This window comes from Pongo abelii, chromosome 1 (genome assembly GCF_028885655.2).
Source record: "Pongo abelii isolate AG06213 chromosome 1, NHGRI_mPonAbe1-v2.0_pri, whole genome shotgun sequence".
In the NCBI taxonomy this organism is placed as follows: Eukaryota; Metazoa; Chordata; class Mammalia; order Primates; family Hominidae; genus Pongo; species Pongo abelii.
This window is the reverse complement of record NC_071985.2, coordinates 196,106,257-196,178,131: the sequence shown is the minus strand read 5'-3', so window position 1 is coordinate 196,178,131 and position 71,875 is coordinate 196,106,257. Positions and strand designations below refer to the sequence as shown.

Here is a 71,875-nt window from a genome sequence, read left to right as displayed (position 1 = left end):
CTCAGATTTTATCTCCTCCTTGGTCTTCCTTTTGATCTTATTTTCAAGCCAGAGATGAGCATTTCCACGTTGACTCCAGCTGATTATAACTGACTCCGAACCTTTCTAGTGATTAAAGTAGCTGTGAGGCTATGTTCTCCAGAGATCTGTACTGCAGGTTGAATAATTCAAGGCAGCCTTTCCAAAAGGCTGAGAGATCTGGGAGAAAAAAAATCAGAGAGAAGAAAAGTTTTTTGTTTTGTTTTTTTTTAAGAAAAGAGTAATTTCCCCCATGCTGGCTACACAATAAGCACTTGGTAAACACTGGTTAATTCTGATTGATGTAAACACTGGGACAGAAATCGAATAGAGAGACTGGCAGTGACCGGGCAGGGCTGGGCTGGGGCAGGATACTGGATGCTTCCAGCGAGTGGAGCAGCTCAGGTGATCACTTCCTCTTTACCCACCGCTGGCTAATCTGCTTGGGAGCTTCTAGTGTTTTTCTGCATCGAAGTTTGAGAAAACAGCAGAGGCATGGGGTAAGATGGCATCTGTTGCCCTAGCTCAACCTGCTGGGCTGAGGTCAGTGGAGGGGGTAAAGTTTTTCTGCATCGAAGTTTGAGATAACAGCAGAGGCATGGGGTAAGATGGCATCTGTTGCCCTAGCTCAACCTGCTGGGCTGAGGTCAGTGGAGGGGGTAAAGCCCAGAAGATGAAGGAGCTGTTTTCACAAAGGACTGTGTGAGACTTTGGGCCCAGGCTAAGCTGCTTTGGTGCCCACACAGCCAGGTTTGACACAGGAGGAAGAAGGAGAGGTGGGCCTTCTCTCCACCCCAGCTCTGGTGCCCTGCGGCAGGGTTTAAGGGACATGGAGCAGGGATGAAGCAGAAGCAGGGCCAGCTGTGCCAGGCAGAGTGCCCAGGAAGTGGTCTTCACACTGAGAAGTGAGCCGCGCAGCAGTGACCAATTACCACCTGCAAATGACAGTGCACAGAGGGCTTCCCCAGGAAGAACAGAGTTAAAGAAAAGGCATAGATCAGAGAGCCTGCTGCCCCCAGCAACCCAACAGAGCAACCTTATCCAACCAGGGGAGACTTCAGGTGGAAGGGGAGCCCTCACAAAAAGCAGATAGAGCTTGCTGCTCTTACAATCAAAGACTAATAATATGGTGGCTGTGTTCCCCAGCTGGTACAGTCTGGATGGTTCGGGTTCTAGAACCTCCTCCACACGATTGATCCGATGTTTGGCATCTCTATCTCATGGAAACCCTATGCTAAGAAGGCTCTGGAATCCTCCCATCCAACTCCTCATCTTGTAGAAACTGAAGCCCTGAGAGTTTAGGCTGCCCAAGGTCACACAGCTAGTTAGCTAGAGAGGAGTGAGAGCCAGGATCCCTCATGCCCGGTTCCCAGGATTGTGTGTGTGTAGTGTGTGCTGGGGGCTGGGGGTGGCAGGGGAGGAGAAACAGAGAGAGGTTGGGATCTGGGCCCATTGCATGAGACCACGAAACCATGCCAACACCTGTGCCAGCGACTCTGTCCACTGTGTTGTCAGCACCTCACGGAACTGGAATCCCAGCTGCTGCTGCCACCTCCCTAAGGTTGCACAGTCAGCATCCACAGAGCCAATTCATTGACCTGTGGTTTAATGAGCATCCGCTGCTATGACCAGGGACCTGGAGCCCAGAAAAATTCCAATTTCATGCCCACTCTTTATAGTTAATTAGCATCACAACCCCATACCCTGGAGAGTCCAGGGGCACAGGAGCCACAGAGGCTGTGGCTTAGGGTGGCTCCCCAAACATAAGCCCTGACTCTAGGGGCACAGAATCTCAGTGTTCAAACATCGGAAATGTCTCCAGTTGTGGAAAATGAGCAAATAATGAGCAAATGTGATCTAATGTTGATCTGGAATGAGAGAAGTCCCAGCTTCTCTAGGCAGGACAGATCTTCAGGGAATGACGTACCCTCTGCTTCCAGACCTCCTCCTCCAAAACCACTTCAGGTTGGTGAATAAGACTTTATGAACTCAGGAAGAGCCCAGATAGAGGGGTTCAGATAGGTGAGCTATGCCACACCTACTGGGTTCTGTCCAGCCTCGTTTCCAGCTGCACCGATGAGTCCCTTCCCTGAGGACTGTGGGAAACTGGAGGTGGAGCGGGGTGGAGATCAAGTCCCACTGGGCAACTGGAGCTCAGAAACTGTGGGATGGGGCCTCTTCCACCCACCCTGTGGACCACAGAAGCAAAGGACTTCTAGCTTCAGAGAAAGCAGCATGAAGCAGAAGGAACAGAGGTGAGTTCAGGGAAATCCCAAATCAGACTCACTGTCATGCCCCTTGCTTGTCCTCTGGGGCTCACAGGCCCCCCTGCTCTGTTTCTGCTAAGTTGTTTCTCTTCTGGTTTGAACACTTAGGTTCTTCAACTGCCCTTTCCTGGGTATGATTCAGAAGGCCACCCTCATGTGAAATAGCCCCCATTGTGTCTCTGGGCCCTTTGGAGTACAGCCAGATGCACTGAGCTCAAGAGCTAGGAGTGGCCTGTGACAAGAACGGGGGACTGGCACCTTTCTGCTTCTCTGTTTATGAGAGGTCCCTCTGCCTGGTGGCAGCCACATCACTCAGCTGGATCACACAAAGGTCACGGTCTACTAGGACCCCTGTGTTTTTTCACGGTTGTTTTTGTAAAGCCACATTTTTCTCACATTCCTTCATTTCACTTTGGTGGGTCTCTTGGGATGCTGCCTTCTCATCGCCTGTTCCTCTCCATCAGCTCCCTCCCCTTCTTCTCCTAGGGTCCCTGCCTTCACTCTGCCCCCTGGCACACCACACTGAAGCCAGGGTGTGCTGCCTAAAACACAGATCTGGCCACCCTGTGCCCCCGGGTAAACCCTTCTGTGGCTCCCTGGACCTATCAGAGAGTCAAACTCCTGGGAATAGTGAGGGTCCCCCAGGCACTGCCCAGCCCCATCTCACCAGCCTGTCTCCCTCCTCCTCCTCCATACCTGGAAGACGACATCACACAACACCCCCAGCACTTGTTCTCCTAGTGGTGCCACACTTTGGGGCACACTGCTCCTTCCTCATGGCAGGTGGCTTGGGAGTCAGACAGATGGGGCTGGAATCTGAATTATGCCAACTAGTGGTCTATAACCTGGAGAAACCCAATTCCCTCCCTGGGCTTCTGCTCCCCATCATAAATGGGTAATAAAAGTACCCACTTTGCAGCATAGTGAAGAGGATTTGAAATAACTTGGGTCAATCATCAAGCATATGCCTTAAGTTACCCATAATGTACTTACTAGGACTCTACGCCCACATCCGTATCGCTAGAAAATTCCTATTCATATATCAAAACCTGGTTCAAGTGCTACCACATCCATGAAGCCTTCTCGGATTCCTCACCCAGTCTCAGACTCCAAAAGAGCTCCTGCCTCTGACCTCATGGCCACTTCAACCTGCCTCTGATTGACTCCACGTACCCCAGAGTGTCATCATCTGCATCCGGGTCTGACTCCCCAAACTCACGTCTGAGCCCCGCCAAGGCAAGGACCAGGTCTGACTTCTCTCTCCTCAGTGCAAAGCCTGGCACACAGACAAAGTCCGTAGATATTTATTTAATTGAATCATGTTAAATTATTCATACTTTATTGAATTATGTCACCCAGCATATTCCCCATCCCTCCTACCTTGTAGAAGTCGGAACTCCTCCTTCATCAATAACAATAATAATAGTGAAACCTTATTGATTACTTCTTGTGCCAGGCACTTTCTAGGTGCGTACCTCATAATTAGCTCAGTTAATCCTTTCAACAAGCCTACTGAGATAAGCACTGTTTTCCAAATGAGGAAAAATAGGCCTTTGTTTTCCTGATGAGGAAACTGAGGCTCAGGGAGTTGAGTTTCATGTCTAAAGTCCAGCAGCCAGGAAGTGGAGGGGCTGGATTTGAGACCATGTGTTCTAGTTCAGAACACTTGTCCTTTTTTAGCTTTTTATTTTAAAATAATTTTAAGTTTAAGGAAAAGTTACAAAGATGGAGCAGAGAGTTCTCATATACTCTTCACCCTTTTCCTCTAATATTTAGGTCTCACCTAGCCATGGTATGTTTATCAAAATTTAAAAATTAACATGGCACACTATTATTAACCAAACTACAGACATTATTAGGATTTTCCCAGTTTTTCCACTCACGTCCTTTTTCTGTTTCAGGACCTAATCCAGCATCCCGCATTGCATTTAGTCATCCTGTCTCTTCGTCTCCTCTGATCTGTGACCATTTGTCAGTCTTTCATTGTCTTTCATGACCCTGACGCTTTTATTTTTTTAACAGAGTTTCGCTCTTGTTGCCCAGGCTGGAGTGCAGTGGTGCGATCTCGGCTCACTGCAACCTCTGTCTCCCAGGTTCAAGCGATTCTCCTGCCTCAGCCTCCAGAGTAGCTGGGATTACAGGCATGTACCACTACGCTCAATTAATTTTGTATTTTTTTTACTTTTTATTTTTTTAGTAGAGATGGGATTTCACCATGTTGATCAGGCTGGTCTCAAACTCCTGACCTCAGGTGATCCACCCACCTCAGCCTCCCAAAGTGCTGGGATTACAGGCACGAGCCACCACGCCCAACCACCCTGACACTTTTAAAGAGCAGCATCAGGTATCTTACAGGATATTCGTTAGTCTAGATTTGATGGATATGTTCTCATGAATAGTCTGAGGTTAAAGATTTGGGGAAGTGTACCACAGAGGTGTGGCACCCTTCTCCTCACATCGTATCAGGGGCCACATGACACCAGCATGATTTGTCACCTTGACCACGTGGTTAAGCTGGTGTTTCTAGGTCTCTCCACTGTGGAGTGACTATCTGACTGCATTTGCTTTTAACCACCACACTCCAATGACTCTCAGTCAATGTCACTGATGCTGGAAAAGAATGATGCCTGGCAGAACAGGGGATTCCAGTACAGAGCCCAGAGAAAAAGGATTCTGGAGCTGTCCAAGGTGGGGCTAAAGGGCCAGTGGCCCCCCAGGGCACCCAGAGCATCAGGAAAGGCATTCTCCCTATAGTTGGAGCTGCCAAGAAAGGCTTCCCAGAGACAGCGGGACTAAGGAGGGATCTGTACAGGTGACAGGGAGGGACATCTACTCCAAGCAGGGGAACCAGCACCAGCGTGTACACACTCACAAGGAGACGAGAGCATGGACAAGGTCTAGATAAGAAGGCAGTGGCTGGACTAAAATCACACAAAGGTCATGATAGCCATCTCCCTGTCTCCAAGCAGAATGATTCTAAAACTTTCCCAATCCCTTGAAAACATCTCCATATCTGTAACCTAGAAACTCAGAGCAATGGTTTCCAGACAGGGGCAAGATCAAGCCAGCAGAGCATCCCACACTTCCCCCACCCACCGTCTGCCAGTCTCTGTGCTCCCGCTGCACTTGGACACTCTGCCTGGTATTTATCACAGCTGCCTCTGCTCCTGGATGCAAGCGTGCTTGTCTGAGTTCCCCACTAGACTGCAGCAAGGGCGGGGCCCTGCCCCATCCTCCTTTGCCTCCCATCCCCCTCCTCCTCCAGGCACTGAGCTCAGAGCCTGACACACAGTAGGGGCTTAGCAAATGCTTGTGGAAAGGCAGGAAGAAAACAGACTCACTTCTGCAAGAAGCTTTGAGAATATTCTGAAGACATTTTGTGACTCGCACTGACTTCCAAACCGCAGAAAATCATTTTAAAAACTGATGACTGTGAAATTTCAATTATATTCACAAGGAGAGCCAGAGTAAGCTGCAAGAAGCACAAAACAGCAGCTTTGCATTTGAGAAGCCAAAGAGCCTGGAATAAGAGCAAGCAGGATGGGGACCAGCCTTGAAGCCAGATCCAGCTGTTTTCAGAGATGAGCTGCACATGAGCAAACTTGAATTCATAGCCCTTGAAAGAGAGGACAGTTCCAGGGACATCAAACATCTATAAGGATAGCTGAGTCAATCCCATGAACCTACTGCCAAAAATAATTTAGTGCTCAGAGGCTGCATTAATAGAGGTAGAGCACCTACACAAAAGGAGGTAATAGATCTGTTCAACGTACAGAGAATGGCACAGTCAAAGAATTGGGTTCAGAAAGACAAACTGGATTTTGTGCAGAGGTCTTAAGAATGGAGAAAGGCCTGGAGTTAGCCAGTGAAAGGGGAGGAAGAGTGTTCCAGACAGCAGGAAAATATATGTAAAGCATCTGCAGGACAAATCCTAACTCTTTCTAAAGGCCTGTGAGAAAGGCCAGTGTGGCTTAAGGAGAGAAAGTAAATTGTAGCCAGACTTAAGGCTGGAGAAGTGAGTAATAACCAAAGCCACAGGGTTTTTTGGGTCATACAGAGTTTGGGTTTTACCCCTAAGAGCAATGGGAAGCCCTAATCTGTCCTGTCGTTGCATATTGGGCAGAGACCCATACTGGGCTAAAGTCCTAGACGAGAGAGAGAGAGAGAGAGAGAGAGAGAGAGAGAGAGAGAGAGAGAGAGAACAATTCTTCCATGGCCAGTAGGAACACTGCATTGGAAGAGCTTTAAAGGAGCAGGAAGTGGGGATCCCCTGAGCCTTGACCCTGGCAACAGAGCCCACGAGAACTTAGCCAAAGCTGTCATTGAACAACCTGCATTCTCTTTTAGACCTGGCCCTCAGGGATCTCAGAGAACCAGCAGCTGGCAGGAAAAGCTTTCTGCAGCAGAATTACACGATTTCTACTTTTTTTGCCTCACCCTGCAGAAAACTGGGGCCAGAGCTCATCCCTTTCTTGCTGTACTTCTCTTAAAGTCAAAGAAGTAACCACTTGCTTCACTCTTCCTACGGAGTACATTGCCAAGTCTCTGGCCACCCCATGGTGGGTACACATCCGGGTTCCTAGGGATCACTTCTTAGGTGCCTCACTGCAGTGAAGCACAGATGTGATCCTTTCATCGCTGGATGTGGAGGAGAGTCCCACTGCCCTCTGCCCCACACTACCACCAGCAGCCCCGATTTTCATATTTCCATATTTCAGGTTTCCTAGAACCTCCTCCATGGATGCCTCCAGAAATAAGTTGCAGCTGCTGCTTTTGCTGCCATCTCACGGGAATGGCTTCTGTAGGTACCTGTTTCTTGACTCCCTAGTCAAAGTCTAGGATGGGTATGTCTGCTCGGCAGAACCAAGGTTTCAAGCCTAGGCCCCGACTTCAAGGAAGGTTAGGCAAGTGAGTTTTCATATTCTCTACTGAGGCTGTCTGGTTCCCACCAAGAATTAAAAGTTGGAAGAATTCCCAAACATGGTATGATGGCTAATACTGACTGTCAACTTGATTGGATTCAGGGATACAAAGTATTAATCCTGGTGTGACTGTGTGGGTATTGCCAAAAGAGATTAACATTTGAGGCAATGGGCTGGGGAAGGCAGATCCACTTTTAATCTGGTGGGCATAATCTAATCAGCTTCCAGTGAATATAAAGCAGTCAGAAAAATGTGAAAAGGAGAGACAGGCTTAGCCTCCCAGCCTACATCTTTCTTCTGTGCTGGACGCTTCCTGCCTTCGAACATCAGACTCCAAGTTCTTCAGTTTTGGGACTCAGACTGGCTCTCCTTGCTCCTCAGCTTGCAGACAGCCTATTGTGGGACCTTGTGATTGTGTAAGTTAATACTTAATAAACTCATATATATATATATATATATATATATTTGGTTAGCTGAAATATGGATATATATATCCATATATATCTATATCTATATAGATATCCTATTATTTCTGTCCCTCTAAGAGGACCTAATACAGATTTTGGTACCAGGAGTGGTTCTAAAGGAACAGAATATTAAGGATGGAGTTCCTTTGTTGGTTTTGGGGTTTCTGGAGGTGACTGCTTAATATGATTAGATCCAAAAATGCTAAGGACTCTACTTCTAATAGTATGGAGAACACTGATAGTCCTTGGCATGAACTGTTTAGAGAGTTATGCAAAATAAATGCATTTGACACTCCTGATTCACCACTCGTGAAAGGCAAGGAGTTTAGTGACTCTATACATAATACCTTTGACTATATGTGGAGAACCAAGGAATATAATGAAGCTAGTTGGCTGCTCCTAAGTTCAGTTGACAAAGTGATGAAAGAAAATGATGAAATCAGGGATTCTGTCTCCTGGCTTCAAAAGCAGATACTAAGCCTCAAATCTGCTAAGGTTGCCCTCAGTGAGAGTCTTATCTCCTGTAGAGAAAGAGCTGAAATTGTGGAAAAACAGACACAAGCTCTTATCATGTAAGTGGCTGACCTGCAATGAAAGGTGCATGCATAGCCTCACCAGGTGTTTACTGTTAAAGTGAGGGCATTGATTAGAAAAGAATGGGACTCTGAAACTTGGAATGGGAACATGTGGGAGGACCCTGATGAAGCTGGGGACACTGAGTTTGTGAACTCTGATGAACGTTTTTTGCCAAAAGGAACAGCTTTCTCATCCCCAGTAGTGGCAACATCCCCTCCCAGACCCATGCTGCCATCAGCCTTTCCACCTTTGCCTGAGGAAATAAACTCTGTGCTGCCTAAGGCAACAGTGATGGCCTCCCCTGAGGCAGTTGCCAGGCAAAATAATGTCGATTCTCTTCAGGAGCCACCCCCAACACCCCTGTTTTCTTCTAGACCTAAAACCACACTAAAGTCCCGGTGAGCCCCTGGAAATGAGGTTGAGAGTGTGATCCATGAGGAGGTGTGCTACACTCGAAAAGAACTGTTTGAGTTTTCTAATTTATATAAACGGTAATCCAGAGAACAGGCACGGGAATGGATATTAAGAGTATGAGATAATGGTGGAAGGAACATAGAGTTGGATCAAGCTGAATTTATTGATTGGGTCCACTAAGTAGGGACTCTGCATTTAATGTTGCAGCTTGGGGAGTTAAAAAAAAAAGTTCTAATAGTTTATTTGCATGGTTAGCTGAACTATGGATTAAAAGATGGCCACTGTGAGTGAGCTGGAAATGCCTGATCTCCCTTTGTTTAATGTAGAGGAAGGCATCCAAAGGCTTAGGGAGATTGGGATGGTGGAGTGGATTAGTCAATTTAGACCTACTCATCCCAGCTGGGAAAGTCCAGAAGATAAACCCTTGACCAATGCCTTGCAAAATAGATTTGTGAGGGCAGCACCTGCATCTTTGAAGAGCCCTGTAATTGCTCTTCTTTGTATGTCAGAACTAATGGTGGGAACCACAGTCACTCAACTACAAAATTTAAATACAATGGTAGTAATTGGATCTCGAGGTGACAGGGACCAAGTGGCAGCACTCAACCATCAAAGGCAAGGTGGGCATAGCTACCGTAATGGACAGCAGAGGCAAAGCTGCAATCAGAATAGTCTGATTCATGTAGAGCTCTGGCATTGGCTAATTAATCATGGTGTTCCTAGAAGTGAAATTGATAGGAAGCCTCCTGCTTTCCTACTTAATTTATATAAGCAGAAAACTTCTAGGTCAAATGGACAAAAGACTAATTTGAATTATAGAAACAGAGAATCACAGCCCCTCAATCAATTTCCAGACTTGAGCCAGTTTAGAGACCCAGAACCCCCCTGAATGAAGGGGAGGCCAGGTCCCCTTGAGGAAGGACCCCACTACATTACTGACAATTTATGTAGTGAATCTTTCTCCCATCTTTCCCCAAGGAGACCTCCAGCCTTTTACCAGGGTAACTGTGCACTGGGTAGAGAGAAATAATCAGACACTTCAGGAACTACTGAACACTGGCTCTGAGCTGACGTTGATTCCAAGGGACCCAAAACGTCATTGTGGTCCTCCAGTTAAAGTAGGGGCTTGTGGAGGTAATTAATGGAATTTGAGCTCAGATCTGACTTACAGTGGGTCCAGTGAGTCCCTGGACTCATCCTGTGGTCATTTTCCCAGTGCCAGAATAATTGGCATAGGCATACTTAGCAGCTGGCAGAACCCCCACATTCGCTCCCTGACTGGTAGGGTGAGGGCTATTATGGTGGGAAAGGCCAAATGGAAGCCATTAGGGCTGGCTTTACCTAGAAAAATAGTAAATCAAAAACAGCATCACATCCCTGGAGGGATTGTGGAGATCAGTGCCACCATCAAGGACTTGAAGGACACAGGGGTGGGGATTCCACCACATCCCCGTTCAACTCCCCCATTTGGCCTGTGCAGAAGACAGATAGCTCTTGGAGAATGACAGCGGATTATCGTAAGCTTAACCAAGTGGTGACTTCAATTGCAGCTGCTGTACCAGATGTGGTTTCTTTGCTTGAGCAAATTAACACATCTCCTGGTACCTGGTACGCAGCCATCGACTTGGAAAATGCCTTTTTCTCCACTGCTGTCCATAAGGCCCACCAGAAGCAACTTGCCTTCAGCTGGTAAGGCCAGCAATATACCTTTACTATCCTACCTCAGGGGTATATCAACTTTCTGGCTTTGTGTCACAGACTTATTCAGAGAGACCTTGATCATTTTCACTTCTGCAAGATATCACACTAGTCTATTACATGGATGACATTATGCTGATTGCATCTGGTGAGCAGGAAGTAGCAAACACGCTGGACTTACTGGTGAGGTTTGTGTGTCAGAGGATGGGAAATAAATCTGACTAAAATTGAGGGAACTTCTACCTCAGTAAAATTTCTAGGGATCCAGTGGTGTGGGGCTTGTCGAGATATTCCTTCTAAGGTGAAGGGTAAGTTGCTGCACTTTGTGCCTCCTACAGCCAAGAAAGAGGCACAATGCCTAGTGTGCCTATTTGGATTTTGGAAGAAACACATTCCTCATTTTTGTGTGTTACTCCAGCCCACTTATTGAGTGACCCAAGAGGCTGCCAGTTTTGAGTGGGATCCAGAACAGGAGACAGCTCTGCAACAGGTCCAGGCTACTGTGCAAGCTGCTCTGCCACTTGGGCCATATGACCCAGCAGATCCAATGGTGCTTGAGATGTCAGTGGGAGATAGGGATGCTGTTTAGAGTCTTTGGCAGGCTCCCATAGGTGAACCACAGAGGAAGCCTCTAGGATTTTGGAGCAAAGCCCTGCCATCTTCTGCAGATAACTACTCTCCTTTTGACAGCTCTTGGCCTGTTACTGGGCTTTGGTGGAAACTGAATGTTTGACTATGAGTCAAGTTACCACGTGACCTGAACTGCCTATCCTGAACTGGGTGCTTTCTGACCCATGTAGCCATAAAGTGGGTCGTGCACAGCAGCATTCCATCATCAAATGGAAGTGGTATATATGTGATCGGCCTCAAGCAGATCCTGAAAGCACAAGTAAGTTACATGAGGAAGTGGCTCAAATGCCCATGGTCTCCACTCCTGCCACCCTGCCTTCTCTCCCCCAGGCTGCACCGATAGCCTCGTGGGGAGTTCCCTATGATCACTTGAAAGAGGAAGAGAAGACTAGGGCCTGGTTCACAGATGGTTCTGCACAATATGCAGGCACCACCCAAAAGTGGGCAGCTGCAACACTACAGCCCCTTGCTAGGACATCCCTGAAGGACAACGGGGAAGGGAAATCTTCCCAGTGAGCAGAACTTCAAGCAGTGCACCTGGTTGTCCACCTTGCATGGAAGGAGAAATGGCCAGATCTGTGATTATGTACTGATTCATGGACTATAGCCAATGGTTTGGCTGAATGGTCAGGGAATTGGAAGAAGCATGTTTGGAAAGTTGGTGACAAAGAAATTTGAGGAAGAGGTATATGGATGGACCTCTCTGAGTAGTGAAAAACTATGAAGATATTTGTATCCCATGTGAGTGCTCACCAAAGAGTGACCTCAATGGAGAAGAATTTTAATAATCAAGTGGATAGGATGGCCTGTTCTGTGGACACCACTCGGCCTCTTTCCCCAGCCACCCTGCCATCGCCCACTGGGACCATGAACAAAGTAGCCATGGTGGCAGGGGACCATGAACAAAGTAGCCATGGTGGCAGGGATGGAGGTTACACATGGCCTCAGCAACATGGACTTCCACTCACCAAGGCTGACCTGGCTACAGCCATTGCTGAGTGCCTAATATGCGAGCAACAGAGACCAACACTGAGCCCTCGGTATGGCACCATTCTTCGGGGTGATCAGCCAGCCACCTGGTGACAGGTTGATTATATTGGACCTCTTCCATCATGGAAAGGGCAGAGGTTTGTCCTCACTGGAATAGACACTTACTCCAGATATGGGCTTGCCTATCCTGCACACAATGCTTCTGCCAAGACTACCATCCATGGACTCACAAAATGCCTTATCCACCATCATGATATTCCACACAGCATTGCCTCTGACCAAGGCACTCACTTTATGGCTAAAGAAGTGCAGCAGCGGGCTCATGCCCATGGAATTCACTGGTCTTACCATGTTCCCCATTATCCTGAAGCAGCTGGATTGATAGAATGGTGGAGTGGCCTTTTGAAGTATCAATTACAACACCAACTAGGTGACAATATTTCTCAGGGCTGGGCCAAAGTTCTCCAGAAGGTTGTGTATGCTCTGAATCAGTGTCCAATATATGGCACTATTTTTCCCATAGTCAGGATTCACAGGTCCAGGAATCAAGGGGTGGAAGTGGAAGTGGCACCACTCACCATCACCCCTAGTGATCCACTAGCAAAATTTTTGCTTCCTGTTCCTGCAACATTTCATTCTGCTGGGATGCTGCTACCAGGGAGGAATGCTGCTACCAGGAGACACAACAATGATCTCATTAAACTGGAAGTTAAGATTGCTACCTGGACACTTCGGGCTCCTCCTACCTTTAAGTCAACAGGCTAAGAAGGGAGTTACAGTGTTGGCTGGGGTGATTGACCCCGACTATCAAGATGAGATCAGTCTACTACTCCACAACAGAGGTAAGGAAGAGTATGCATGGAATACAGGAGACCATTAGGGTGTCTCTTAGTATTACCATGCCCTGTGATTAAGGTCAATGGGAAACTACAACAGCCAAATCCAGGCAGGACTACAGATGGCCCAGACCCTTCAGGAATGAAGGTCTGGGTCACTCCCCACCAGGGAAAAAAAACAAAACACACACACACACACACACACACACACACACACACACACACGACCTGCTGAGGTGCTTGCTGAAGGCAAAGGGAATACAGAATGAGTAGCAGTAGAAGGCAGTAGTCAATACCAGCTACAACTGCATGACCAGCTGCAGAAACAAAGACTGTAACTGTCATGAGTATTTCCTCTTTTGTTAAAAACATGTTTATGCATGTATACACTTCTACCAAAAAAAATTCATTTTATTTCCTTTTTCCTTTATAATGTGACGTAAGATTTATTGACTTCATATCAGCATGTAAGTATTGTTAACTTTATGTAATAGCATTTGGGTTGGGGATTGGTACATTTCCAGTTGTACGAAGGATAGTTGTATTATGTTAGCCATAATTACGACCTTGTTATTGTCTTTATTTGAAGATTATGTATGATCTCAGGAGGTGCGTATGGGTTCAAGTTGACAAGGGGTGGACTTGTGACAGTTAATATTTAGTGTCAACATGATTGGATTGAGGATACAAAGTATTGATCCTGGATGTGTCTGTGTGGGTGTTGCCAAAAGAAATTAACATTTGTGTCAGAAGGCAGATTCACCCTTAATCTGGTGGGCACAATCTATTCAGCTTCCAGTGAATATAAAGCAGGCAGAAAAACGTGAAAATCCCAGCCTACATCTTTCTCCTGTGCTGGATGCTTCCTGCCCTCAAACATCAGACTCCAAATTCTTCAGTTTTGGGACTCAGACTGGTTCTCCTTGCTTCTCAGCTTGCAGACAGCCTATTGTGGGACCTTGTGATCATGTAAGTTAATACTTAATAAACTCCCCTACATATATATATGCACACACACACACACACATATATGGATATATACATATCCTATTAGTTCTGTCCCTCTAAGAGAACCCTGACTAATACACATGGAAAGGTGGTTCTGATGCTTAAAAAGACCAGTAAGTATGGTGTATGCCCACTGCAGGTGGTTTCATACAACCCAGCTCCTGGTACCAATTTCTATCCTTGTCAAGGCCCTCTTAGTTTTAGGAAGCAGTAAATACAAGACCAGGAGTGATGGGGGTTGGACCCAGGATCCTCATAAACTGCCAGCAGCAAAGAGTGGGACTTGAGTGTCCCATCTGGCCAGACCCTCCACACTCATTCCTGATGGGGACGGAAAGTCAAAGCCATCAGCAGAATCCAAGTGATGAGCTGAGCTGTCTCCCTTCCCCCAGGATGGCCAGTCTTGCAGGGCCTGAAGACAAAAGTTGCAGAGACTTTGTCCTAAAGAATAAGCAGGCAAAGAGAGACTGGCCCCCACCCCACAGCCTGACCCCAACATACCCTGGAAGTTCCTGCTTCTTTACTTGAAGTCCCACATCAAGACTTCTGGGAGGCAACCACAAGTTCCCCAGCATGAAGCCAGACTTCATCCTCTTCCTCAGGTCCTAAGTTCCTAACTCCTTAGAGGCTGTCTATCTGCACTCCTGGGCCCTTCCAAGATGGAAAACCACACAAAGAGGCCAGGACATCTGTCTCCTGGGAAACTCCTACACCTTATAAAATCCTCTCCTGACACTCCAAGCCCAGAGGAGCCCACTTGGCAGAAGGAGAGTACAGAGGCCAAGTTGTGTCTCTGAGCCAGCCAGGGAGCGGGTGGCATCTGCCAGCCAACACTCCCTCTTTCTTTCCAGGCTTGTAATTACCTAAGACTAGGTAGAGGCTGGGAAGGAGGGCTACCCCAGGGAAACATGCTAAAATTAAACCACAATGAGAGCAGGATGACTAAAACATCCCCCCGTGATTAATTTGGACACACCACACTGGCCATCTCTTACCAGAAATTAGATGAAACCTTTAGGGAAAAGGAGTGCTCTGTATTACATAATCACACACTTGAGATACGAACCCCCCACCCTCCACTCCTCCCCCTTTGCCTAGAAAAAAGAATAACAGTAATAATTAAGCTGGTCTATTTACGGTTCTGGAAATCAGCCATTCTGGGCCACACCTGCCAGGGTCGAGCTGAGCTGTGGAAGGACTCTGCGAGACGTCCCTAAGTCTGCCCAACTGTAGCAGGCAAGACGAGGGAGCTGCCAACATCCCTCCTTCGGGGAGAACACAAGGGCCATTTAGAACAGCTCATTGGTGGGGTCAAGCAGAGGAAGCCCAAGACTCTGAAGGGCATTTCGTGCCGTGAAATCCAGCCAGCGGCCCGGGCTCTCATTCAGTGCAAGCCATACAGATTTATTTATATTTTGCATGAAAGAGGGAAATTACTTAGCCGTAGGGATCAATTCTTCAATCCAATGTTTCTAACATGGCAATAAATTTATTTCACCGTCTCCTTTTTTTCTTTTTCCTCTTCTTGAGCTTAAAGAAATAAGCCGCCCTCTGGGGAGGCAAAGGGAGAAAGGACATTCAAAGCAAGTCAGTACCCTGAGAAACCAGGCATCCAGCCAGGAAGCCACTCACTGAGGCAGCTGGCTTTGTGGCACGAGCACTGGAGTTGGAGTCAAGAGACCCAAGTTCCTACCCTGGATCTGCCCCTTTTCTGCAGCATAAGTAACCCTGAGCAAGTCAGTGCTCCATTTTGTAATCCCTGAAATGGGGATAGCTGGGTTGGTGTGAGAAGTAAATAAGACCAGGTATATTCAGGCTTCCAGGTCAGCTCCAGATACAACATCAACATGATTGGTTGAAGATGAATTTCAATCAGATTTGATGGTGTGACCCATAGCCTCTCTCTATCCAAGTTGCATAGATTGTGATGCTACAGAGATGTCATAGCTGAAGCAATGGAATATCAGGGGCCATTTCTCAAGCCCAGAGAGTACTTGGAGCTCCCTCCCCTCACAGGGACAAGGTGAATGTGGGATGTTTGTGACAGCTCTGGCCTAAGACACCAAAGCCCAGGAGAGCCTCCAGAAGCTGGGCAGGTGTGATGAATGGTCCCTCCAGCACGACCCAACTCTTCACTGGAGACAGGCTCAGGCTGATGTATGGTCCAGGTAAATGCAGCTGCTGGTTAATACGATGCTGTAATGGAAAAACATTAGCATGAGATTGACTTGGAGGAAACCACGTCACAGGGATGAGGGCCAGGGAAGTGACAGGAAGCTTTCCTCCTGGAAGATGCTTGAAGGATGGTCTGGATAGAGGCAGCAACCTGGACCAAAGCAAAAAGGTGAGCAGCAAAAGGGATGCTGGGAAAATCACAGAAAAGCTCATCCAGGCCGGAGACAGTGGCTCACACCTGTAATCCCAGTACTTTGGGAGGCCGAGGCCAGAAGATTGTTTGAGTCCAGGAGTTCAAGACCAGCTTGAGCAACATAGTGAAACCCTGTCTCATCTGTCAAGACCTGTGCCAAGCGTCTCCTCTTCCAGGAAGATCTTTCTTACCTAGGGCTGCGTCCCTGTTCCAGAGCAGCAATTGAACGTACTACTGGAAGGATCAGACTCCTTTATGGCATCATTCAAGACCTCCAGATCTGGCCCCAGCCTACCTTCATTCTTCTAGACTTTCATTTTCCAAATCCAGTCCTGACCACCCAGGTCCAGGCCTTTGCTCCAGACACTTCCTCCATGTAGAATGCCTCCCCTCCACCTATCGAGACTCTAAGTATCTCCTTAAGTCCAATCCAAATGCTCCCCTTTTCTAGAACACTACCATAGACCATCCAACCCCCTGAATTCTTGTCATCCTGCCACCCTGAATCCACAGAACACTTTGTCCTTTGCACAGGGCTCCTTATGTAGCTTACCATGTTGCACTGACATTCATTCAAAAACAAGTATTTATTAAAAGTGGATATACAAACATGGCATAGTCATACAGTGGAACACCACTCTGCAATGAAAAGGGAACAAATTACTGATAAACACAACATGGATCTCGAAAATATTATGTAGAGTAAAAGAAACCAAACACATGAGTTTGAGCTCTTTACAAGTTCAAGAACAGGCAAAACTAATCTATGGTGATAGAAATTAGAAAAGCAGTTGCATCTGGTAACAAGGGGATTGACTCACAGGGGCATGCAGAAATCAGAATTTCCTAGGGTGATGAAAAGGTTCTGATTCTGTGTTGTCCAACACAGTAGGCACTAACCACATGTGGCTATTCAGCACTTAAAATATGGCTAGTCTGAATTGAAATGTGCTTTAAGTATAAAACCTGGTTTCCAAAGACTTAGGATAGGCAAAATATATAAAACATCGCATTCATAAATTTTACATTGCTTACATATTGAAATGACCATATTTTGGACATATTAGGTTAGGTAATTTTTTTCTTTATTATACTTTAAGTTCTAGAGTACATGTGCATAACGTGCGGGTTTGTTACATAGGTATACATGTGCCATGTTGGTTTGCTGCACCCATCAACTCATCATTTACATTAGGTATTTCTCCTAATGCTATCCTTCCCCAATCCCCCCACCCCGTGACAGGCCCTGGTGTATGATGTTCCCCGTCCTGTGTCCAAGTGTTCTCATTGTTCAATTCCCACCTATGAGTGAGAACATGCGGTGTTTGGTTTTCTGTCCTTGCGATGGTTTGCTGAGAATGATGATTTCCAGCTTCATCCATGTCCCTGCAAAGGACATGAACTCATCCTTTTTCATGGCTGCATAGTATTCCATGGTGTATATGTGCCACATTTTCTTAATCCAGTCTATCATTGATGGATATTTGGGTTGGTTCCAAGTCTTTGTAATTGTGAATAGTGTCACAATAAACATACGTGTGCATGTGTCTTTATAGCAGCATGATTTATAATCCTTTGGGTATATACCCAGTAATGGGATCACTGGGTCAAATGGTATTTCTAGGTCTGGATCCTTGAGGAACTGCCACACTATCTTCCACAATGGTTGAACTAATTTACACTCCCAACAATAGTGTAAAAGCATTCCTATTTCTCCACATCCTCTCCAGCATGTGTTGTTTCCTGACTTTTTAATGATTGCCATTCTAACCGGTGTGAGATGGTATCTCATTGTGGTTTTGATTTGCATTTCTCTGATGACCAGTGATGATGAGCATTTTTTCATGTGTCTGTTGGCTGCATAAATGTCTTCTTTTGAGAAGTGTCTGTTCATATCCTTTGCCCACTTTTTGATGGGTTTTTTTGTTTTTTTCTTGTAAATTTGTTTAAGTTCTTTGTAGATTCTGGATATTAGCCCTTTGTCAGATGGGTAGATTGCAAAAATTTTCTACCATTCTGTAGGTTGCCTGTTCACTCTGATGGTAGTTTCTCTTGCCATGCAGAAGCTCTTTAGTTTAATTAGATCCCATTTGTCTATTTTGGCTTTTGTTGCCATTGCTTTTGGTGTTTTAGTCATGAAGTCCTTGCTCATGCCTATGTCCTGAATGATATTGCCTAGGTTTTCTTCTAGGGTTTTTATGGTTTTAGGTCTAACATTTAAATCTTTACTTCATCTTGAATTAATTTTTGTATAAGGTGTAAGGAAGGGATGCAGTTTCAGCTTTCTACAGATGGCTAACCAGTTCTCCCAGCACCACTTATTAAATAGGGGATCATTTCCCCATTTCTTGTTTTTGTCAGGTTTGTCAAAGATCAGATGGTTGTAGATGTGTGGTGTTATTTCTGAGGCCTCTGTTCTGTTCCATTGGTCTATGTATCTGTTTTGGTGCCAGTACCATGCTGTTTTGGTTACTGTAGCCTTGTAGTATAGTTTGAAGTCAGGTAGCATGATGCCCCTAGCTTTGTTCTTTTTGCTTAGGATTGTCTTGGCTATGTGGGCTCTTTTTTGGTTCCATATGAACTTTAAAATAGTTTTTTCCAATTCTGTGAAGAAAGTCATTGGTAGCTTGATGGGGATGCCACCGAATCTATAAATTACCTTGGGCAGTATGGCCATTTTCACAATATTGATTCTTCCTATCCATGAGCATGGAATGTTCTTCCATTTGTTAGTGTCCTCTTTTATTTCGTTGAGCAGTGGTTTGTAGTTCTCCTTGAAGAGGTCCTTCACATCCCTCATAAGTTGGATTCCTAGGTATTTTATTCTCTTTGCAGCAATTATGAATGGGAGTTCACTCATGATTTGGCTGTTTGTCTGTTATTGGTGTATAGGAATGCTTGTGATTTTTGCACATTGATTTTGTATCCTGAGACTTTGCTGAAGTTGCTTATCAGCCTAAGGAGATTTTGGGCTGAGACGATGGGGTTTTCTAAATATACCACCATGTCATCTGCAAACAGGGACAATTTGACTTCCTTTTTTCCTAACTGAATACCCTTTATTTCTTTCTCTTGACTGATTGCCCTGGCCAGAACTTCCAACGCCATGTTGAATCGGAGTGGTGAGAGAGGGCATCCTTGTCTTATGCGTTTTCAAAGGGAATACTTCCAGTTCTTCCCATTCAGTATGATATTGGCTGTGGGTTTATCATAAATAGTTCTTATTATTTTGAGATACATTCCATCAATACCTAGTTTATTGAGAGTTTTTAACATGAAGGGCTGTTGAATTTTGTCAAAGGCCTTTTCTGCATCTACTGAGATAATCATGTGGTTTTTGTCATTGGTTCTGTTCATGTGATGGATTATGTTTATTGATTTGTGTATGTTGAACCAGCCTTGCATCCCAGGGATGAAGCCAACTTGATCATGGTGGATAAGTTTTTTGATGTGCTGCTGGATTCGGTTTGCAAGTATTTTACTGAGGATTTTCGCATCGATGTTCATCAGGGATATTGGTCTAAAATTCTCTTTTTTTGTTGTGTCTCTGCCAGGCTTTGATATCAGGATGATCCTGGCCTCATAAAATGAGTTAGGGAGTATTCCCTCTTTTTCTATTGATTGGAATAGTTTCAGAAGGAATGGTACCAGCTCCTCTTTGTATCTCTGGCTGAATTCGGCTGTGAATCCATCTGGTCCTGGACTTTTTTTGGTTGGTAGGCTATTAATTATGCCTCAATTTCAGAGCCTGCTATTGGTCTATTCAGAGATTCAACTTCTTCTTGGTTTAGTCTTGGGAGGGTGTATGTGTCCAGGAATTTATCCATTTCTTCTAGATTTTCTAGTTTATTTGCATAGTGGTGTTATAGTATTCTCTGATGGTAGTTTGTATTTCTGTGGGATCAGTGGTGATATCCCCTTTATCATTTTTTATCACATCTATTTGATTCTTCTCTCTTTTCTTCTTTATTAGTCTTGCTAGTGGTCTATCAATTTTGTTGATCCTTTCAAAAAACCAGCTCCTGGATTCATTGATTTTTTTGAAGGGTTTTTTGTGTCTCTATCTCCTTCAGTTCTGCTCTGATCTTAGTTATTTCTTGCCTTCTGCTAGCTTTTGAATTTGTTTGCTCTTGCTTCTCTAGTTCTTTTAATTGTGATGTTAGGGTTTTGATTTTGGATCTTTCCTGCTTTCTCTTGTGGGCATTTAGTGCTATAAATTTCCCTCTACACACTGCTTTAAGTGTGTCCCAGAGATTCTGGTATGTTGTGTCTTTGTTCTCATTGGTTTCAAAGAACATCTTTATTTATGCCTTCATTTTGTTATTTACCCAGTAGTCATTCAGGAGCAGGTTGTTCAGTTTCCATGTAGTTGTGCAGTTTTGAGTGAGTTTCTTAATCCTGAGTTCTAATTTGATTGCACTGTGGTCTGAGAGACTGTTTGTTGTTATTTCTGTTCTTTTACATTTGCTGAGGAGTGCTTTACTTCCAATTATGGGTCAATTTTAGAATAAGTGTGATGTGGTGCTGAGAAGAATGTATATTCTGTTGATTTGGAGAGTTCTGTAGATGTCAATTAGGTCGGCTTGGTGCAGAGCTGAGTTCAGTTCCTGGATATCCTTGTTAACCTTCTGTCTCTTTGATCTGTCTAATATTGACAGTGGGGTGTTAAAGTCTCCCATTATTATTGTGTGGGAGTCTAAGTCTCTTTGTAGGTCTCTAAGGACTTGCTTTATGAATCTGCATGCTCCTGTATTGGGTGCATAGATATTGAGGATAATTAGCTCTTCTTGTTGAATTGATCCCTTTATCATTATGTAATGGCCTTCTTTGTCTCTTTTGATCTTTGTTGGTTTAAAGGCTGTTTTATCAGAGACTAGGATTGCAACCCTTACTTTTTTTTTCTTTTTGTCTTTTTTTTTCTTTCCATTTACTTGGCAGATCTTCCTCCATCTCTTTATTTTGAGCCTATGTGTGTCTCTGCACATGAGGTGGGTCTCCTGAATACAGCACACTGATGGGTCTTGACTCTTTATCCAATTTGTCAGTCTGTATCTTTTAATTGGGGCATTTAGCCCATTTACACTTAAGGTTAATATTGTTATGTGTGAATTTGATGCTGTCATTATGATGTTAGCTGGTTATTTTGCCCATTAATTGATGCAGTTTCTTCATAGCATCGATGGTCTTTACAATTTGGCATGTTTTTGCAGTGGCTGGTACCAGATGTTCCTTTCCATGTTTAGTGCATCCTTCAGGAGCTCTTGTAAGGCAGGCCTAGTGGTGACAAAATCTCTCAGCATTTGCTTGTCTGTAAAGGATTTTATTTCTCCTTCACTTATGAAGTTTAGTTTGGCTGGATATGAAATTCTGGGTTGAAAATTGTTTTCTTTAAGAATGTCGAATATTGGCCCCCACACTCTTCTGGTTTGTAAGGTTTCCACTGAGAGATCCACTGTTAGTCTGATGGGCTTCCCTTTGTGGGTAACCCAACCTTTCTCTCTGGCTGCCCTTAACATTTTTTCCTTCATTTCAACCTTGGTGAATCTGACAATTATGTGTCTTGCGGTTGCTCTTCTCAAGGAGTATCTTTGTGGTGTTCTCTGTATTTCCTGAATTTTAATGTTGGCCTGCCTTGCTAGATTGGGGAAGTTCTCCTGCATAATATCCTGAAGAGTGTTTTCTGACTTGGTTCCGTTCTCCCCGTCACTTTCAGGTACACCAATCCAATGTAGGTTTGGTCTTTTCACATAGTCCCATATTTCTTGGAGGCTTTGTTTGTTTCTTTTTACTCTTTTTTCTCTAAATCTGTCTTCTTGCTTTATTTCATTAATTTGATCTTCAATCACTGATATCCTTTCTTCCACTTGATCGAATTGGCTATTGAAGCTTGTGCATGTGTCACGAAGTTCTCATGCCATGTTTTTCAGCTCCATCAGGTCATTTAAGGTCTTCTCTACACTGTTGATTCTAGTTAGCCATTCATCTAACATTTTTTCAAGGTTTTTAGCTTCCTTGTGATGGGTTAGAACATACTCCTTTAGCTTGAAGAAGTTTGTTATTACCAACCTTCTGAAGCCTACTTCTGTCAACTCATCAAAGTCATTCTCCATCCAGCTTTGTTCTGTTGCTGGCGAGGAGCTGTGATCCTTTGGAGGAGAAGAGACACTCTGGTTTTTAGAATTTTCAGCTTTTCTGCTCTGGTTTCTCCCCATTTTTGTGGTTTTATCTACCTTTAGTCTTTGATGTTGGTGACCTACAGATGGGTTTTTGGTGTGGATGTCCTTTTTGTTGATGTTGATGCTATTCCTTTCTGTTTGTTCGTTTTCCTTCTAACAGTCAGGTCCCTCAGCTGCAGGTCTATTGGAGTTTTCTGGAGGTCCACTCCAGACCCTGTTTGCCTGGGTATCACCAGTGGAGGCTGCAGAACAGCAAATACTGCAGAATAGCAATTATTGCTGCCTGATCCTTCCTCTGGAAGCTTCGTCCTAGAGGGGCACCTGCCTGTATGAGGTGTCTGTCAGCCCCTACTGGGAGGCGTCTCCCAGTTAGGCTACATGGGGGTCAGGGACCCACTTGAGGAGGCAGTCTGGCCATTCTCAGCGCTCAAACACCATGCTGGGAGAACCACTGCTCTCTTCAGAGCTGTCAGACAGGGACATTTAGCTCTTCAGAAGTTTCTGCTCCCTTCTGTTCAGCTATGCCCTGCCCACAGAGTTGGAGTCTACAGAGACAGTAGGCCTTACTGACATGCAGTGGGCTCCGCCCAGTTTGAGCTTCCTGGCTGCTCTGTTTACCTACTCAAGCCTCAGCAATGGCAGACACCCCTCCTCCCACCAGGCTGCTGCCTTGCAGGTCAATCTCAGACTGCTGCGCTAGCAGTGAGCAAGGCTCCGTGGGTGTGGGACCTGCCGAGCCTGGCACGGGAGAGAATCTCCTGGTCTACCAGTTGCTAAGACCGTGGGGAAAGCGCAGTATTTGGACAGAAGTGTCCCGTTTTTCCAGGTACCATCTGTCACAGCTTCCCTTGGCTAGGAAAGGGAAATCCCCTGACCCCTAGTGCTTCCTGGGTGAGGCAAAGCCCCACCCTGCTTTGGCTCACCCCCTGTGGGCTGCACCCACTGTCCAACCAGTCTCAATGAGATGAACCAGGTACCTCAGTTGGAAATGCAGAAATCACCCATCTTCTGCGTCAATCATGCTGGGAGCTGCAGACCTGAGCTGTTCCTAGTTGGCCATCTTGGAATGGATCACTTAAATGTTACTAAATTAATTTCACCTGTTTCTTTTTACTTTTTTTTTTTTTTTAAAAAGACAGAGTCTCGCTCTGTTGCCCAGGCTGCAGTACAGTGGCGTGATCTCAGCTCACTGTTACCTCTGCCTTCCAGGTTCAAGTGATTCTCCTGCCTCAGCCTCTTGAGTAGCTGGGATTACAGGTGTGTACCACCACCTTCAGTTAATTTTTGTATTTTTAGTAGAGACAGGGTCTCACCATATTGGCCAGACTGGTCTCAAACTCCTGACCTAAACATCATCCTCCCACCTCTGCCTCCCAAAGTGCTGGGATTACAGGCATGAGCCACTGTGTCTGGCCTTTTTTTGCTTTTGTAATGAGGCTGCTAGAAAAATTTAAAAATTTTAATTACCTGTGTGGCTCACACTATGTTTCAGTGGGACATTGCTGCTGTAGATCTTGATTAGGGTGTTGGTTGCACATTTGCCAAAACTCATCAGGAATATCTTATGGATATAAGATCTGTCCATTTCACCATATGTAGATTATACCTTGATTATAAAACAAATTTTAGTGAGCACCTACTAAGTGCTGCCAGACATTGTATTAGGCATTGGTAATGCCATGCTGTAGAAAAAACACACCCAGTCCCTGCTCAACCTAGTCAGAGAAACTGACTCTAATTAAATAATTCCTCTAAAAATGAATGTATTGCCTTATCAAGCTTAAGACTGCTGAGGCCAAAATGGCATTTAGGCATCTTTGCCACCCATCACTGCCTAGCCCAGGAAGGGATGCATATTAGATGCTCAGCAAATTCTGATGCACTGGGTTGAACTATTGAACTAGTTAAAGCTCGTTTCCTGAAACAGGCAGCTCAACAGAGGCTATCTGGGGAATGTTTCTGCCTTTGAGCCAGACCAACTAATATGAGACAAAAAAGCTTTTGTCTTTTATAAAATTTCCAGGAATAGAAGGATCCAGTCTATCCCCATTTTTGGCCTGCTCTTTGGAGATATAATCCTAGTGTAAGCCATAAAATTTTTTGGTTAAATACTCTGAGCCTCATGGGTAAATAGTGTGAGAACCAGGGTAGTCAAAATTCGTCCAAAAAAAGTAGATTTGCTTATTTAAGTTTGAGAGTGTATGTACAGGCTGCCTTTGCTTTCCAGATATTTTGAAGTAAAATGTTAGGAAACATCCCCACAGAACAGGTGTTCCTGCCACAGTGGGTTTACTCATGTTTGTTAGTTTTTTAGGAAAGGTTTGTAAATAGGCTCCAGCTGGCTTTCCTGCCCAGTTCTTCAAGCCTTCGTAGAGGAGTTGCTCCTTGCCTCAGAGCTCTCTCTCTCTCTGCAGTATCCACTTCCACGCATCTTAGGACTAAAGGGGAACCACTCAAGCAGTCCCTCTTTGCTGATGAGGTTTTAAAGGAAGCCACCCCATGACCTGGTAGAAGTCACTTAAGTGTCTGGATCCATTAGAGACCACTGAAGTGAAAATCCAACTTGTAGCAGCTGTAGAAAAACCCTTTATATTAATTCATTTCAGGGAGGTTATTGACTTCTGCTCTGAGCTGAGCATACAGGGGCCCAGGAGACAAATAGAAGGACCTAGGTCTCTACCCTCAAGAATCCCAAATCCAGCAGGAGTATAATGAGCACCGTTACCACCAAGTCACAGGTAAGAGGGCCCAAAGAGAGTACTGGGGGATACAGGGAAGGGTGGGTTCATTCTGGCTACGGAGGGCTGAACAACAGCTCCTGAGCACCTCTACTATGCCAGGTACTGTGCTGGACTCTGAGTCTGGACACATGCCTTAGGGTGGTCTCTTGCCTCCTCCATACACCTTACCCTCCTCACAGCAGCCAGAGAGATCATTTGCAATCATAAACCAGATCATGTCACTCTTCTAGTTAAACACTTTCAATGACATCCCATTGTACTTAGACTAAAGCTCAAATTTCTCATTGTTAGTCTTAGTCAGCTACTATTGTGTAACAAAACATCCCCAAAACAAGCCATTCCAAAACACAGTGGGCTAACAACAACAGTAACATATTATCACATGTCCATCTGTCAGCTGGATCAGCTGATTTAGGCTAACGACCATTCTGCACGCTTTGGACCAGCACATTAGCCTTGACGTGTTTTGCTGGTGATGCTGGCAGAAACAAGATAGCAATTTAAAACATATGAATCCTCTCAAGGCCTAGGCTGGAACTTCTATAGGAATATCAGTTGGTCAAAGTAAATCCTGTGGCCAAGCCCAAAGGCAAAGGACAGGTGTCTATACCCACAATGACACTGAGGCAAGGCTGTGAATGCAGGGAGAGGTTAGGAGTTGGGGCCAACAATGCAATCTGTGACCTATCCTCTACCTACATCACCATACTCACCTTGTACCATGTCCTCTTCCTTCGCTCCAACAACACTGGCCTTTCTTCACCCCTTAAATGCAACACACTCTTTCCTACTCCAAGGCTTTTGCACAATTCTTCCCTCTGCCTGAAAGAATCTTTTCCTCGTTCTTTCCAGGATGACTTTCTCTTATCCTGATGTCAGCTAAAATGTCTCTCCTTAGAGATGCTTTTCCTAACCCCCCAAGTAGAGTAGACTCCACTTTTAATTTTCTCATGATGCCCTTCATCATACCCATCACAATCTGTACTTATATTTTTTAATTGTTCATTGTCCATGTCCCCACTAGACTGAAAGCTTCACAAAGAATGACAATGTGTCTGTTTTGTCCACAGATTGTATCCTCAATGCCTTTACAGTGTCTGGCATATAGCAGGTGCCCAGTTCATAAAGCGTCATTGAGGTTGCATTTGAGCTGACCTTTCAAAACGGCTGCAATTTAAAAGGCAGTTGGAGAAAGGGCATTCCAGGCATAAGAAACAGCCTTAAGCCAGTTGTTCTCAATGTGTGGCCGCAGATCAGCAGCATGGGCATCAGCATCACCTAGGAACTTGTTAGAAATGCATATTCTTGGCCAAGCACAGTGGCTCACACCTGTAATCCTAGCACTTTGGGAGGCCAGTGAGGGCAGATCACGAGGTCAGGAGTTCAAGACCAGCCTGGCCAACATAGTGAAATCTCATCTCTACTAAAAATACAAAAATTAGCCGGCCATGGTGGTGCACGCCTGTAGTCCCAGCTACTCGGGAGGCTGAGGCAGGAAAATCGCTTGAACCCAGGAGGTGGATGTTGCAGTGAGCTGAGATAGCGCCACTACACTCCAGCTTGGGCAGCAGAGTGAGACTTTGTCTCAAAAATAAAAAAGAAAGAAAGAAATGCACATTCTTAGGCTCTGCCACAGATCTTTTAAATCACGATCTCTGGGGGAGGGGCCCAACAATATTTGTTTTAACAAGCTCTTTAGATGATTCTGATGTAGACTGAAGTTCGAGAACCACTGGCCCAAGCCAGAATTCAGAAAACTTTTTTTCTATAAAGGACAAGATAGTAAACATTTTAGGCTTTGTGGGTCAGATGGTCCCTGTTGCAACCTCTGAACTCTGTAGTTGTTGTGTGAAAGCAGTCACAGATGATACACAAACAAACGGATGTAGTGATATTACTTACAAAAAACGGGCAGGTGTGGCCTGTGAGCTGTAGTTTCCCCACCCACAACCTCAGCGAAGGTACCCATGTCAAAGCATGCACTTTTTTTTTTTTTTGAGACAGAGTCTCGCTCTGTTGCCAAGGCTGAAGTGCAGTGGCACTACCACAGCTCACTGCAACCTCCACCTCCCAGGTTCAAGTGATTCTCCTGCCTCAGCCTCCCTAGTAGCTGGGATTACAGGCACACACCACCACACCCAGCTAATTTTTGTGTTTTTGTTTTCTTTTTCTTGAGATGGAGTATCACTCTTGCTGCCCAGGCTGGAGTGCAATGGCGCAATCTCGGCTCACTGCAACCTCTGCCTCCCGGGTTCAAGCAATTCTCCTGCCTCAGCCTCCCGAGTAGCTGGGATTACAGGCGCGCACCCCTACATCCAGCTAATTTTTTGTATTTTTAGTAGAGACGGGGTTTCACCATGTTGACCAGGCTGGTCTCGAACTCCTGACCTCAGGTGATTCACTCGCCTCAGCCTCCCAGAGTGCTAGGATTACAGGCATGAACCACCGCGCCCGGCCTAATTCTTGTACTTTTAGTAGAGACAGGGTTTCACCACGTTGGCCAGGTTGTTCTCGAACTCCTAACCTCAGGTGATCCGCCTACCTCAGCCTCCCAAAGTGCTGGGATTATAGGTGTCAGCCACCGCGCCCAGCCCGCAACATGCACTTTTTTTTTGAGATGGAGTCTCACTCGGTTGCCCAGGCTGGAGTGCAGTGGCACCGTATCAGCTCACTGCAACCTCCATCTCCTGGGTTCAAGCAATTCTCCTGCCTCAGCCTCCCAAGTAGCTGGGATTACAGGTGCCCACCAACACACGCCCGGCTAATTTTTTTTATATTGTTAGTAGAGACAGGGTTTCACCATGTTGGCTAGGCTGGTCTCAAACTCCTGACCTCAGGTGATCCACCCGCCTCTGCCTCCCAAAGTGCTGGGATTACAGGCATGAGCCACCGCGCCATTTAAGCTCATAATTCACATCTCTAGCTAACGGAAGTAAAATTTCAGAGCTAAACAAATTTCTTTTTTATAAAAATTCCATTTATTCAACAAATTAGTAAATGCCTTCTCCACATTCAATATACAGAAATGAAAAAGACGTTATCAGCAACCTTCCAAAAAAGGAACTCAAATTAGCTGAGCGCCTGTCATGAGCCAGCAACTGCACGTGTGTTGTCCCATTTATTCCTCACACAACCCCACCACATTGGTGCTATTCTCCCCATTTGACAATTAAGGAGACTGAGGTTCAGAGGCCAAAGTGGCTTGCTCTAGGCCACACAGCCAGGATTCTGACCAATTCCAAAGCCAGGGCTGTCTCCCAAGGGAAAGACCTGCCAGTCAGTGCAGACTGGGCTTGTTTCATGAAAACCACTTTGGTGCATGTGTCTTTGTGACAGGGTGTACCTTCACGCCATCAGGCCTGACCAGTAGCCCCACCGCCCTGCCTCCCTAGTCCTGCCACCAGTACCTTCCCCTTCTCCCTTCAGGAAAGTCGGCCAAGCACAGTTACTCACACCTGTAATCCCAGCATTTAGGGAGGCTGAGACAGGAGGATCATTTGAGCCCAAGAGACCAGCCTGGGAAATATAGTGAGACCCCATCTCTACAAAAAACAAAAACTTAGCTGGGCATGGTGGTACATGCCTGTAGTCATCCAGCTTGGGAGGCTGAGGCAGAAGGATCACTTGAGCCCAACAGCTAGAGGCTACAGTGAGCTATGATTGCACCACTGTACTCCAGCAACAGAGCAGGACCCTGTCTCAAAACATAAAAAAAAGGAAAGTCAAATGCCACTTGTCCCATCTGCCAAAAAAGCCATGAAATGAATCTGAAAGAAAGTGAAGAAATAAATCACAACTTTCCCATGTGTTGTGTGTGCCTCTTCTCAAAATGGAAGCTGGGGCTCCCTGGGAGATGGGAGTGTCGCTGTTTAATAATATGCAAAGTAATTTTTTACGAAGAATGTGCTTTTTTGGATGAATATTGATTGAATCCCATCTTTCTGACCAGAGAGCTAAATCGAGCCTTTCAGGCAGGTGATTGAAACGATGCTAGAAGTCTATTTGATTTCACTCAAACCTGCCCTTGTGAGAGGGGAACTAAGAGCTTCCTGCTATCTCAAGAATCATCAGATTAAGGAGAAGCTGGAGCTAATAAGGAACCAGAGAGGCTGTTTCAGCCCCAGCTTCTGGCTGTATGCAGCTGGTTCTGAAGAGGCTGGGATCCCCACGGGCCAGAAGCAGTGACTTTCCACCTCTCCCGCCCAGAAAGTTTCTCCTTCCAGCCAATATAATGTTTTTTGTTTCAGGTTAGCTTTGCAGAAATAAATTCATGCATTTTCTGCAGTTAACTGGGGCAGGAAAGGGGCCATGGCTTTGGGGAAGCGACCAGTTTGCACAGCACTGTGCCAGAACGGGACCCAGACTCCTGGGAGGCGCTTTATCAAAACAGGAGGAGCTATGGACATGTCCTCATCCTGGCTTTGTTTCTGCACAGCAGCCACTAGTGCACTCTCATCCCCTTGTCCCCTCTCCTGGCCCATCTGAGACCTGGTCCCAGTGAATCCCCTGGGAAGGCTCTGGCTCCCCCAGAAAGGGAGGAACAAAGGACTTTCCAAAATGCTGCAGGCATTCCAAATTCTCTTTTTGGAGCAGTGAATCCTCAGGGACAGCTAACAACACTCTCCCATCAGCCTCTTCTCCATAGCTATCATCTGTCTATCTTTAAAAGGCCCCTCCTGATACACTCTCTTTTCTCTCTTGCCACCTAGCTCCTCCCCAGGCCTACTTCTCCCTCTTCCCCAGGGACAACCTCAAAACACCTCGGAGATTAACTGAAATCTGTATCCTGAATATGATCAGTTTAGCTCAGCCAGAAGCCTCCTGCACCCCCTTTGTCATAGCTCCTGTGACAAAGACCCTCTCCCAAATGGGCAGGAGAACCAGAGGGCAAGGCCCCAGAGCAGCGGCCTGGCAGTCCCAGGGATGGCCTCCTTTTCAGGGAACAAAATTACCCTGAGAACTCTGAAGAGTCACCAGTATGCGGGTCTAGAAGGCAGCCTGCTTGGAAACAAGTGACCTGCCTGGAGACAGGTAACCTCCCTAGAGACAGGTGACAGGTAACCTCCTGGTGACTGCCCTCCCCATGCTACCTGCACTGCTTTGCCTGGTCTGCGATGTGGGCATGGCCTAAAGCCCATGCCCACAGCAGCTTGCAATAGGCAAAAGCATCCCCATTGCTCCCCTCAAAACCAGATTAAACAAAAGGGAGACAGAAGTGGGGCCTGGTGGTTGCAAAGGATGCAGAGAGAGAATGTGACTAGATTGGATGCACCTGCCCAGAAACGGGGTGAGACCTCATTTATCTTTTTTTTTTTCAGGACAGAGTTTCACTCTTGTTGCCCAGGCTGGAGTGCAATGGCACGATCTTGGCTCACTGCAACCTCTGCCTCCTGGGTTCAAGCGATTCTCCTGCCTCAGCCTCTCGAGTAGCTGGGATTACAGGCATGTGCCACCACGCCCAGCTAATTTTGTATTTTTAGTAGAGATGGGGTTTCTCCATGTTGGTCAGGCTGGTCTCGAACTCCCAACCTCAGGTGATCCACCTGCCTCAGCCTCCCAAAGTGCTGGGATTACAGGCGTGAACCACCGCACCTGGCCGACCTCATTTATCTTTTAACCCCAATAGCTGCCTCTGTGCCTGGCTCTGTGCAATGATGGAGAGAGAGGGAGAGGTGAAAAGAGATAGGAAATCAGAAAGAGAAAGAAATTCTTGGAAAGCACGTTGAGCCAGAGCTCAGAAAACTGAATCGCGGGGCAATGCAGATTCCTCAGGCACCAGACAAAAGGATCCTGGATCAGGTTTGGACTCAGGGGGATGGCCAGCCCAGCCAGACTGAGAGAAGCAAGATGCTGGCTGACCCTGGACAGAGATTGAGAGTAGTGGGCTGGGAATCAGAAAGCCAGCCCCACTAGCCAGCCCCCTGACAGTGTCCCCTGGGCCTCAGTCTCCTCACCAATAAAATGGATTGATGACACCGTCTCCAAGATGCCTTCTCACATGTGCTCTGTGCTGGCCTCACCTGTAGGCAGCTGGGCCTTGACAGAACTCCCTGCCTGGGCAAAATGTTTTGGGGGCACTCAGAGGGTGAGTCAAAATGTGCTGCTGACCAAGGAAGTCCCCAGAAGGAAGATGGAGAGGAAGGTAGAGACACCAGAAGGTGCATATCCGGACCTGGTGGCAACAGTGGGGTTGGCAGGTGGGGAGGGGGCACAGTCAGGCAGCCACATCCCCTTCTCACCCTCCCTCTGAATGCCACTTCTAAAGCCAGTCCTCTTGTGTTCTTCTGTCTTGCTATTTAATACATCCTGTTCTTTTTCCTCATAGCACCCATCCCGATTTTTTTTCTTATTTAGAAAACAACCATTTATTACAGAGCACTTATATGTGCCGGGCACTGTTCTAAGTGCTTTATGAATATTAATTCCCTCAATCCTCATAACAACCCTCTGAGTTATGTGTTATGGTTCATCCCATTTTACAGATGAGCAAGCTGAGACATAGAAAATGAAGGAACTTGCCCAAGATCACTGCAGTGAAAAAGCAGCAGAGCCAGGATTCAAACCCATGCCCTTCCTAAGGGCAGGGCTTAGATCTGTTTCATTCACAGTCTGGCACATACGAGGTGCCAGATAAATTTACTGAATACAGAATCAAACGCTAGGACGCAGATTGGCTGACACAGGCTCAAACTGCCACTGAAGAGACCTCTGGGGCCGGGCAGGAACCTGCTCCCACGGCTGTGGGGCATCAAAGATGGGGCCGAGTCTGCTCCCCACCCGGCCCTTCTGCATCCTGGGCCAGGGTTGGCCTGGGCCCTAAGCTGTGAGGAGACCTCGAGAGGATCCCAGAGTCTGGCTCCAACCCTTCCTGGGGTCTGTGAGAACAGGAGCCTCTGCCTTCCTGTGGCTTCCTCTGCCCGCCTCCACCTCCGTGGTTGGAGACTCCAATTAATTATGCTGTGTAATTAGATAAAGAATATTCATTTTTCATTAATGACGGTAAACCCTTGCTCTGCGGCTGAGTTCCTTATGTTTTAATTAAGCGGGGCTCCTGAAAGCCGCGTGGCTCCTCTGCGAGTGCCCCCTCTTCTAATGAACAGTCACTTAGAATTTTAAGAAGTGAAGGATTCCTTCCCCAAGTTAATTACCTCAAAATTAGCTTAATCACAGCTCATTTAAACTTATCTAAACAACAGCGCGAGGAGTTCCAGGAAACAGAGGTTCTGACTTTCCTCGTTAAGAGTCAAAAAAAGTAATAATAACATAAACATCCCCTCCAGTAGGTAGTGGTGACCCCTTAGTCCATTGGCTGCAGCTTGCTCAGAGCAGGAATGTTTACAGCATCAGGGGATTGACCCAGGGCTGGGGACGTTCGGCCTTTTCCAAGGCCAATAGCCCATCTGTAGCTGCCTGGGTTCCTGGGGTTGAGGGGTGCTAAGGACCCCTCTCCTAGTGGCTCTGAGAGAGGGAAAAGCCCCAGGCCTTGGGCTGTCACTGCCCCTCCCACCCCCAAACACCCCTGCCTCTCCATGCACTCTTACGTCAGGTCATAACCAGAGTTGTGGCCTGGCCCCTCCCACTGGGTTTGTACAGACCACAGTGTCTTTGCAGAGCAGGGGACAAGGGGCTGGAGAAGCACAGACCAGGAATTCCATCTCAACTTTCTGCAGACAAGGACCTCACCAGCACAAGGCCTGACATCATAGACACTCAATATGCATTTATTGAATGAATAAATTAATGAATGACCAACTGCATGGCCCTAGGATGCAGAGCCAGGATCAACAGAAAAACTTCCAGATTTTAGCTCACTGCAAGAAAAGAATTATCTTCCAGTAAAATTTGCTTAAGCTACCTTGGAAGAACATTTATCGAGGCCTCATTGTGTGGCAGGCACTGGGTTAAGTCCTTGATATCAAGTGTCTTGGATAGTCCTCACAACAGCCCTATGGCATAAAGATGAGTATTATTATCTTCATGAAACTGAGGCACAAAGAGGTGACAGAACTCACCACTCACCCAAGGTCACATTGATAATAAATGGCAGGATTTAAGCCCAAACAGTCAGGCTCCAGAGCCTCTTGGATACGGAGTAAGTCCCCTGGGCTGGGGGTTGTACAAGCAGAGGCTATCGGACCACAGGTCTGGAGGATGCTCTAGAGGGGCCCCGTGTTGGAAGGAAAAAGAGGAGAGACTAGGTCACTCATTAACCCCCATTCTGTTGCAGATTGGAAGGGTTTGAGGCATCCGACATTTCCACCTGCCATGGGAATGCTGCTTAATCCCACCCTGTGGTTTGGAATGGTGAGACTGGAGCAAGCCCTGCAGATAAGCACCAGCCCGCCCCACAGGGACCAGGCAGGCCAGCAGGACGTGCAGCTTCCCTTCCTCATAGAACAGCTGAGTGGAGGCTGTTGCACTCCTGTGCAGAGGGGGCTGGGAGATTATTTATCTGCATCCTCTGTTCCACACAGTTGGCTTTCCTTTGCCAACTCCCTGTAGGGGTGGGAATGCTCAGAAAGCCTAGAAGGGGCGGTGAGCCATCATAAAAGGCTTCCAAAAATAAGAGGCTGCCTTCCTGGTAGAGATAAATGGCTCTGGCAGCCCCGCGCTCCCTGCCCCTTCTGCCCAATCCCAGGTCACCCTGGCTCGCCAAAGGACTCTAGCTCCTGGCAAAGATCCAGAACTTGCCAGCCATTACCTGTCCCCTCCTCCAACCACCCTCCCCAACCCCACCCCCCCACCACCAAGAGGCTGCACCACTGCGGAGACACTGTGTAATTCCAGCTGTCACTGCCCTAATTACACCCCACGGTCCTCCCGCCAGCACCGTGCACCCCGTGCCACCTGCATAATGGGCCTTGTTTTTAAAGACACTCTCTCCTTTTCACAGAGGCCTTTTGAAGGCGAACAATCTCACACAATGTCGCTTAATGACAGCACTGCCTAGCTCTCCAGCAATTCCCAACCCCCAGTCCCCAGCCCCCTTCCTCTCTTGCTCTTTTTTATTTTTTTACTTGATAATCATCATAATTGTCATAATCACCCTGGAGTTAAGAGAAGGTACCTGGGACATTTCAATCAATTATAAAGTGACCTAATAAAAGGTCAGGATGGTCTGTGAAGCAGAAGCCTGCAGGGAAGGAGAGAGACAGACACACAATCACACATGAGCGAGTGCAGGGATGCACATGCACACGCACACCCCACACGGGTACACAGGCCACACATGTGCACACACCAGGCCCTGAAGGCTGACAGCAAGGGGGTCAGAGACACGGGAGATTTCCTCCTGATGCTTTGCAACAAAGAACAGGGTGGATCCTCTGGGAGAGACCCACAGACCTCACCCACCCCAAGCCCTATAGAAAGCTCTTTTGCCTGGCCAAAGCACAGCACAGGGAGCCTCACAACAGTGACCAGGACTACAGGTATTAGAGGCCAGTGCCCTGAATCTGAGTTACTGCTTGGCTCTTTTCTGGCTCCCTATTTAATCCCTCAAAGCCTCACCATACTCATCTGGAAAATGGGACAGCAAACGAACCCACCATAAAGTTCTGGAGAGGACTGAATGTTCTGACCAAATTATCTAAAACAATCTCTCTCGTCTGGGCACGGTGGCTCACGCCTGTAATCCCAACACTTTGGGAGGCTGAGGAGGGAAGATTTCTCGAGCCCAGGAGTTTGAGACCAGCCTGGGCAACATAGCAAGACCTCGTCTCCACGAAAGAAAAAAAAAATAGCCTGGCGTAGTGACATGTGCCTGTAGTCCCAGCTACTGGGGAGGCTGAGGTGGGAGGATTGCTTGATCCCAGAAATTCAAGACTGCAGTGAGCCATGATCACACCACTGCAATCCAGCCTGGGCAACAGAGCAAGACCCTATCTCAAAAATAAAAATAAAAAATAGTTCCTCTCAGTGTATTAATATATTTCCTTGAGGGCAATTACAACAATCTGAAAATACATTTTATAGATATATATAGCTGCTTAACACACACCTCCTTCTACATGGCTATCAGATCCTTGAGGGCAACTTTATTCACATCTAGAGCATTTGAGATTAAAGAGCACAAACACCAGAGCTCAACTTGCCGAGTTCAAATCGTGATGCCAACACCTACCAACCGTGTGACCTTGGGTTAATTACTCAACCTCTCTGTGTCTCAGTTTTCCACAGCTGTAAAATTGGGATAATAATAGTACCTACCTTTAGGGCTGTTGTGAGGATTAAAGAATGTATTATACATTAAGTGCTTGGAATGGTGCCTGCTCATAGTAAGCACTGTTTACTAAGGTTGTGGCATTATCCCAAACACTTCCAACAATGCCTGCCATCATGCAGACATTCAATAAAGATCTGTTGAGTGGATAACGCCTGTACAGCTCTTAGCACTGAGTTTATACATGGCAAGCATCCAATACGTGTCAGCTATTATTATCATCTTCATCACCATTATTGTCATTCCTGGGCATGGCTCTCGCCCTCCCTGCTTCCTCCAGGACCACTGTCCCCATCATTCGGATGAGGAGTTGAGGCCAGGGACAGCTTGCCACAAAAGTCCCACCACTCTGGGGCAGTCAGGACCCAACCCCTGTTCTCTGGGCCTCAGCACTTTCCCTACACAGAAGCCTCACCTGAGCTGCTGGCTCCAGAGGTGTTTAATAAACACACATCCCTCCTGAAGACACTCGCCTCTCAGCTGCGAAAGTCTGGAGTCCAATCTGCTTTTGATGTGTCGGGGCCTCCTAGGAGCAGGCTCTTCCATCTAGAGGCTGAGCCATCTGCCACTAGCCCAGAGCTGTTGGGAGCCAGCGAGGAACAGGGGCAGGGTGTGAAAGGGTTTTGTGCTCCTTGAAGCAGGGCAGGAATGGGAAGAAGGGCACAGCCGTGTCAGACCTCTTCCCCTACCCACTTGTAAGATCCCTCAGTGAGACATGAGCTGTCAGCACCACACGGGGGAGGCCAAGTCCAGGTCCTCAGCAGAAGGGGACAGAACCCTGGCCAGAGCTTCGTACCAGGACAGGAAAATTCTGGATTGGGGGAGCCAGAAGTGGAACCCATACGTCCCTCTAACCAAAACTAACAAATCAGCTTAAAGCAGATAAGATCAAGGTCGGATCTTTAGATGCCCTAAAAACTGAAAAGAATTTGGTACCATTCCCTCCCCCTCCCCTACTATAAATTTCAAAATAAAATTTGATTTTTTTGAAATGATACAAAAGTTACAGGAATTACAAAAGCTACTGTAATCCCTGTGCAGTGATCAGGGTTGTGGACTCTGGAGCCCGGCTGGCTGGATTTAAATCCTGGCCTTGGGCAAGTCACTTGACCTTACTGTGCCTCAGTGTCCTCATCTTTAAAGGAAGTGATGATGCCAGATTACTTCTGCAGGTGTTTGTGACGATTAAGGATAATATAAATTAAGTACTGAGAGCAAAACCTGTCACAGAGGGAAAGCCTATTAAATGTTATTATTATTATGACTCTTGAAATTAAAATACCTGCTTTCTAGGTTTTTAGATTGCAAAATTCTGGGTAAGTTCATTGATGCCAAGTGTTTTACCTTTTCTGGTGCCCCCACTTGTGGCTGCCCTCGGCATGGGCTCAGGTTTGTCATGAGTAACCCAGCCCCCAGCAAGGAGCATGAAGAGGACTAAGGTCATTTCCCCAGACAGCGCCAGCGCCACCACGACCCTCTGAGGCCAGCACCTGGCACTGTGCCAGAGCCATGGCTACAAGGAGCATGGGTGGGGGAGCATCAGCAGAGCCCCCAGGGCCTGGAGTTAGTGTCTAGTCACTGAGAAAGGGCAAGGAAAGGCAGTAACCAAGCCCCTCCTAGACACACTTTAGGGCCAGCAGGTCCACACCACAGGGGCGGGGTCTGGATTCATTTGTCAGAGAAAGCACAGAAGCAGCAAGGAAGAGAAAAGGACGCAGAGAGAGGCTCAAGCGGACGAGGGCTTAAATCCTTCCTGGCTGGGACCACACTTGGCACCCAAGCCAGCAGGTGGGGCTGAGAAGAGAAACGGCAGGGCTGGAGCCAAAGGGGGCTCTATTTTCTGCCTGCCACCTGGGTCCCCTTCAGAGCCGCAGATGAAACCCAGGGGACTTAGCTCTGTCTTCAAGTGCAGGGAAAATCAGATTTTGTATAGTCATTCTTGACTGGGATGGTAATTAAGCACTCAAGAAAGGAGCACTATCTCAGAAAGCAGCCACTAGTTGCCTGCATAGCCCTAGCAGTCTCTAAGGACTCCTCTTCGCTGCCTGTCCTGGGGCTGCAGCTAGAGGTTCCTGCAGCCACTTGGGCTCCCAGTAATCCTGCCCCCTTCACCTCACCAGCCACAGGGGTGGGGATTGGGGCATCTCACCCTGCCAGAGCCAATCAGCATCATCCTTCAAGAACCCGGGATTGGAACAGAGGGAAACATTCCGCTCCTCCTGAGACACTGGTGTTATTCCATGTAGCTCCCAGAGCTGAAGGGGCTGAGTTCCCTGCCACGTGGACTAGAGTAGTAAAGGAAGCTGGACTGCAGAGAAGGAGAGAAGCAAGACACAGATGTGAAGACAGGCAGTGAGGAGCAGAGACAGAGGAGACAGCGCATCTCCAGCAGCCAGGTCCAGCCCTTTCCCAAGGACCTGCCACATCCCTCCAGGAAACATTCAATGTCCTTACAGCCAAGTTCCCCTTACAACTGAGCTACTTTAAGTGGTTTCCTGTTCCTTCAACCAAGATGCTAACTGGTATGTTTCTTGCTATCTCTGACACTACTAATCCTAAATTCCATCATTCATTTACTAACAATGCGTACATCTGTTTGACATGCATCCCATCTTCAGAAACGAAACGTGAAAGGGGCGGGGAATACTTCTTATTTAATCCAAATGAATTCCTCTGCCCCATGTGGCCCAGTCTTGCCTTGGTACTACACACAAAGAAAGTCTGATGGCTAAAAGCAATTAGGAAATTCCAATCTTCGCTTGAATCTCTCAAAGTGTAAAAAGGATCCAGTTAAAACCCCATAGACTCTTCGATAAAGACCCTTTCCTCTATTCTCTTCCTTTCCCCAGAGCCTCACATCCTCCAAACCTTAAAATTCTTGCCCCTCTCACCCAGCACTTGGTTTCTTCCCCTCTCCTCCTCTTTCTCAGCAATTCTTGATGTAAACGTTTGAGGCTTGGGGCTCTTTTGTTCTCTAATTTCCCTCGTACTTCCACTGTCCACAGCAAAAGACAGCCCTGAAATGGACTCTGCAGCTAGAACCTCCACCCCTGTGTCACCCTCCAGTCCTGTCTCTGCTTGGTTTCCCACTCGGGCTCACAGAGTCCTGAAAACCAGGCTGGCAAGGCCAGAGTAAGTCCTTAGAGAGCACAGGTGGGGAAGCAGAGTGAGAAGAAAAATCCCTCTCAAAACTGGGGGCAGAGGGAGAGAGTGGGCAGGCTGAGAGCCTCTCAAGTCAGCCCATCTTGGCCCTGCCCCTTTCAGTCATGGAGATGTGATTCTGTGCCCCAGGGGCAGCTGACCCTGGCTTCCCTTCACCTCCACCTGGGGCAAACAGATCCAAAACCCCCAGCTCCCCTCTCCACGCCACATCCCCAAGACGCTACCCAGTCATGACTTCCAGTGGCCCAGTGACGCCACCCCTGCTGCCATTTATACAAGATCAGGTCCTAACATCAGTCTGGTTCTCTTTCTCTGCAGCCAACTGGCCACCAGTCCAGAGGGTTCCTCCAGGTCATCTCTGAATCCATTCTCATAGCCTCTGCCTAGACCACCCATGACTGGGCCACAGCCTCCTGCCTGGCTCCTTCCTGCCAGTGCTATCTAAACTCCACCCAAAACCCTGCCATCTGCTGGGCGCCGTGGCTCACGCCTGTAATCCCAGCACTTTGGGAGGCCGAGGTGGGTGGATCACTTGAGGTCAGGAGTTCGAGACCAGCCTGGTCAACATGGTAAAACCCCATCTCCACTAAAAATACAAAAATTAGCCAGGCATGGTGGCAGATGCCTGTAATCCCAGCTACTCAGGAGGCTAAGGCAGGAGAATTGCTTGAATCCGGGAGGTGGATGTTGCAGTCAGCCAAGATTGCACCACTGCACTCCAGCCTGGGTGACAGTGCGAGACTCAGTCTCAAAAAAAAAAAAAAAAAAAAAACCCTGTCATCTCCAATGCATGTGCACACTTGCACACACAGGCACACACATGCACATTAGAGATCTATACTCCTTCTCCCAGAAGCACCACTTCCATTTTTCTCTCCCAGTGGCTCCCTGCTGCTTAGTTGACACCTTGCTGTTTTCTCTCCCTGGCATTCAAGGCCCTTCATAGTTTGGCCCCTTCTCTCAGCCCAGCCTCCCTGACTCAAGCTCTTCAATCCATCTCAGCTCACTTGTCACCACTGCAAAGCCTTTGCTCAGCTGGTGCTCACCTGGAATGCTACCTGCACCTGTACAAACCCTGCCCAGCCTTCAGGCTCTCTAGGCCCATGTTCCTTTCTTTGCGTACATAAATGTGATTGAGATACTTTCATTTTTCCATGGCATATCACTCCAGTTGTAAGCTCTCAAAGGCAAGTGATGGGTCCTTCCAAACTTCAAGAACTACCATAAAAAGCAAATCACAGAACAGTAAATCTAGTACAATGGCATTTTTGAAAAACAAACAAGCAAACAAAAAACTCATGTAGGTGTGTATGTGTATAGGTGAGTGAGTGGGTGGGTGTGTGTGCATGCACAGAGAAAAAAGTCTTGAAGGACACAGTCAAACTTTTCACACTGATTGTCTCTAGAGGCTGGGGTAGACGATAGAGAAATTTTCAGTTTTTACTTTATATTTCTTTACTGTTTGAATTTATTACGGCAAGAATATATCACGTGTGTAAATTTTCCTTAGGAAAAAAGAAGAGCACTTTATAGGGAGCCAGGGAGCCAAAATATTTTGGTTCCAGTCCTCGCTATGTCACTAAGTCACTAGGTGACCATAGCCAAGTCCCTTCCCTCTCTTGGCTTCAGATCCCCTTCCATGTAACATGGGGCTCATTCTAGACCAGTGGTTTCAAAGGTTTCAAGTGGCTCTGCAGAGCAAGAAGATGCTGGGCAGCTGGGCTGAAGCCCCTGGTTCCTGCATCATCTGAGCCGACCCTTTTCTCTTTTGTACATTTGACATATTAAATTTCCAGTTATTCAGTTAGGTGTTAGAAAACCACCATCAGGGTGCATGCTTGTGATCCCAGCTACCCGGGGCAAGAGAATCGGAGGTGGCAGTGAGCCGAGATTGCACCACCGCACTCCAGCCTGGGCAACAGAGTGAGACTCCATCTCAAAAAGAAAATCATCACCAGGAAGTAATGAGGAATGCCAGGTGGGTTTAGGATGGGATTGACAAGTCAAATCCATGGGGACAGGAAGCAGAGTAGTGGTTGCCAGAGACTGTGAGGAGGGGAGAATGTGGAGAAACTGCTTAATGGGTATGGGATTCTCTTCTGGGGTGACGGCGGCTTACATGTTTTGCAGTAGATAGAGGTGATGGTTGTACATTGTGAATACAAAATAGCACTGAATCATTCACCTTAAAATGGTTAATTTTATATTGTGTGAGTTCCACCTCAATAAACTTTTTTTTTTTTTTTTTAAGAAGGAGTGTTGCTCTATCACCAGCCTGGAGTGCAGTGGTGCAATCTTGGCTCACTGCAACCTCCACCTTCCAGGTTCAAGTGATTCCCCTGCCTCAGCCTCCCCAGTAGCTGAGACTACAGGCACCCACACAGGGGGACTGGTCAGGATCATTGGTCAGCAGGCTATGGAGAGACAGCAAGAAAGAGACCACATGGCGAGAAGGCTATGGGGACTGGCAGGTAGAAGGATGTTCAGGGAAGCGAGGAGAGTCAGCCACATCATCTTCACCTGGGAAACTGAGCAAGGGGGAACAGAGCCTGGGGAGGGGAACCGGTTGGCTTTGCCCAGCATCAGAGAGGGTCAAGGAGAGTTTGCGCAGAGAGAACCTATTGATCCAGAGGAGGCGATTATCACTCAAAGAGCAATCACAGGGTGTTCCTTACAATCCCCTTGTCTGGGAAGACTTTGTCATAAAAACACCAGGAAAACGCAGGAACCTGTCTGGTCCCCCAAGGTAGGGCCAGATCCCAGCACTCTGGAGTCTGTCCAGGGAGCACCCAGCTGCTTAGACTGAGGCCAGGGCAAAAGCCCCAGTTACATAGCCTTTCCCCATCACCTTCTTTCCTTGAGGCAGCTGCCCTATCACCTGGATGGGCAGAATAAGCCTCTGTCACATGGCTCAGGGAGAGATGAGTCTCCAGGAGCTCAAGCTTCCCCAGCATGAAGCCACGCAGCTCATGCTGACAGTCTGGTAGGCAGCCACCTCCACACTGGACTGTGGGCCTCTGCTGAGCTGGGACTGTATGTTGTTCATCTCCTGGTCCCCAGTGCCAGCACAAGTTCAACTCAGTGTATGTTCAACAAAGCTAGAAGTTCAGGCCCTGGAGCCAACCTGTCCGTGTTCAAATACAGACTCTACCTCTATTTGCTGTGTAACCATAGGCTAGTAACTACACCTTTCTGAGTCCCAGTTTCTCACCAGTAAAACACAGCTAATAAAAGTACTCATCTTCTAGGATTGCTGTGAGGATTTAAAAAAAAAAATAGTGTACATAAAGTGCTTAACACAGGATGTGGCACTTGGTGAGTACTCAATACAGATTAGCTGTCATTATTACTATTACTATTACAGCAACCCACACTGACTTCTGAATCGACTTCACGAAGTCATGGGGTCTTGCATTTGGAAGGACCTCAGTTTCAAATAAGGAAATTGAGACTCGGAGAGGCTAAGAGACTTGATCAAGGCCACACAGGTACCAACAGACTAAACTGAGACTAAATTTCCCACAGCAGCATTATTTCCTCTGCAAGGCTCCCTGAATCCTTTCTCATCTGCCCACTCATTCCAGCTTTGAATCACACATAATTTTGTTTTATTGCTTAACTTCCTCATCTCTGGGTATGCAAGAGCATGTGTGTGTTTGTGTGCATGCGTATGAATGCACACAGGTTTGAGAGCTGTTGGGTCTGTGTTTCTATGCATGCTCAGATGTGTGCACTTATTTTCCTGTGTGGGGTGGGGTATCCACATGCATTTGTATGGTGTGTGGATGAGTGTGAGCACGTGCCTGTGCACATGGGGGTAAGTGTGGGTCCCCGTGGGAAGGCTGCACTACGTGCATGCCCATGTGTATAACTGGGGTGAGTTTCCTCTCTAAAGTGATGGTAAGATCATGGAGGGTAGGGCTGTGTCCTTCACTTCTTGGTATCCTCAAAGAGCCCAGCACAGTGCCTAGCACAAAGTAGGCCTCAATAAACAGGAGTGGGGTGGCGTGGAATGAGGCATATGTCCCTTGAGAAAGCAGAAAGGATTTCCGCCTCTTCAGCAGCCTCTTCTACCGAGCTCAGCAGTTCCAGGAGGGGTGCTCCCTCAAGGCCCCCTCCAGCTGGGCCATCCCTGCCTTCCCTGAATCAGGGGTGAATGCAGAACAGCTGGCTGGAGTCCTCCCCGGGGGGTGAAACAAGTGGGTGCGTAGGGGCATACCTCCAGCCTGAGGGTGGTTGCTTAAGCAGCAGTAAAGGAAACAAAAGATGAAATACATCAGCCATTGGCAGGCGTAAAAAGAGCAAAATCACTCAGCAGAAAGCCGCGTGCTATCCATCATCCGGCCCTTCTCCACTTCAGCTGCCGAAGCAAGAGAGTTTTTTAATGCCCTCCAATTCATTTGCATTCGTACAGCCACTCTTTTATGGTATCAGGGGTTGCCAAGAAGATCTGAGCAGTTTTTTAAAGACGTTGATAAACCATTTCCGCCAGGGAATAAAAGTTTTTTTGGGAAAAGGGAAAAGAAAGTTTTCCGAAATCATGCATTCCGTCTGCAGAGTGACGGGTAAGTGATTCTGCAGATGTATTGGCCCCATAAAACTGAGCGAGGAGTTTGGCCCAAATGTGCTCTGTGCTGGCGAGATGAGCAGTTCATTCATTTTGCAGCTGAGTTGAGACCTAAAACTTTGCAAGAGAGTCACTGAGAAGAGCTACAAAGGTAGCCTACATCTTTAATATGACCAGGGCTTGTGACCCCTGAGACACATACACGCCATCAGGTTCCCTGAGCCTTACAGCCACCTTCAGAAACTCCCACTGGCTTTGAAAGTATAGCTGTAAGTCATCTAACAGAGGGTGATTTTCCTTCCCTTCCCTGGGTCCAAAAGCCTAAGCACTTTGATAGGTGATCCCTATTCTCTTGTAACACTTGACTAGGCTTTTCCACATAACTGACTTTGCAGCTAAACTGTGGCTTCATGACCCAGAACAAGCCCCTTCTGCAGTCTGGGCTTCTATTTCTGCATTAACCAAGTAAACATACTGGTCTACGTTTGGTCCGCTAAAGGAGTCAAGTATTATCATCCTCATATTATAGATAACTGAGGCCCAGAGAAGAGAAGTCACTTGTCTAAGAGCAGACGCCTGGTAAAGGCAGGGGCAGGACTTGAATGTGGGCTTCCTGATCCTCAGGTAATGGCTTTCTCCTTACTCTCTTCCACATTTACTAAACACGTGCTATGCATCAGGCAGTTGTCCATTGTCTCCCTGCATTCTCAGAACCTGGGGGCAGGAGAGAGGGAGAGATGGAACAATGCCTGGGTACCCTAATCCTATTGTGAGAACTGCAGACCTCCCCAAAAGACCTCTCAACCAAAGGAGCATAAAGCACCCCACTCTTAATCCCAAGTGAGAAGTTCCAGATCTTCTCTTAGTCTGAGTTTTATACTCATCATCAGTGTCTACACACGAAGGCATAGTAGACAACTTCTGGATATGTTTGTCTGACCAGTACCAGAAAGACCCCTCTGCCCTTGAAATAGCTTCATTCACACCATTAGTCACACCTGTGGGTCAAGGCATGAAGGCACAGTTAAAACTCAAGTGACATCTCATTGGAAGAGGACAATAACAACTCTCTGCTCCTCCTTGGTCAGTTGCCCAAAAGGGCCAGAGGCAATGTTTTAAGGACAATGAAAGAAGAAGAGGTTGAGAGCACCTATTATGGGCCTCTGGGCACCTAGTGCTGGTGGGATAGGAGAGATTGAAATGGAAAAGAGTGCCAATGGTGAGAAAGTCAGCATTCTGGCAGCAGAAGCAGCTAATAATAGTAATGAACACTGCCAGGTGTGGTGGCTCACACCTATAATGTCAGCATTTTGGGAGGCCAAGGCAGGAGTTCAAGACCAGCCTGGGCAACATAGCAAGACCTCATCTCTACTAAAAATCAAAAAAAAAAAAAAACTGGCCAGCCATGGTGGCTCACACCTGTAATCTTAGCATTTTGAGAGGCCAAGGCAGGTGGATTGCTTGAGCCCAGGAGTTCAAGACCAGCCTGGGCAACACAGTGAAACCCCATCTCTGTAAAAAATATGAAAAACTAGCCAGGCACGGTGGCAGGTGCCCATAGTCCCAGCTACTCAGGAGGTGGAGGTGGGAGGATCACTTGAACCTGGGAGGTTGCAGCTGCAGTGAGTCGAGATCACACCACTGCACTCCAGCCTGGGCAACAGAGCAAGACACTGTCAATAATAATAATAACAATGGACATTACATATTGAACTCTTACTGTGCACCATCATTGACCCATTTTATCTCATTTGGCCTTCACAATAACATGCTAGGAGGTAATTTCTAATCACCCCGTTTACAGAAAAATAAAACTAAGGCTCAGAGAGGTTAAGTAACTTGCTCAAGGTCACACAGATAGTATGTTAACATAGAGCCAGGATTTAAGTCCTACAATCCAACTTCAGTGCTATACTTCACCCAGCTCAGTGCAGCACTACATCATAGGATCACAGGTTGGGACAGATGTCGGTGCCAACCTCAGCACCCCCTCAGAGTCAAATGCCTGCTAGAGACCCTTAAGGGCCTGCCCCATGAACTGTTTCCCCCGAGCATTTCCAAAACCTAATTCATCATCTTCTCCTCCACTCCACAAACTCCTGTATCTGTGTCCTGTATTCCAAGGCAACCTGGCAGTCAAACTCGACTCCTCCCTCTCCCTCCCTCTCACATCTGATCATTCACTAAGCCCTGTCTCATCCAGCCTCTATCAGCCTTCTCCTCCCTGGGCCTAACAGGGCTCATTGACTCTCATTCCCATTTTCCCCTCTGGAAGGTGCCAAGGACCTGGGGCTTCCCACCCAGGCATTCCCAGGCCCTGGAATGGGATCCTCCACCTCCTGCCCCACCAACCGTGGATCAGGAAATAGTCTGCGCAGCATCTTGCAGCAGGACCTGGGTCCTGACACTTCCCAGCTTGTCCACTTGGGCAAATGGCTTCCTTTCCAGGCCTATTTTCTCATATGAAACCTCCATCTGCCAGCTAGAGAGCCCAGAGGTAGATAAGAGCTGGTCATTGCCTTTGAGAGAGGCTCAGAGAATACCAGCAAGATAGACATGCTCAGAGAATACCAGCAAGACAATTAAAATAGTCTAATAAGCTTCTAGAAGAGAAGTGTATGAAACAGAAAGGGCACTAAGGAGGGAGCAATTAGGTGATTAATGGCAACTATGGTTTATTGATTATCTTTAATGTGCTAGGCATTTTACTTATATGAGTTCATCCAATCCTTATGTTAAGCCTTCCAAGAAGGCATAATTACCCTACTGCATAGTAGAAAACATAGGTTTACAGAAGTGACTTTCTCAAAGCTACAGCCAGGCTGCCAAGGTTTCCAACACTCCTCCTCTTCTTCCTACGCTCACAATACAGTCTCATCCACAACCTCCCTCCAGCGGTGTCAGCCTCAGTTTCCCCATTTACCCTGAGAAAGATTAGCATACGGTAATCTCTTTGTGGCCTTCACTTTCTCATCTGTAAGAGGGGGATAATGCTCAAACCTACTACAAAGGTTGGCACTAAGGACCTAAAGGAGTTAATACATGGAAAGCATGCAGAGCAGCAGCACTCTGAAAAGCATTCAGAGTCAGGGCTATATGGATGATATATCATTTTTAATAATGTTATTATCTCCAAGAGCACCATCTTACCATAATCCGGCAGACCACTTAGGCTCACCGAGGATCCCATTGTCTATGTCAAATAATGCAGATGACTCTCCTGCCCTGCATGAGCTCCATCTAAATCAGTGGTCTCCAACCTTTTTGGCACCAGGGACTGGTTTTGTGGAAGACAATTTTTCCATGGACTTGGGGTGGGAATGATGGTTTCGGGATGAAACTGTTCCACCTCAGATTGTCAGGCATTAGATTCTCATAAGGAGCGTGCAACCTAGATCCCTCACATGTACAGTTCACAATAGGGTTTGTGTTTCTATGAGAATGTACTGCCACCACTGATCTGACAGGAGGTGGAGCTCAGGCAGTAATGCTCACTTACCCACCATTTACCTCCTGCTGTGTGGCCCGGTTCCTAATAGGCCATGGACCAGTAGGTTGGGGTCCCCTGGTCTAAATTGAAGTCCCCAACCCCTCCCAGTCCACCAGCTCTTTCCCCAACCCCAACTTTGAACAGGCCTCTCACACACCCCCATTTCCACCATCATTGGGGGTCCCCCCAGACCCTTCATTTTCCCAGCCAAGAAAAGGGAAGCCAGAGGGGCCTTGGAGAGGCCAATGGAAAAAGGGGAAGGATTATTTTTCCCCTGGGATCTCAGGAAGTGGTAAAAGGTATGCTTGTGGCTTATAAACAAAAGCCCTTCTCCTTCCAGGAGTGCTGGGTGTTGGCAGCTATATCACGGGCCAGCCAGGAGACTCTGTCAGAAACTGCCCATTCCTGGTGAATTTCAATGAGGAACCCTTTCTGTGGGGAGGAGAAAAGCCATCGTTTAAAAGGTGAAGGCTGCTTTCACTTGACAAGATATGATGATAGAGCAAATGCTGCCTTAGGGTAGGGAGAGGGGGCTGGAGGTCTTCACCCACTGCAAGTTACACACAGTGCATGTCAGCAAGTTCCCTGCTTTGTGACTTGTCTTAGGTTGGGTGCTAAGAAGCAGGGATGCATCGAACTCTGTTGCACGAGTAAACAGGTAATTACTAGACAGAGTAAAACAGAGTTAAAGGTTTCAGGATAGAGACATGCACAGGAAGCTGGTGGAGTGAGGGAGGGGGCAGTGGAAATCCCAAACCCAACATGGAACAGATAGAATTTCACAGAGCAGAAAGCATTTGAGAAAGGTCTTGAAAGAAGAGTCCACCAGGCAGAGAAAAAGGCTGGGAGAGGGAAGTAGATGAGGCATTCTAGACAGAAGAAACCACATGCACCAGGACAAGATTGCCTGGGAAAGCCTGGAATATCAGGAAATGGTGCATTGCAAGATCTTGTTAGAGCACAGGGGAATGGTAAGGAGTGAGACTGGAAAAGAAGTCAGGGCCAGACTGCAAACGGCTATCTATGCCATGGTTTTCATCTAATCTATATGGATTTCCTCTTTTAAAGGACGAAGGTTTTCAAAAAGGGGTGTAATATGTTGCATTGTATGTTTGAGGAAGTACAGTGCATGGATTAGAAGGGTTGTAAGAATGGAGACAAGAAATAGTTAAGAGACTCTTGACAGTTCCAGACTAGAGGTAATAAGGGTCTGATCTGGGATCCCTAAAGTGAGCCTAGGATGAGAACAAAGATGCTGCAGACATTTTAGCTGAAGAATGGGCAAATTAGTATGGGGGAATAAAGAAGGAGACCTAGGATCACCCTCAGGGGTACATCTTAGCTAACCAGATGGATGGTGTCTGAGGATTCTCCAAGACCAACAGAGAGGCCTGGCATTCTAGGCCAGCTAGGATGTGGGATCTGAGACTGGCAAGGGATGGGCCTAGAGCCCAACCCGTATCACCTGCAGCCAGGATGGCAAATATATTTCATCCTACATGCCAACTGTGATGGATTGGTGGTGTCTACCTAAATTACTATTTGAGAAGGATTATAAGACCATATCTGGGCCCAGTGGGGATGAACGCTGTGATTGATTAGCAGAGTGTCATGGGTGCTGGGTCGGGAGGGGTAGTACATGTATCTCATGCTTGCTTTCCCTGTACTGCATACTCAGACTGCCTGGTGAGAATTAGCCAGATTAGTCTTGGGTGTCTTTCAATCAGCCCAGTTAACAGAGAGCAGCAGATGCACACAGGAGATGAGCAGCTATGCTGGAAGACATGAAGCTGATAGCCATGTTATCTGGACCTCCAGCTAGTGGAGTCTATAGGAGTACCAGGTGGCATCTCCATCCCTGAGAATCAGTGCTGGCCCTTGCATGACTGGTCCCTGGCATCCTGAATGGTATCTTAGAGAACCTCCTGGGAAACCCACACAATGCCCCAGACACTGACCAGCTACTTGAGCATGGATACTGCCCAAGGGTACAGAAGTTGTGTCAAGAGGTAGAAGCCAGAAAAACTCAGGTTGGAAATTCTTTACCTAGGATCCATGGATAAGCTACAGGAGGTCTGTAAACCCCTCAAAATCATGCACAAGTTGTTCTAAGTATGTGCATTTTTGTCAGTCTCTCAAAGAGATCCCTGCCCCACAATAAATGATTTTAATCGCCACTCAAGATGAAGTAACACTAGTGAATTCTGCTAAGGTGAGGGAGGTGAAGCACCTGTATCTCAACAGGAGGTGAACTTCCAGGGGTGTCAGCTGATTACACAGCCAGCACAATCCACTTAGCCTTAAAAAGTGTCCTCCAGACCACTTGAGTCCAGGAGTTCAAGACTAGCCTGGGCAACATGGCAAGATCCTGTCTCTACAAAAAAAAAAAAAAAAAAAAAAAAAAATTTTTAATTAGCCAGGCATAGTAGTACAAACCTGTGGTCCCAGCTATTCAGGAGGCTGAGGCAGGAGGATCGCTTGAGCCCAGGAGGTTGAGGCTGTAGTGAGCTAAAGATCGCACCACTGCACTCTCCAGAGTGAGACCCTGACTCCAAAAAAAAAAAAAAGAAAAAGTGTCCTAAAATCTGGGATGCAAACTTGGGGCTACTTTTGACTAGCTTGGGAATCCAGGAAGGCATTTTTTCCTCAAAGAATGTTCTTACTTTTTGGTAATCTCTCAAAGAGATTCGTGCCAAAAAAAAAAAAAAAAAAAAAAAAAAGCTTCTACCACTGCTCAAAGTGGAAAACAATGCTATCTATGATCAAATAACCACGGAGGTTTGTGGCAATAAAACTTTACCTCCCTTGAGCTGGGAGAAGAGCTAGGATTGGCCACACCTGAAGACACTATTCATCCCAAGGAAACTGGCAGGTAAGGAAGATACTTTGGATATTACATTGGGATCCTGGACTAGTGGAAGCTCCTGAAAACTATTAGGCTTAGGAAATTGCATCTGACGAAAGTTCAGAGATGTGGGTCATGATTGGAAAATAGGGCTGGATGCAGTGGCTCATGCCTGTAATCCCAACACTTTGGGAGGCCAAGTCGGGAGGATCACTTGAGGCCAGGAGACCAGCCTGAGCAACATAGCATGACCTCATCTCTATAAAAGTTTTAAAATGAGCTAGGCGTGGTGGCACACATGCGTAGTACCAGCTACTTGGGAGGCTGAAACCAGAGGATTGCCTGAGCCCAGGGGTTTGAAGTTATAGTGAGCTATATTACACCATTGCACCCCAGCCTGGGTGACAGACAGAGAGAGACCTTGTCATTAAAAAAAATAAAAAAAATTAAAAAAGTTGGGAAATGGGATGCATGGCCTGGGTCGGCAGCCTTAGCGGTGATGCAAAGGCGCTGCAACCCTGTCCTTCAGAGCACTTACATCTACTTATAAATACACACTCATTGGTGTGTTAATGTACTATCTGTCTGCCCCATAAGTCTGTCAGCTCTAGCACAGGAAGGACTGTGTCTGATTTTGCTTCCACTGTCACCTGGCAGAATCTTGGGCACAGAGTAGATATATTCAATAAATATTTGTTGAATGAAGAACTGGGTAGCTGAATGGATAGATGAATGGATGAATGGATGGATGGGTGGGTGGGTGGCTGGGCAAGCCAAGGTCATCCATCTGAAAGGCAGAATCTAAACAAAAAAAACTAAACCAAATGGCTCATGGGTTTGGCATTTGGGAGGCAATGTAGTATAGTGCTCAGAGAACAGAGTTTGCAGACTTTGCTTATTTAGTGTATGACCCTAGGCAAAATATTTAACCTCTCTGTCTCAGTTTTCTCATCTGTAAAATAGAGATAATAGTTCCCGCTTCATAGAGCTACTACGAAGATTAAATGAATTGATACATCTATAGCACTTAGATAGTACCTGACACATTGTAAGCACTAGGCAACAAGTCAAAGAAACTTAAAAAAATACATGGAGAATCTAGATAAAAGGCAAAGGGATACAGAGGGTAACAAGGGGGCTAAAAGCTAAAAGTGAGAAATGGGGGCTTCAATGTCATCTTCTAAGGTACCAGTGGCTCACCCATAGCACCTTAAACAAATCCATCCAGGGTACTGACCAGGCCTGGACAAGAGTGATTGTTTTTTGTTTGGTTGGTTGGTTGGTTTTATTGTTTGTTTGTTTGTTTTGGTTCACAAGGGTAAGAGCAAGGTTAGAGGAAAATGAGCTGATTTTGAGACATGATGTGGACATCTGCATGGGGGTGTCCAGTAGGAGAGCCTGAGTTCAGGAGGAAGATTTCAGTGGGCTTAATCTTGCTGGGGAAAGTCAGTTCTGCTCTCAGATGTAAGGAAACGGTGTAAGAAAAAGCCACCCTCTAAGTCCTCTCCACTCAAGTGGTCTGTACTCCAGCACTCAGGCTGCTAAACTCAGACCCCTTCGGCTCCCTCCTCAATTCCTGCCAGGATCATGGGCACTAATCCACCAGAGAAACCCCCAGAGGCAGCCCCCAAGGCTCCTACCCTTTGGCCTTTGGGATTATGTAGGGGGAAAAAATTAGTACAGGAAATTGGATCAATATCATCTTCAAATAGCCCCAGTAGACTCTTCAGGCCTAGGACAGTTGGGTATCTCCAGTCCTCCAGTGTTTGATGGTGAAAGGGAAATGCATCCATGGATGGAAAAGGAGATTTTGAAGGCCTAGGATGTCAGGCTTATATAGACTGTGCCATATTCTGCTTCTCCTGGCCTATGTCCAACTAGAACACTAACCACCAAATGCCTCTCTATCCACCATTATAAATGACAATGATAACCCCTCAAAGCACAGACTGACTTCTCCACCTCCTCCAAGTGTCTTGTCAATAGTGGGAAAAGCTATGCACCTTATGTAAGGAATAGTGACTCTGATCTACAGGTCAACTCAATACAGGCATATCCATGGTAACTTCTACCCACAAGTCAAATTATGTTGGAATCTGTTACAACTTAAAGACACCATGTCACCTTGAAAATGTTCATGTCACCTGCTATTTTGTTCCAACGTGGTAGAGTGAAGATACCATCACAGTGACAATCTTGATCTTTTCGCTAGTTCACAGATGTGCCAACATAAGTCCATTTCTTCTAAATTTATCAAAGTGTTGACAGACAGAAAAATGCCAAGCTGTCAATTGAAACACAGACCTCACTTCAGTCTTCAAGATAAATGCATTCTAAAGACGTTCTGTAGTGGAAATCGTGCTGGACTGGGAATCAACACACCCAGGTTCCAGTTCTTGGCTTGGTCATCACTGGCTGTGTGGATTTAAGAAGTCACTTTACTGCTCTGGGCCTCAGACACCTCATCTGCAATGTGAGAGGCTTGGGCTAGATATTATGCTGAGATAAATTATAGAGCCTATAGTACTTCTCACTTTGCCCCCACGCGAGTTCTCTGAGTCATCCTCTTCTGCCCTCCCCCATTCTCACGTTGATTGGCAGCACTGCAAGCTGATTGGCCCTTTCTCCTCTGGCGATGTGGGGGATGGTGCCCTGTGTTATAAATAAATGAACAGGGTGGGGCGGGGCAAAGGGAGGGGCTGTCTGAGGCCCTCGGAGAGCTCATTAGTGGGGAAAGCTCCTTGACTGGGGACTTCTGATCTTCAGCCCTGATTCACCCAAGCAGTCACAAGCAAAAGGAGAGGAAAAAGAGGAGCTGGGGGCGATTCACGTGTATGGGGCACTGGGGACATGATGGAAGTGGGGACCATGACTGGGCTGAGGGGAAGCAGAGAATCCCTCCCCCAACCCAGGTCAAACTTCGCTGGCCTGCTTACAATCAAGATTGGGTCCCTGGCTAGGCCCTGGCCCTAAAATATGTGCACCCCAGAGGATGACAGGATCACTCACCAACAAACTGGACTCTTGAAAGATGTGAACCCCTCAGGGAAACCCCAAATAGGTCAAAGTCATGGGCATTCCTCTGGAAACAGAGCTGGGGAGCTGTTAGAGTGACTTCTTAAAGACCACGCTAAGAAGGAGGTGTGCAAAGGCTCTTGAACAACCACAGAAATATAGGGGCTTAAGTGACTCTCAGATAAAGGTCTCAAACTGCGGCGGGATCTGAACAACAGAACGCCGCCTCCCCAGAGCTGTCCGTGGTGCTGGAGCCTTTCCCTGAGGCTGGCTCCCGACCGCCTCCATCCACCACACCAGCTGTCAGCCCACACTATGTCCTCTCCGACCTCAACCAACTGCAGAGCCAGCTGCCTGCCCAGCTCCACTTCCTGCCTGACCAGGACTCCCCCCAGCCTGCCCCAATTCATGACTGCCCTGGCCTAACACCTCTGCCAGCTGCCTGCCCAGAACCATGAGGCCAGTTATGCTAACTGCTACCTACATGTGTGGTCTATTTGCCCCAGTCCTTCCCAGCCTGGCAGCCTGATTCTCCATTCATTTCCCAAAAACACAGCTGGAGGTGGTGAATCAGCCACAGGGAGGGGCACTGGGCCTTGGCTGGGCACCCAGGAGGCCGGGCCAAAAGGTCAGATGCAGGAGAAACAGAGCCACCCCTCCACACCCGCCCTGACCACTGCACCCTAAACAGGATGGCAGAGAACAGCTTCCCAGTCCAGAAATCCTTGCCTACACATCAGCTAGCTAAATAGGAGCCCAGACCAAGCAGAAATTCCCTGGTAGTCTCCTTATTGCTCCACCCCACCACACGTGGGCTCACAAATTCTGTCTTTAAGCGGTTTGGGAGGAGATACGGTTGGGATGTTTTGTCCCCTCCAAATTTCATGTTGAAATACGACCTCCAGTGTTGGAGGTGGGCCTAGTGGGAGGTGTTTGGGTCATGGGGGCAGATCCCTAATAAATAGCTTGGTGCTGTCCCCATAGTAATGAGTAAGTTCTCAGTCTATTCATTCATGAGAGAGCTGGCTGTTTAAAAGAGATAGCATCTCCCCCCTCACTTGCTCCTTCTTTCGCCGTGTGACATGCCAGCTCCCCCTCTGCCTTCTGCCATGATTGGAAGATTCCTGAGGCCTCACCAAAAGCAGATGCTGGCACTACACTTCTTGTACAGCTTGCAGAACTGTGAGCCAAATAAACCTGTTTTCTTTATAAATTACCCAGTCTCCGGTATTCCTTTATAGTAATGCAAAATGGGCTAACACAGAAGGCTTTGTCACCAGCAGCAATCAGTTGGCACAGTGGGTCTCAGGGCAGAAGTATACCCCTACCCTTTCCTATGTCCCAGTGAGTGACTTTGAGCAACTCGCTAAATTTCTCTGAACCTCAGTTTTCCCATCAGGGTTGCCCCACACTATCATGAGATAAAGGACAGGAAAGTACTTGGTAAGTTCTAGAATGTGGTGCAAGGGGCAGTTATCATTACTATCTAAATCCTACCCAGGTATCCATGTTACTCTGATCCTTGTCAAGGGGGATTCAGGAGGCTGGCTGGGGAAACAGAAGAACAGTTAAGTATTTCAATGTGCCTAGGGCTTCTCTGAATGTTGTCTTATTTAATCCAGTGAGGCAGATGTCACTGTCACCATTCCACAGATGAGGTTAAGTGGCCTGCCCAAGGCCACACTGCTAAGATGCTACCTAGCCCGGATCTGAACCAAATGCTGTGTAGCTCCCAAAACTGTGCATTTTGACCATTACACTAACCAACCTCCCTCTTGCCTAGTTACTGCAGCCCACCCCATCAGGGCCAGATCTTGTTTCCAAAAACCCAGAGAAGCAACCCCACCTCAAAAGAAGGCCTCTGCTCCCACTTGTCCCCTCAGATCAGACCTACTGGCTTGTGCTCTGTTCTGAGCCAGACCTGACCCCAGTTTGCCAAACTGGCTGGAATGTGGCTTTAGACTAGGCCCCCCTTGAAGACACAGCTTTCCTCACCACCCCTCCCCCATCCAGTCTCTCCCTTCAACCCTCCACCCAGTGATGTGCTCCAGCCCTTCCCTCCCCAGAAGCAAGGGCACTGGAGATGCAGTATGTGCCCTTAGGCCAAAGGTTCTCAAACATTACAATGCACAAGAATTACTGGGGCAATGCAATGAAAATGCAGTCATCATCCACAGAGATCCTGAGTCAGCAGATCCACAGAGGGGCCCAGAAATCTGGATTTTTAAGAAAGTTATTCCAAAACAGGTGGTCCATGCTGCCCTGGACTCTCAGGCCTGTGGTCTTTTCTCTGGGCTGGAAGTTTGCACTGATTATGGATCCCAAATACTATACTTCTCAGGGGGCAGGTATCACCCTCATGTGAGGCAGCTCTCACTGTCACTGTTCTGCATTACAGAGGTCATGTAGTGGTCCTTCCCTTCTTCCACTTTACAGATGAGAAAGTTGGGGCCTAGAGAGCAAACGAGACTCCTCCAAGGTCAGGCCACTGGTTAATGGTAGAACCAGGACTGGGGCCTGGGGCTGCTGACAGTCAAGGCAGCCCAGTGCCCAAGAGGCCCAGACATCTGGGGAGGCAGTGGTAGGAAGTGAAGCCATGGCAGCCACAGAGTCTTTGGGTCACTTAGCTGTGGGGCTGTGGGATGACTCCACAGGGACTAGAAGCGTTTCACACTGATTTATGAGGTGGTCCCTGCCAGAGGACTCCTGGGCAGGGATGCCATTTGTTACTTCCCCAAGGAAAGCCCCAAAATGATGATCACAGCACACAGATCCAGCACAGGAACATACACACAGTCTCTCATTAATAACTCCTGGGCCATCTGGTACAACAGCAACTGGGGCTCCAGACCTGGGCATCAGGTGCAGGGAACGTGACAAGAGGTGGCACAGAGCTGGGCTCTTTCTGCCAACAGGAAAGGAGTTTGTGCAACACACTGAATAAGAATTTGGGGAAAGCACAGGTGCATCCATACCCAAATCTAGAGAAGTGTGGGACCTCCTTGGAGTTCAACCCATTCCACTTCAAAGGTCTACAGCAGCACTGTGCAATAGAACTTTCTGCCATGATGGAGATATTCTTTATCTGCTCTAAGACTCTAGTCACTGCCCACATGTGGGTATTGAGCACTTTATATATGGCTAATGAGACTAAGGAACTTTTTTTAACTTTAATAAACACTAAAATTAGTTAATATATTAACTCATTTAAATCTCACAAGAGATCTATCAGTAGGTACTATTATTTTCCCCATTTATAGAATGAGGAAGCTGAGGCACAGAGGGCAAGTAACTTGTCCAAGGTCACTCTGGCTAGTAAAAGGTAGAGCTGAGAATTGAACCCAGGCAGTCTGGAACCACTCTTTTTTTTTTTTTTTTTTTTTTAGACAGGGTCTCATTCTGTTGCCCAGGTCAAAGTGTAGTGGCGCAATCATGGCTTACTACAGCCTCAACCTCCCAGGCCCACCTCAGCCTGAGTAGCTGGGACCACAGGTGCACGCCACCATGCCCAGCTAATTTTTTAATTTTTTGTAGAGATGGAGTCCCATTATGTTTCCCAGGCTGGTCTCAAACTGCTATGCTCAAATGATCCTCCCACTTCGGCCTCCCAAAGCACTGGGATTACAGGTGTAGGCTACCACACCTGGCCCAGAGTCTCTCTTAACCACTACCTAAGTTACATCCCTGCTGGCATGCTGCATTCCTGACACACTATCTGGGCTACACTGCAATATACATACATGCACACATGCACATCCATGAGGGCTTGTCATGAATAAAACACCAGCAGCAGCATTTGGAGCCTTTATTCAGTGAAACAGACATGGATCCCTGAGTGACAAAGTGGCCAGTCTGATGGGAAGAAGTACAACCCCTATCTTGGAGAACCTTCCAATCAGATGGAAGAAGCAGAGAAACTACATAGGTTCAAGCTGGGGGATGTCATGAATCTGAAGGGAAGTATCCTATTGAACTGTTGACTCCCGGACTCCATTTCAGCTGGTCCTAAGAAAGCCTTTGGGGTTCCTGGGAGCTCCAGGATGAGCTCTCCCTGAGCCTCTCTGAAAGTGAAAGTTTGGAGAAAGCGAGGCATGGCATCTCTGATGATCACTTCTCTCACACTCCAGAGAAGGTGGGGGAGGGGGGAATCTACTACAGCTAATTAGGAAAATGCATTAAGAACATAACTTACAAATGGCCCCATGGGTCCCCACATCTCATTTGCATTGAGCTGTTGTTACCTTATTGATTATATTAAATTAGGAGATAGTCACAACTGTCTGCAATACAACAATTACCATCATCAAACCAATTAGTATCAAATGGGATGTGGTCCCTGTCACTCCAGCACTGCACTTGGCTATTTCCAACACCGTTAGCCCAGCCTTATGAAATAATTGTGTTTCTAATGAAATGATGGCAATCAGCAGAGATATTCCCAAGAGATCCACTCCTCTTTCTACGGCCCTGTGTCAGGATAGCTTGTGGCTCACGCCTCTAATCCCAGGACTTTGGGAGGCCAAGGTAGGTGGATCACTTGAGGTCGGCAGTTTGAGACCAGCCTGGACAACATGGTGAAACCCTGTCTCTACTAAAAATACAAAAATTACCCAGACATGGTGGTATGCACCTATAATCCCAGCTACTTGAGAAGCTGAGGCAGGAGAATCACTTGACCCTGGAGGTGGAGGTTGCAGTGAGCCGAGATCGCGCCACTGCACTCCAGCCTGGGGGACAGAACGAGACTCTGTCTCAGAAAAAAAAAAAAAAAAAAAAAAAAAAGAAAGAAAAGAAACACAAGCACAAGCAAAATGATACAACTGGTGTCTTCAGTAGCCAAGTCCTTATGGACAAACTACCCCTGGCCCCAGAAACCCTTCATCCATCAGTCACAGAGTTTCATTCATAGGTAAGTTCACACACAATCCATGTGTGCAAACTTGGTTGTCAACACCCTCTCACAACTAGAATACACATATAAAACATGTTCATACCTGCTCACACAGAAACACACGCCTCTCCATGAACTTCATGCACACACACCCACAGCTCACCCTTAAGCTGTGCCTCAAGGCACACATACTCACCCATGCACCCTCACACCCTGTCATACCTTCTATACAGGCCTGCACCCAGCACATATGTACAGTTACACACACGATTGTTCACCCAACACATATAAGCAAGCACATGCTAAACAGCCACACACTTGTACAAGGAACCAAACGCAGGATACAGACTTATACACACACAGCCCAGCATCCGCATGGTGACTCATCACACTCTCCCACAGTCACACACAAGCACACACCAGTTTTGGAGACACTTTAGACAGAATCCAGGCAGGAGGACCCTAAGACCCCTTCTCCTCGCTGCTCAGGGCCAGGAACCTCATTCTTCAGAAACCTCTGCACTACCACTCTACAACTCCCACGACTGGCATACCTACCCTGTGGTGTAGGAGGAAGCCTCGTCCAAGATCACTGGCAGCTTTACAGTTCTCTCAACGATTGCAAAGGAGGCAAGCGAGGAGAGAAGGGCAGACAATCAGATGCCTTGGGCTTTCCTGTGCAGAGGCAGCCTTTGCAGAGGAGCTTCCTCATAGCTTCTCCTTTGCGATGGTGTCTGTTCATTTGCTCACACGGCTTTACCCCAGTCGCCATTTATTGAGCACTTAACCTATGCCTGTCATGGAGATATCCCTTCCTTGACTCAATATTTCCTGGGTGCCTCCCATACCCTGGGTGCTGTTTTGGGTGCTCGAGATTCCACCATAAGCAAAACATAGTCCCTGTTCTTGTGATACAGTCTACAGGCAGAGACCAACCAGAAAGTCATAAACCACCACATATAAATATGTAAGAGCTATGAATAAAAATAAAGCAGAGAGAACAGAGCGTGGGTTGCTGTTTTAGACAAGGAGGTCAGAAAGTTCTCCCTGATAAGGTGACATTTAAGGAGTGACCTGCCAGAAGGCGAAGCAAGCCATGTAAATACAGCCCTGTGTCACATAACAGCGTTTCGGTCATCCACGGACCACATACACAAACAGTGATCCCGTAAGCCTATAATGGACCTAAAAATGTCCTATTGCTAGTGACACGGTAGCTGTCATAACGTCAAGCTGCGGGAATGTCATAGCACAACAGATTACTCATGCCTTTACGGTAGGACTGGTGTAAGCAAACCTACTGCGCTGCCACAGTTGTGTAAAAGTCTAGCACAATGGGTGGGATGTGGTGGCTCACACCTGTAATCCCAGCACTTTGGGAGGCCAAAGAGGGCAGATCACTTGAGGTCAGGAGTTCGAGACCAGCCTGGCCAACATGGTGAACCCCCATCTCTACTAAAAATACAAAATTAGCCAGGCGTGGTGGCACATGCCTGTAATCCCAGCTACTTGCAAGGCTGAGGCACGAGAATCGCTTGAACACCAAAAGCGAAGGTTGCAGTGAGCCGAGATCGCACCACTGCACTCCAGCCTGGGCAGCAAGAGCGAAACTCTGTCTCAAAAAAAATAAATAAATAAAAGAGTCCAGCACATACAATTATGTACAAGTACATAATACTTGATAATAAATGACAATGTTACTGACTTATGTATTTACTATGCTATGCTTTTTATTGTTATTTCAATGTGTACTCCTGCTACTTATGAAAAAAAAAAAAAAAACTGTAAAACAGCCTTAGGCAGGTCCTTCAGGAGCTATTCCAGAAGACATTGTTATCAGAAGAGATGACAGCTCTATGTGTGCTATTGCCCCTGAAGACCTTCCAGTGGGACAAGATGTGGAGATGGAAGACAGTGATATTGATGATCCTGACCCTAGGTAGGCCTAGGCTAATGTGTGTGTTTGTGTCTTCATTTTTAATAAAAAAGTCTAAAAAGAAAAAAAAGAAAAGGAAATAATTTTATAATAGAAAAAAGCTTATATTGACAGTTTTTACAAAAGGTATATATGAAAAGAAAAACATCTTATATAGAATAAGGATATAAACAAAGAAAATAATTTTATATAGCTGTATATGTCTATGTTTTAAGCTATGTGTTATTACAAGAGTCCAAAAGTTTTTACAAATCAAAAAAAAAGTAAAAATGTTACATTTTTATTACTGAAGAAAAGAAAAAAGTTTATGAATTTAGTGTAGCCTAAGTGTACGGTGTTTATAAAGTCTACAGTAGTGGGCCGGGCGCAGTGGCTCACACCTATAATTCCCAGCACATGGGAAGGCCGAGGGGGACAGATCACTTGAGGTCAGGAGTTTGAGACCAGCCTGGCCAACATGGCGAAACCCCGTCTCTATTAAAAATACAAAAATTAGCCGGGCGTGGTAGCGCATGCCTGTAATCCCAGCTACTCAGGAGGCTGAGGCAGGAGAATCAGTTGATGCGGAGGTTGCAGTGAGCCAAGATAGCGCCACTGCACTCCAGCCTGGGCGACAGAGTGAAACGCTGTCTCAAAACATAAAAAAAAAGAAAGAAAAAAGAAAAAAAAGAATCCATCCCCATCACTAAGCAACCCATGACTGTGACTGTGGGGAGAGCATGCCAGGTTGAGGGAACAACCAGTGCAAAGGGCCTGCAGCAGGTGCACAGGTGCCATTCCTCAGAGCAGCAATGCAACCAGCCTAGCTGGAGAGAGTAAGCAAGGGAGGTGCTAGGAGGTGTTGCCTATTTCAGGTGCATTATCTCATTTAACCATCACACCTCTGTAGGAGATGGAATATTATCATCTCTAATTTAGATGAGAAAACTGAGGCTCAGAGGTGTGCCACGTCACACAGCTCTGAAGATACTGAGCAGAGATGCACGCCTGGGTCTGCCCATTCCAGGACTGCCTCTTAGCCCCAGGCCCTTTCTTTCCCTCAACCACCCGTCTCCCTGCCAGGTTGTACCGGGCCTGTTAACATAAAGTCGTACACTAGCTTACGCTCACATGGTCATCAAAGTCATGATGGATCTATTAATTCATTGCTGGAGCTTTCATTACACACATTATTACAATGCACATGATTATGGTCGTTAGCGGCGCTTACAGATACAAACACCATTAATAACTCATAACTCTTTCTATCACCACAAAGGGGCCTTCTCCAGTGTGTATGTCCCTCATAACATACACACAGAGCCAGGAAGGGACCCCTCTGAGTGCTGGGGAAACAACCCCCTTATCAGAGAGTGGTGCCTCCAAATCCTCAGCTGTCTGCCCCAGCCCCTGCAGTCACCCCCCTTTATCCACCCCAGGGAGATGGCCCGGGCCCTAGCCATCTCAGAGCTGTCCTCCTCCATCTTGGCTCTGCTGCCTGGAGTTATTTTGATTCACATGCTTCTTTGGGTTAGAGTGGAAGAAAGGGCAGAAGCAGCCTGCAACATGCAGAGAATTGAACACTGACTATGGCTAATCCACAATTCAAGGTCCAGTACTAGGCAGGAAGGAAGGAAGTCCCTGAAACAAAACATCAGAGGTTCAAAGAGTTTGCCAGAATCATCTCTAGCTAAAAGGAGATGAAGAAATAAGAAAATATTTTTGTCTCTAGATCTTTGAAAATGCTATATGTAAACCTTTTCTCAGTTAATCTTGACAACGACCTTATGAGAGAATCATTACGTGCATTTTATAAATGTAGAAGCAGTGGCTCAGAGACATTGAATCACTTGCCTGAGGTCACACAGCTAGTAAGTGGTAGGGCTGGGATTTAAACCTAGGTTGATCTGGCATCACAGCCTGTGGTCCTGCCTGAGTTGCCAGATCAGAGGGATTGAGAAGGGTCACAGCATGCCCAGCTGACTGTTCCGCAGCAAGACATTCCCTCCACTGTGATCCTCTCCCTACAGAGGCACCTGAGGGGAGTGGACTTAAGACAGCAAAAGGGGCCAGGCACGGTGGCTGACGCCTGTAATCCCAGGACTTTGGGAGGCTAAGGCAGGCAGATCATAAAGTCAAGAGATCGAGACCATCCTGGCCAACATGGTGAAACCCCGTCTCTACTAAAAATACAAAAATTAGCTTGGCTTGGTGGCAAGTGCCTGTAGTCCCAGCTACTCGGGAGGCTGAGGCAGGAGAATCACTTGAACCCAGGAGGCAGAGGTTTCAGTAAGCTGAGATCACACCACTGCACTCCAGCCTGGCAACAGAGCAAGACTCCGTCTCAAAAAAAAAAAAAAGATAGCAAAAGGGAGGGAGGGAAAGGGAATTGTAGGAGAGAGAAATAAGGAAGAGGGGATTGAGGGAGAAAACAAACAAGTTAAAGGAGAGGAGAAAGGAATAAAGAAGGAGACAAAGGAAGAGGAGGCCCACATACCCCCCTCCACCCCACTCCATACCTAATGTGCATTTGCCACACATGATCCTTAATCCATATTCCAATATATGACAGGAATTAGACTGCTTCACAGGAGCAAGAACTAAGATCCAGTGGCTTTTCCGAGGGGTTGCATATGCATTTTTTTTTTTTTTTTTTTTTTTGAAACAAGATCCCATTCTGTTGCCCAGGCTGGAGTGCAGTGGTACGATCACGGCTCACTGCAGCCTCAACCTCCCAGGCTCAAGCGATCCTCCCACCTCAACCTCCTGAGTAGCTGGGACTATAGGCACACACCGTCACACCTGGCTAATTTTTGTATTTTTTGTAGAGATGGAGTTCCACCACGTTTCCCAGGCTGGTCTCGAACTCCTGGGCTCAAGCGATCCACCCACCTCAGCCTCCCAAAGTGCTGGGATTACGGGTTTGAGCCAATGCACCTGGCCTGCATTCTCTCATTTTAATCTTCATAGCAACATTCTTCATGAGTGAGCAGCCACACAACACTGCTGTCCTTTCTCCACTCATGTGCTTCCACATCTCTGTGCCTCTGCCTAAAATGCCATTCCCTACCCTCATTCCCAGCCTCACTGGCTGGCAAACTCCCATCCATTCTTCAACACTCAACTCAAATGTCACCACCTCTATGGAGCCGCCAATGACTCTCTATACCAGTTATACTCTATAGTATAGTATAGTATAACTGGTATAGAGAGTCTCTATACCAGTTATACTCTATACTGGTATAGCTGGTATACTCAGCTATACCAGTTGAGTAATGCAGATATGTGGGAAAAGTTCATTTCCTTCTCCTCCCTGACTTCAACCTCATCTCCCTGAGGTCACAACAGATGACACATCTTTTCATATACCGTCATCCCTCAGTATCCACAGGGAGATTCGTTCTAGGACCCCCCCAGATATCAAAATCTGCAGATGTTCAAGTTCCTAATATAAAATGGTATTGTACTTGCAACTAACCTACACATACCCACCCATATACTTTTGATCATCTCTAGATTACTTATAATACCTAATGCAATGTAAATGCTATGTAGCTATACTGTATTTTTATTTGTATTAATTTTTACTGTTAAATATTTTTTCTTTTTTTACATTTTTGAGCTGTAGTTGGTTGAATGAATCTATGGATACAGAACCCCCTGATGCAGAGGGCCAGCTGTAATTTTCTAGACCCTTACAGACACAAAAAAAAAAAAATGTGGGCTTTTTAAATTTCTATTTATTGGCCAGGCACAGAGGCTCATGCCTGTAATCCCAGCACTTTGGGAAGCCAAGGCAGGTGGATCACTTGTCGAGACCAGCCTGGACAACATGGTGAAACCCCGTCTCTACTAAAAAATATACAAAAAATTAGTTGGGTGTGGTGGCACACAACCTGTAAGCCCAGCTACTTGGGAGGCTGAAGCATGAGAATCGCTTGAACCCAGGAGGTGGAGGTTGCAGTGAGCCGAGATCGAGCCACTGCACTCCAGCCTGGGCAACAGAGGGAGACTGTTTCTCAAAAAAAAAATAAAAAATAAATTTCTATTTATGTATCTAATAAAAATAGGATTCACATTACTCCAAACTTGGTTTGTTCACTTAACACATCATGAACCACCCTTGAGGTCAGAGCATCTGGAAGGTTCTCCCTCCTGTCATTAGCTGGGTCACCATCTGCAGCCATCAGTTAACCATTTCCCTCCTGATAGATGTTCGACTGTTTCATTCATGACTACAAATGGTGCAGTAGTAAATGTCTTTGTGCATTTATCCTTATGTTCTGATGCTTTTATTCCCGCAGGCTAGATTCCCCAAAGAGCAATTTGTGAATCAAGGGTGTTCGTACTTTAAATTTTAATTGCCACGGCTGATTTTGTTCCCTAGCACTCACGGCAATTCTCAATCCCCAGCGATGGATGCAAAAGCTCTCTTCCCACATCATGACCAGAACTGGACATTCTTTTTGCATTCTTGCCAATAGATGGATGATAGTGCCTATCCCATAGAATTGTTGTGAAGTTTAAATGTAAAATACAGTACCCATCATTTAAGTCTCTAATAAACATTAGCCATTTATGTAACTCCAATGTTATCTTATTATTATATATCTAAGGAAAGCCTAGAGTACATAATGACTTCTAGATTCAGGAGATTGTATTTTTTTAAGCAGACCTAGATTCCAAGCCAGCTTTCGCTGACCAGAGCTTTGTGGCTCTCAGCTAGCCACTTAACCTCTTGGAGCCTCAGTTGCTTCACCTGTGAAATGGGGATGATGAGCCCTGGGCTTTCTCCTTCACAAGAGAGTAATAGATCTCAAATGAATTCATGAATGTGAAACCACCCTGGGGAAAAAAAAAAAAAAAAACCTAAGACTTCACACAAGTGTGGGGGTTTATGCTACCAGTTCCACTGATGACCAGGCATAACCTCTGGGTAATTACCAGGAAGCCACTTCCTAAAGAAGCAGCAACCGTCACAGTCAGAGACAAAGGTGGAGGTCCCCTGATTCTTGGTCCTTGTATTAGTCTGTTCTTGCAATGCTATAAAAAACTACCTGAGACTGGGTAATTTATAGAGAAAAGGGGTTTAATGGGCTCATGATTCCATGCTGCTTAGGAGGCCTCAGGAAAATTACAATTATGGTAGAAGGCGAAGGGAAAGCAGGCACATCTACACAGCAGGAGGAAGAGAGAGAGCAAAGGGGGAGGTGCTACACACTTTTAAACAACCAGATCTCGTGAGAACTCACTCACTATCACGAGAACTGCAAGGGGACCCCATGATCCAATCACATCCCACCAAGCCCCTCCTCCAACACTGGGGATTACAATTCGACATGAGATCTGGGTGGGAACACAGAGCCAAACCATATCAGTCCTCAGCCCTTCAGCCAGGTATTTGTGCTCCAGGGATCCTTGAGAACAGGGTGCATCCGTGGATACAAGCATGGGGTCATGTAACGAGCTCCAAAAGAATCCCCTCCTACTCACAAATGCCCCCTAACCCAGAAGCTATTGTCAGCTGTCTGACATTTCACCATTAGAGATCCATTCCTCCCTACAACACTCCCCAAAGGATCAAGTGGATTCCCATGACTTCCCATATTACTTATGAAACATTTCCTGAGCACATGCTTTGTGCCAGGTACAGTGCCCAGTACTCTGCACATAGTGCTTCATGATCAACTCCATGCTGACACTGCCAAAGCCCACCTCTACTGCTCTGACTTTTCTCCAAGCTTCAGACCCACATTCCCATCTGTCTACTAGAAACCCTGCCCTCAACCTCCCACAGGCATCGCAAACTCCTCAGACCCCAAAGTGAACTTACCATCCTCCTCCACAAACCCAAATTCCCTCCTCCTGCTTCCCCATCTCTGGGCCTGGCCTCCTGATGTCCAGCCCACACCACCAAAAGCCTCAGCATTCCCAGAGAAAGGAAGGTCCCTCTCCTCACCACCTGCAACCCACCAGTTATTAAGCCCATACATTCAGGTGTCTTCATCACCCTGCCCAGGGCCAGGTCTAGGATGGGGTGAGTGAAGCAAAATTCAGGAGGCTCCTGCAAGGGCTGGCCCTGAGAGGGAGCGGGGCCACTTAAATGTGGTGTCCCCAGAGCCTCACGTGCCCACCCTGGTCCTGGCCTGGCCCACCCTCTAGATCAGGCGAGCTCAGCACATCTCCTCTCACTGGACTAAGTCAGCAACCACCTACCTTGCCTCCCTGTCTGTCCTCTCACCCTCCAACCAACCTCTTCCCTGCAACCAGATAATATTCACAAGTCTCAGCTTTGACCATATCACATCCTCAAGAACCTTAGAGGACTCACCATCACCTACTGAATTACGTACCAAGCCTGGAATTCACACAGAACTCACCAGCCTCCACGCTGACAAAATCAACTTCCGTTTAAAACTACCCCGCCCAAGACAGCCAGCTCAGAGACAGCATCTGATTGGACCATGAATGAGCACCTGAAACAAGGGCAGCCCATCCATAGGCTATCTCATAGCCTATCACATGGCCTGACACAAAAGGCTCCACAAAGAGACAATAGTCATCAGCTGAGCCAACTGAATGTCTTCTCTCAGGTGGTTAAATAGAAGGAAAAAGAGAAGAGTTGGTAAACTGTTAGCAGGACAGGAAACGCAGCCACAAGGAATTGACCACAAGTTGTGTTAATAGAGTTAATAAATTCCCTCCCAATGCTGAGGTCCTGGCGCCATCTTAAATCCAGTCTGCCTCAGTTTCCTGTGGGCCCCAGCCCTGACAGTTTCTCTTGTAGGATTTCCACATAAGTGCCCTTATTATGCCACTAGTGTCTCGAGTGAGCTAGCTTGAGAGGACCTCTGATCCATAAAACCAAAACATGCAAGGCTCTTTGCAATACATCCCTGCTTAGAATCTTAGCTGCAAGTAACAGACACCCCCTCAAGCTGACATCACTGGGGCTCTTACTACAAAGATACAAGGAACTTCGTGGAAGAGGACTGGAGCTAAAATGCAGAAGGCCAGCAGGAATGTCAGTCCTTTCTCTCTCCCACTCCACAGTCCACTTGGTTGCTGGGTAGAACCTGCCCAATCCCAGCCTCCCAGTGAGAGATGCAATCACTCACAGACAAACCCTGCTCTCTCCCAGTCCCAGCTCTATATTTCCAGAAAAGAGAGTCTAATTGACACTATTTGGGTCAGATATCTAATCAGCCATGAATCATGAGACCAGCTCATCAGGGAGACACATGGCTCCTGAGCCTTTGAATTATTCTTCTAGGTTAAACATTGCCTTATCCCTGTTCAGCCCTCCCATGGCTGTGTCCTCAGTGAGGTTCTGAAGTGGGAACTAGAAGTAGGAGGCCCTGCCTTTCCTGAACTTGATCTGGCTCACTCAGGCCTGGCACTGTGTGAAGAAGGTTGGATCCCACCAAGACCCAGGGCAGGAGACAGCTGTCTGGAGAGGGATGGAAACCCCAGCTCCTGCCAGACAGCGCAAGCTTGACTGTGACACTCACACACCCACAAGAAAAGGGGCATCCAACATTTCTGTGCAGTTCCAAAAAGCTGGAGACATCTCACACCCACAAATAATAATCATGATTTTCTGTAATTATTATTTGTGTATTTTGCATAATTGTCATAATTATTATCATCAGCTCATCAGCTTCCCATCCCAGCATGCCCTCCTCCCGTCCTCAGCCCTGAAATCTGATCACATGGACACCCTTTCCTGCCTCTGACTTCCTCCCGAGAGCCAGTTCTCAGGAATCCCATCAGGAAATGGGATAGGACGTTCCTGAGGGCTCTTCTCCACTGTTTGTCCTTCCATAATATTTCTGGCCTCAGTGCTAACTCTGTGCAGGGCTTATGGTCGCTGCTGGGAGAGGAGACAGGGAATGAGAGAAGAGCTCCCTCACTCTCTCACTCTAGGGAAATAGATAAGGCCTCCCTGCTCCACTCCAACCAGCGGTGTGCTGAAGCCAGCTTGTGCCAGCTCAGGAGATCAGACCATTATCATCTCATCCCAACTCTGTGTTCAGCAACATCACATTGATAGCTCAAGATCAGTCACAGTGGGAGTATTTTACACCACAGCAATTGGCCAAAAGGCTTTTTTTCTGAAGTGACCATTGTTAGACATTTACCAGCACACCCTCACACCCACCCTTCACACTACACACAAGGTGCTTTTTTTTTGCTTTTGAGACGGTGTCTCACTCTGTAGCCCAGGCTGGATTACAGTGATGCAATCTCAGCTCACTGTAGCCTCCACCTCCTGGGTTCAAATGATCCTCCTGCTTCAGTCTCCCCAGTAGCTGGGACTACAGGCGTGCACCACCACGCCTGGTTAATTTTTATATTTTTAGTAGAGATGGGGTTTCACCATGTTGGCCAAGCTGGTCTCAAACTCCTGACCTCAGATGATCTGCCCACCTCAGCCTCCCAAAGTGCTGGGATTACAGGCATGAGCCACCATGCCCAGCCACAAGGTGCTCTTTAAAGACTACAAATGTATCACTCTCCCTCAAGGGTTCTGCATTGCCCCCAAGTATACCCCAAACTCTTAAATGTAAGGCCTCCAAAGCCTCCCATGCCAAGGCCCCAGCCCAACCCTCTGACTTCCTCCTTCACCATCTCCCCATGACCTTCCAGATCCTTCTGTGACCCAGAGAAGTTATCTCCAGGCCCCACACTCTCTGGCCTCCAATCTCCGCTACACACCATCCCTGCCTGAAATACCTGAAACACCTTCGTCACCCACAGCCTTCTCCCCTTCATCCCTTGGGTCTTGGCTGAGGCACCACATCTATCTGGCATCTTCACTGACTTCATTGACCCCCAGCCTGGGTTAGAAACCCTTGCCCGATGCTCCTGGTACCCCACTCTCATGACAGTACTGTGCATGGTAATCCTGTGTCTACCTACCTAGAGCCCCACTTAACTACAGGCCCCATAAGGCAGGAATCGAGTCTAATTCAGTGTCTGGCACAGAGTCTAGCACTGTTGAATTGAATTGAATCAAACGGAATTGAATTGAATTAAATAGAATAAACACCACAGCCCAAGACACTAACCAAGGCTGTGGTCAGTGCCCCTACAGAGGCCCAAATAGAGTCCTCTGAGGGGGTCAGAGTAGGGCAGGGTGCTTCTGATGGACGAGTCTGGAGAAGCGTCCTAGACACATCCCCAAGGAGAAACACCAAGCCACACCTTCCTTAGTGGGACAATTCATGAGGCTCGGGATCACGAACTCAGCAGCTCCCACTCAGTGGCATGCCTTACACCAACTCACTGCTTCTTGTCTATCTACTCCACCCTCCTAAGGGGGCACCCTCAGTAATCCCTAGCCTCGGGTGCCTGTCCGCTCCCAGCTTCACACTACTTCTATTACAGGAACCCCGACCTGCACCTCTTTCTCACACACACACACACATCTCTGACTTAGCCCCAAGAGGGTCTGAGGCTGAATTTCACACATTCCTAGAGGAAGAAATGGGGGTTCAATATTAGATTGTAAAATTGGTTTGAAAGGAGCAAAAACGCCGGGCGTGGTGGCTCACGCCTGTAATCCCAGCACTTTGGGAGGCCAAGGCTGGCGGATCACAAGGTCAAGAGTTTGAGACCAGCCTGGCCAACATGGTGAAACCCCGTCTCTACTAAAAATACAAAAAATTAGCCAGGCTTGGTGGCGGACACCTGTAATCGCAGCCACTCAGGAGGCTGAGGCAGGAGGTGGAGGTTGAAGTGTGGCAAGATCGTAGCACTGCACTCCAGCCTGGGTGATGGAGCAAGACTCCATCAAGGAAAGAAAAAGAAAGAAAGAGAGAGAGAGAGAGAGAGAGAAAGAAAGAAAGAAAGAAAGAAAGAAAGAAAGAAAGAAAGAAAGAAAGAAAGAAAGAAAGAAAGAAAGAAAGAAAGAAAGAAAGAAAGAAAGAAAGAAAGAAAGAAAGAAAGAAAGGAGGGAGGGAGGGAGGGAGGCAGGGAGGGAGGGAGGAAAGAAAGAAAGAAGGAAAGAAGGAAAGAGAGAGAGAAGGAAAGAGAGAGAGAGAAGGAAGGAAGGAAAGAAAGAAAGAAAGAGAAAGAGGGAAAGGAGAGGAGAGGAAAGGAAAGGAAGAAGGAAGGAAGGAAGGAAAGAAGGAGGGGGGAGAGAGAGAGAAAGAAAGAAAGAAGAAGAAAGAAAGAAAAAAAGAAAAGAAAGAGGGAGGGAAGGAAGGGAGAGAGACAGAAAGAAAGAAGAAAGAAAGAAAGAAGGATAGAAAGAGAAAAGAAAAGAAAGAGGCAAAAAAAATATGGTATTTCTTACATACGTAAGTATGCAGATTGAGATTCCTATACCATAGCTAACATTTATTGAGAAACATCAAGGAGCAAAACAAAGACCAGCAGAACTAAATTAAATAATAACAAAATAAAACAAAATCTGAAAGGGTGGGCATGGTGGTGCAGACCTGTAATCCCAGAGCTTCGGGAGGGCAAAGCAGAAGAACTGCTTGAGGCCAGGAGTTCAAGACCAGCCTGGACAACATAGCAAGATCCTGTCTCTACCAAAAGTGTTTTTAAAAATGAGCTGTGTGTGGTGGCATGTGCCTATAGTTCCAGCTACTTGGGAGGCTGAGGCAGGAGGATCTCTGGAGCCCAGGAGTTCGAGGTTACAGTGAGCTACAGTTGTGCCACTGCACGTCAGCCTGGGCAAACACAGTGAGACTCCATTTTTTAAAAAAACAAACAACAACAACAACAACAAAAACCAGGCTGGGCACGGTGGCTCACACCTGTAATCCCAGCACTTTGGGAGGCCAAGGCAGGTGGATCAGGAGGTCAGGAGTTCGAGACCAACCCGGCCAACATGATGAATCCCCATCTCTACTAAAAATACAAAAATTAGCCAGGTGTGGTGGTGTGCGCTTGTAATCCCACCTGCTCGGGAGGCTGAGGCAGGAGAATTGCCTGAACCCGGGAGGTGGAGGTTGCAGTGAGCTGAGATCATGCCACTGCACTCCAGCCTGAGTGACAAAGCGAGACTCCATCTCAAAAAATAACAACCAAAAAAAAAAAAAAAAACCCTGAGTATTTTAATGTACCAGAAGTTCATGTGCCAGTGAAGATATTCACCAAGTAGTTCACTGAAGGGGAAAACTGAAGGTTTTTTAATGCCAGAAAGGGTGAAGACAGTTTATTGTGGTTCTTTTACTCATAGATGAAAACTAGCACTCTACCAAGGGCGGGATGGAGGATGAGTCCAGTGGTTATACACAGCTGGACACAGCAAATCCCATTGCTCGTAGGTCCGGGGTCTCCATTTCAGTCCAGAAAGGATCTGGCACATGTCACATGGTGACAACAGCCCTCGGCTTTGATCCATCATAGGCGAGTGCTGCTGAAAATGGATGTTCTCCCTTGCCCGGTGCTAACACTTCTTGTGCACTTACTATGTTTAAGGATTCTGCCTCCCTCAACCAGAGAGGCAGTGGTTAAGAATCCAGGCTCGGGGCCAGACCACCTGTATCCAATCCCCCACTTAAGACTTGAATGAGTCAATACCTCAGCTTCCTCTTCTATAAAATGGGTAATAATAGCAACTACCACATAGGATTGTGAAGAGGATTAGATGTGTTATTCTGTGAACAGTCCTTGGTAGATACAATCTTTTAAGAGATGACCATTATTATCTCATTAATCTTGACATCAAGAGGCAGATCGTATTCTTATCTCTGTTTTACAGATGGGGCACCGTGACTTGCTCACAGCCTACTTCCCGCCATACGCAGCTGCCGTCACCACTGCACCCTGGGTTTCAAGAATTGCCAGTGTCGTGCCAGGGCTCAGGGTGGGGAGGACTTGCTTATGGTGGCCATTGCTCAACAATGATGCTGTGAGACGCTGCTATGGCTTAAATAGGGTTTGTTTGGCCCCACCAAGTTTCATCCGCAGTGTTGGAGGTGGGACCTGGTGGGAGGTGTTTGGGTCGTGAGGCTTGGTGCCATTCTTGTGGGAGTGAGTGAGTTCTCACTCTTAGTTCCCCTGAGAACTAGTTGTTGAAAAGAATCTAGCATCTCCTCTTCTCCCTCCCTATCTCTCTTCCCCTCTCGCTCCCTCTCCCTCTTCTCTCCCCCTTCTCTCCCCCTCTCTCTCTCCCTTTCCCTCTTCTCTCCCGCTCTCTCTCTCCCTCTCCCCTTCTCCTTCTCTCTCTCCCCCTTCCCTCTTTCTCCCCCTTTCCTCTCTCTCTCCCCCTTCCCTCTTTCTCCCCCTTTCCTCTCTCTCTCCCCCTTCCCTCTCTCTTTCTCCCCCTTTCCTCTCTCTCTCCCCCTTTCCTCTCTCTCTCCCCCTTTCTTCTCTCTCCCCCTTCCCTCTCTGTCTCTCCCCCATCTCTCTCACCCCTCTCTCCCTCTCTCTCCCTCCCCCTCCTCTCTCTCCCTCCCTCCTTCTCTGCCTCCCTCCCTCCCTCTCTCCCTTTCTCTCTCTCCCTCCCTCCCCCTCTCCCTCTCTCTCTGTCTACACATGTTATCTCTGCACACAGGCCCCATCTACTTTCTGCCATGAGTGGAAGCATCCTGAAGCCCTCACCTGGGGTAGCACCTGTGCCATCACCATGCTTCCAGTACAGCCTGAAGAACCATGAGCCAAGTAAACCTCTTTACTTTAAAATTACCCTGCCTCAGG

The 71,875-nt window shown here is 47.0% G+C and overlaps 2 long non-coding RNA genes across 4 annotated transcripts in view; both read right to left on the bottom strand.

Annotated features, from left to right (window-relative positions):
* The window catches only part of LOC129059256 (uncharacterized), a 13,181-nt gene extending 9,214 nt beyond the window's left edge, over positions 1 to 3,967 (bottom strand). Inside the window, exons 1-2 of the long non-coding RNA XR_008525032.2 lie at positions 1,128 to 3,967; positions 1 to 198 (exon numbers count right to left, since the gene is read on the bottom strand). The exon at positions 1 to 198 is cut by the window's left edge and continues 246 nt beyond it. This is a non-coding gene — a long non-coding RNA (uncharacterized LOC129059256). The remainder of the gene's footprint in view (positions 199 to 1,127) is intronic.
* Positions 3,968 to 15,295: 11,328 nt separating this feature from the next.
* On the bottom strand, positions 15,296 to 67,492 carry LOC129059257 (uncharacterized). Of its 3 annotated transcripts, XR_008525033.2 has the most exons (4): positions 65,572 to 67,492; positions 51,542 to 51,681; positions 23,838 to 23,976; positions 15,296 to 16,022 (listed from the first exon to the last, which is right to left on the bottom strand). It is a non-coding gene; the product is annotated as an uncharacterized LOC129059257 (long non-coding RNA). The 3 variants fall into 3 exon arrangements; XR_008525034.2 differs by lacking the exon at positions 51,542 to 51,681; XR_008525035.2 differs by lacking the exon at positions 65,572 to 67,492 and having other exon boundaries at positions 51,542 to 54,433.
* Positions 67,493 to 71,875: the final 4,383 nt, after the last annotated feature.